This window comes from Gorilla gorilla, chromosome Y (assembly GCF_029281585.2).
Source record: "Gorilla gorilla gorilla isolate KB3781 chromosome Y, NHGRI_mGorGor1-v2.1_pri, whole genome shotgun sequence".
In the NCBI taxonomy this organism is placed as follows: domain Eukaryota; kingdom Metazoa; phylum Chordata; class Mammalia; order Primates; family Hominidae; genus Gorilla; species Gorilla gorilla.
Window position 1 is genome coordinate 19062997 of NC_073248.2, and position 72089 is coordinate 19135085.

General features: G+C 36.5%; 1 long non-coding RNA gene and 1 other non-coding gene across 2 annotated transcripts; both read right to left on the reverse strand.

Moving 5' to 3' along the window:
• Positions 1-12132: 12132 nt before the first annotated feature.
• LOC134757965 (uncharacterized) lies at positions 12133-29298 on the reverse strand. Its single transcript, XR_010132649.1, has 4 exons — positions 29072-29298; positions 28873-28978; positions 14946-15310; positions 12133-14361 (listed from the first exon to the last, which is right to left on the reverse strand). It is a non-coding gene; the product is annotated as an uncharacterized lncRNA (long non-coding RNA).
• Positions 29299-42984: 13686 nt separating this feature from the next.
• LOC129530435 (U1 spliceosomal RNA) lies at positions 42985-43146 on the reverse strand. The gene has a single exon (XR_008675823.1). It is a non-coding gene; the product is annotated as a U1 spliceosomal RNA (small nuclear RNA).
• Between the last annotated feature and the right edge of the window lie 28943 nt (positions 43147-72089).

Sequence of the window (72089 nt, forward strand, 5' to 3'; positions counted from 1 at the left end):
CATGTCCCCAGGTACCCTAAAACGGCGTCCTCTTCCGTGTGTGTCCTGAGGAGAAGGAAGCTCTGTCCAAGTCACTGTGAGAACACCCTGCCCCTCAGAGAGTTGGTTTGCAAGCTCAGTGCATCTGCTCCATGCCCCGTCCCCTGTAGTAGCCCTGGGAAATCTTTAAAATTCAGGGTGGGTTAATCCAGGCGGTCATCTCAGGAAGTGGAAGTGAAATAGAGCCAACCTTCCCATACCTTGAATGGATATAAAAAGAAGCAAAGAAGACGGTCAATAGACAAAACTCAATTGATTTTCTCTATATCAGCAATAATGAATAGAAATCATTGGAATTTGAAATACTTAACCACCATTTACAATACTTCCTACAAAATTGAATCCATTAAGTATAAATGTAACAAAATAGGCAAAATTCATTCAGAAAACAATCAGTCACCACTGAGAGAAATCAAAAGAAATATTAGTAAATGCATACAGGCCAGGTACAGTGGAACATGCCTATAATCCCACCAGTTTGGGAGGTTACAGTGGGCAGATCACTTGAGTCCATGAGTTAGAGACCAGCCTGAGGAACATGGTGAAACCCCATCTCTACCAAAAATACAAAAATTAAACTGAGCTTGGTGGTGCATGCCTGTGATCTCAGCTACTTGTGGTGCTGAAGTGGGAGAATCTCGGTGAGCAGAGATTTTGCCACTGCACTCCAATCTTGGTGACACAGCAAGACTCATTCTCAATAAATAAATAAAGGAAGAGATGTGTCTTGTTCTGGAGAAGTACACATTTATTATTATTTCAGTCATATCCCAATCAAATTCCAGGCAAATATATCAACAATCTCTTCCTAAACCTAGAATAGATGAAATAAGACTGAAGAAGAAAAAAGCTAAAGGACTTACACATATGGATATGAATACTCACACTAAAGCTAGCTTAGCAAACAAGAGCGTGGCATTGATGATTTAATAGACAAGTAGATAAGTGGACAGAATAGACAGCCCCCACACAGGCCCAAGTCAACTGATTTTGTCAAAAATGTAAAAAAATTTTGTCAAAAATGACAAAAATGTCAAAAAAATGTAAAAAATTTGGAAACAATGTCTGTTCCACAAGTGGCAAGAAAACAGCTGGAAACTATATGGAAACAAATGGACATATACACAAATTTCATAGCTAAAAAATAGTCAAAAATAGCCATACACTAAAATTTTTCAATGCAAAGTTGTAATTGGAAAATGTCTTCATGGGCTTGGGTTTGGTAATGAGTTATTAGCAAGTCCATGAAAAAAAAAGGATAATAGTGGCTTTTTTGAAAGCTGAAATGTCTGCTCTGTGAAATACCCTTTTACAGTTGGGCATGGCAGTTCAAGCCTGTAATCTCAGCACTTTTGGAAGTCGAAGCGGCCGGGTCACCTGAGGTCAGGAGTTCCAGATCAGCATGGTAAACATGGTGAAAACCCATCTCTACTAAAAATACAAAAAATTAACTGGAATTTCTGGCATGCACTTGTAATCCCAGCTGCTCAGGAGTCTGTGCCATGAGAATCCCTTGAACTGGGGAGATAGGTGTTGCAGTGAGCCTAGATTGGGTCATTGCACTCCAGCCTTGGCGACGGAATGAAACTCTGCCTCAAAAAAAAAAATCTGGTTAAGACAACCAAAAAACCAGCCACAGATAGAAAAATGTAGCAAACTCACCTGAAAAGTGACTTGTGTGCACAAAGTTCACAGAAACTCTAAAACTGAAAAATATAAGCAATCCAATTCCAGGGTAAAAACCTGAGCAGATACATCACATAGAGATGGAAAAGAGGCAGGCACACCAAACACTGCTTGCTGAAAGCCTGCTGCTTCTGCTGAAGGCTGAGACTCCAACCTGTCCCATGGGTAGCCGCAGTGGCTCCAAAGACCACCCTCACCTACCCGACCTCCGCCCTTCCTCCAGGGTCCAGGGGTCCCCAAGGTACTGGGCATGCTCTCCCAGAAAGAGCCAGAGGCTGGATACTTTATATCTCGGCTTTTCTTACAGTTCTGGAGGCTGCCAAGTGTCCTTAGTTTGGAAGTTTTATTTTTATCCTAAGCACCTTGAGGCACTGACAAGCATTAGGAGAGCTGGTTTTTAACCCACACTTGTTTTCATAAAGAGATAAAAGAATTGACTGACTCAAATTGCTTTTTAGTAAGTTCTTTTAAAATGTTTGGTACAAGGCATTATTATTTTGCTTTCTTGGAGATACAAAACACAGAAAATGTATTTAGTAAAAACCGAATAGGGAGTCATCATAAATTCATGGGTACTATTTGATTTGTTATTTACCCCGACTTTTTTTATTAATTATAATTTAAGTTCTAGGATACATGTGCAGAACATGCAGACTTGTTACATAGTTGTACATGTGCCATGGTGGTTTGCTGCACCCATCAACCCGTCATCTAAGTTTTAAGCCCTGAATGCATTAGGTATTTGTCCTAATGATCTCCTTCCACTTGCCCCCTACTCCCTGACAGGCCCCATTGTGTGATATTTCCCTCCCTGGGTTCCCATTGTTCAATTCCCACTTATGAATGAGAACAGGTAGTGTTTGCTTTTCTGTTCCTGTGTTAGCTTGCTGAGAACGATGGTTTCCAGCATCATTCATGTCCCTGAAAAAGGACATGAACTTACTCTTTTTAATGGCTGCAGAGTATTCCATGGTGTATATGTGCCACATTTTCTTTATCCAGTCTATCATTGATGGGCATTTGGGTTTGTTCCATGTCTTTCTTGTCTGTGAGTAGTGCTGTAATTGACATACATGTGCATGTTTCCTTATAGCAGAATGATTTATAATCCTTTGTGTGTATACCACATAATATGATTCCTGGGTCAAATGGTATTTCTGGTTATAGATCCTTGAGGAATCCCCGCACTGTCTTCCAAAATGATTGAACTAATTTACATTCCCACCAGCACTATACAGCATTCTTATTTCTTTACATCTTCAGTAGCATCTGTTGTTTCCTGACTTTTTAATGGTCGCCATCCTGACTGGCGTGAGATGATAGCTCATTGTGGTTTTGATTTGCATTTCTCTAATGACAAGTGACACTGAGCTTTTTTTATGTCTGTTTGTTGGCTGATTAAATGTCTTCTTTTGAGAAGTGTCTGTTCATTTGCTTTGCCCACTTTTGATGGGGTTTGTCTGTTTTTTATTTTCTTGTAAATTTTTTTAAGTTTCTTGTAGATTTTGGATATTAGATCTTTGTCAGACGGATAGGTTGAAAAAATGTTCTCACATCCTGTATGTCGCCTGTTCACTCTGACAATATTTTCTTTTGCTGTGGAGAAGCTCTTTAATTGAAGTAGGTCCCGTTTGTCAATTTTGAATGTTGTTGCCAGTGTTTTTGGTGTTTTTGTCATGAGGCCTTTGTCCATGCCTATATCCTGAATGGTATTGTCTAGGTTTTCTTCTAGGGTTTTATGGTTTTAGATTTAACGTTTAAGATTTGAACTCATCTTGAGTTAATTTTTGTATGAGCTATAAGAAAGGGATCCAGTTTCAGCTTTCTGCATATGGCTATCCAGTTTTCCCAGTACCAGGGAATCCTTCCCCCGTTGCTTGCTTTTGTTAGGTCTCTCGAAGATCAGATCATTGTAGATGTGTGAATTACTTTAAGCAGTATGGTCGTTTTCACGATATTGATTCTTCTTGTCCATGAACATAAATTGTTTTCCATATTTTTGTGTCCTCTCTTATTTCCTTGAGCAGTGGTTTGTAGCTCTCCATAAAGAAGTCCTTCACATGCTTTGTAGGCTGCATTCCTAGTAATTTTATTTTCTTTGGAGCAATTGCGAATTTGAGTTCGCTCATGATTTGGTTCTCGTACGTCTGTTATTGGTTTATAGAAATGCTTGTGATTTTTGCACATTGATTTTGTAGCCTGACCTTGCTGGTGTTCTTTACAAGCTTAAGAAACATATACAATAGACAAGTTCCTTGTCTATTGTTAAGGAGTACAGAGCTGAGAAAATGGGGTATTCTAAATATACAGCTATGTCATCTGCAAACAGGGTCAATTTGATTTCCTTTATTTTTATTTGAATACCCTTTATTTCTTTCTCTTGCCTGATTGTCCTGGCCAGAACCTTCAATATTATGTTGAATAGGAGTGGTGAGAGAGGCCATGCTTGTCTTGTGTCTTTTGTTTTAGGTTTTCAAAGGGAATGTTTCCAGGTTGTGCCCATTCGGTATAATATTGTCTATGGGTTTGTCACAAACAGCTCTCATTAGTTTCTGATACATTCCATCAATACCCAGTTTATTGAGTGTTTTTAGCAAAAAGTGATGTTGAATTTATCAAAGGCCTTTTCTGCATCTATAGAGATAATTATGTGGTTTTTGTCATTGGTTCTCTTTATATGCTGGATTATGTTTATTGATTTGCATATGTTGAAACCAGACTAGCAATCTAAGGATGGAGCTGACTTGATCGTATGGATAAGCTTTTTGATGTGTTCCTGGATTCAGTTTGCCATTATTTTATTGTGGATATTCACTTCGATGTTCATCAGGGATATTGGCCTGAAATTTTCTCTTTTTGTTGCGTCTCTGACAGGCTTTGGTAGTAAGATGATGCTGGCCTCACAAAATGAGTTCAGGAGGAGTCCCTCTTTTTCTATTGTTTGGAATAGTTTCAGAAGGAAATAGCACCAGATTTTCTTTGCACATCTGGTAGAAGTCAGCTGTGAATCTCTCTGGTATGACGATTTTTTTGTTTGGTAGGCTATTAATTACTGCCTCAATTTTAGAATTTGTTGGTCTCTTCAGGGATTCTCCTTTTTTCTGATTTAGTCTTGGAATGGTGTATGTATCCAGGAATTAATTTATTTCTTCCAGATTTTTTAGTTTATTTGCATAGAGGTGTTTACAGTATTCTTTTATGGTAGTTTGTATGTCTAGGGATCAGTTCTTACATCCCCATTGTCCTTTTTTTTACTGTGTCTAATTGATTCTTCTCTCTTTTTTCTTTATTAGTCTGGCTAGCAGTCCATCTACTTTGTGAATCTTCACAGCAACAACAAAAATGTTCTTGGATTCATGGATTTTTGGAAGGATTTTCCTGTTTCTATCACCTTCAGTTACGCTCTGAACTCAGTTATTTCTTTTTTGTGTCAGGTTTTGAATTTGCTTGTTCTTGCTTCTCTAGTTCTTTTTCTTTCTTTCTTTCTTTCTTTCTTTCTTTCTTTCTTTCTTTCTTTCTTTCTTTCATTTTTTTTAAGGTGTCTCATACTGTCACCCACACTGGAGTGGAGTGATGCGACCTCAGATTACTGCGACTTTTATCTTTTGGGTTCAAGAGATTACCCCACTTCACCCTCCTGAGTATCTGGGATTAAAGTTGTGCGCCGTTTTGCCCAGCTACATTTTTGTAGAGACAGAGATTCACCATGTTGGTTGTCCATGCTGGTCTTGGAGTCATGAACTCAGGCTGCCTGCCTGGCTCAACTTCCCAAAGTGCTGAAATAACAGGCGTGAGCCACCATGCCTGTCTCTCTAGTTCTTTTCATTCTGATTGTAGAGTGTTGATTTAAATCTGTCCCACTTTCTGATGTGGGCATTTAGTGCTATTAATTTTCCTCTTAACACTGCTTTAGCTGTGTGCCAGAGATTCTGGTAGGTTGTGTCTTTGTTCTCATTGGTTTCAAGCAACTTCTTTCTTTCTTAACGTTGTTATCTACCCAGTTGTCACTCAGGAGCAGGTTTTACAGTTTCCATGTAGTTGTGCAGTTCTGAATGAGTTTCTTAATCCTGAGTTCTAATTTCAGTCCACCCTGGTCTGAGAGACGGTTTGTTTTGATTTCTGTTCTTTTGCTTTTAATGAGGAGTGTTTTACCTCCAATTATGTACTCAATTTTAGAATAAGTGCTATATGGTGCTGAGAATAATGTATATTATGTTGATTTGGGGTGGGGACTTCTGTAGATATCTATTAGCTCTACTTGGTCAAGAGCTGAGTTCAAGTCATTAGTATTCCTGTTCATATTCTGTCTCATTTATCTGTGTAATATTGATAGTGGGGTGTTAAATTCTCCCACTATTATTGTATGGGAGTCTAGGCTGTGTAAGTCTCTAAGAACTTGCTTTATAAATCTGGGTGCTCCTGTATTAGGTTCATATATATTTAGGATCATTAGCTCTTCTTGTTTCATTGATCCCTTTACCATTATGCAACTACTTTGTCTTTTTTGATCTATGTTGGTTTACAGTTTGTCTTAGGAGAGACTGGGATTACAATCCTCTTTTTTTTTTTAACTTTCCATTTGCTTGGAAAGTATTCCTCCATCTGTTTCTTTTGAGCCTACATGTGTCTTCACTCATGAGATGGGTCTCCTGAATATAAAATAACACAGGGTCTTTACTCTTCATTCAATTTGCCAGTCTGTTTACATTAATTGGCAAACTTAGGTCATTTACATCGAAGGTTAATATTGTTATGTGTCAATTTGGTCCTGGCATAGCAATGCTAGCTGGTCATTTTGCATACTAGTTGATCCACTTTTTTCATAGTGTTGTTGGCCTTTATATTTTGACATTTTTTTCAGTGGTGAGTACAGGTCTTTTCTTTCCATATTTACTTTTTTCTGCAGGATCTCCTCTAAGGCAGGCATGGTGGTGACAAAAATCATCTACCGTTGATTGTCTGTAACAATTCTATTTTTCTTTTACCTATGAAGCTTTGTTTGCCTGAATATAAAATTCTAGGTTGAATTTTTTTTTCCTTTAAGGATGCTGAACATTGGCCCCTACACTCTTCTGGCTTGTGGGGTTTCTGCAGAGAGAGCCACTGTTATTCTGATGCGCTTCCCTTTGTAGGTAACCTGACCTTTCTCTCTGGCTGTCCTTAACATTTTTTATTTTTGTTCAACCTTGGAGAATCTGACAGTTATAGGTCTTCATGTTGCTCTTCTCAAGGAGTATCTTTGTGGTTTTATCTGTATTACCTGAATTTCAGTGTTGGTCTGTCTTGTTAGGTTGTGGAAGTTCTACTGGATAATGCCTTGAAGTGTGTTTTCAAACTTGGTTCCATTTTCCCCATCACTTACAGGTACACCAATCAATTGTAGGTTTGGCCTTTTGACACGGTCCCATATTTCTTGGAGGCTAGTTTGTTCCTTTTTATTCGTTTTTCTCTAATCTTGTCTTCATCCTTTATTTCATTAAGTTGATCTTCATTCTCTAATATCCTTTCTTCATCTTCATCCATTCAGCTATTGATACCTGTTTTTGCTTCACAATGTTTCTTGCACTGTGTTTTTCATCTTCATGAGGTCATATATGTTCTCCTCTAAACTGGTTATTTTTGTTAGCAGTTCCTGTAATGAATTATCAAGGTTCTTATCTTCCTTGAATTGGGTTAGAACGTGCTCCTTTAGCTCAGAGAATTTTGTTATTACCGACCTTCTCAAGTTTACTTCTGTCAACTCATCAACCTCATTCTCCATCCCCTTTTGTGCCCTTGCTGCAGAGTGCTTGGAGTCATTTGGAAGAGAAGGGGCATTCTAGTATTTTTGAATTTTTAGCACTTTTGTGCTGGATATTCCTCATTTTTTGTGGATTTATCTGCCTGGGATCTTTGATGCTGACGGTCTTTGGATTGGGTTTTTGTGTGTGTGTCCTTTTTGTTGATGTTGATGTGACTGATTTCTGTTTCTTAGTTTTTCTTCTAACAGTCAGGCATCTCTTCTGCAGATCTGCTAGAGTTTGCTGGCAGTCTACTTTAGATGCTGTTTGCCTGGATGTCACCATCTGAAGTTGCAGAACAACAATAATTGGAAGATTTGATCCTGAGTTGTTCCTAACTGGTGCCAGCCAGAGCTCTCCTGTAGAAGTATCTGTTGAGCCCTGCTGGGAGGTGTCTTCTAGTCAGGAGGCACATGAGTCAGGGGCACATTTGAAAAGGCAGTCTGTCCCTGAGCAGAGCTCAAGCACACTTCTGGGAGATACACTGCTCTCTTCAGAGCAGGCAGGCAAGAATATTTAAGTCTGCTGAAGTTGCACTCCCAGCCATCCCTTTTCTCACAGTTTCTGTCCCAGGAAGATGGGACTTTTATGTATAAGTCCCTGACTGGGGCTGCTGGCTTTCTTTCAGAGATTCCCTACTTAGTGAGGAGGAATCTAGAGAGCCAACTTGGCCACATCTGCTTTGCTTGCTTCTGTGAGTTCCATGCAGTCCAAACTTCCTGGCAGTTTTCTTAACATTGTGAGGGGAAATCCTTATACTCAAGTCTCAATAATGGTGATCAACCATCTCCCCATCAAGCTTAATCATTCCAGGTTGACTTCAGACTTCTAGATGGATAGTCAGAATTTGAAGCCAGTGGATCTCTGCTTGCTGTGCTGCATGGGAGTGAGACCTGATGAGTGAGACCACTTGGCTCCCTGGCTTTAGCCCCCTTTGCAGGGGTGTGAATGGTTCTTTGTCACTGGGGTTCCAGGTGCCATTGGGGTACAAAATATTTTTTTGCAGCTATCTCAGCCTCTGCCCAAGCAGGCACCCAGTTTTGTGCTTGAAACCCAAGGCTGTGGTTGCATAGGCACACTAGGGAATCTCCTGGTCTGTGAGCTGCAAAACCTGTGAGAAATGTGCAGGATGTGGACTTCACAGCACAGCCCCTGATGGCTTTCCTTGGCTAGGGAGGAAGTCCCCAGCCTCTCACACTTCCTTGTTGAGGCAACACTCACCTGTATCTGCTGCCTTTTGTGGGCTGCCCTCAGTGTCTAACCAGCCCCAACGAGATGAACTGGGTACCTTAGGCGGAAATGCAGAAATTACCGGTCTTTTGTTGGTCTCTCTGGGAGCTGCCAACAAAAGCTTTTCTTTTTCAACCATCTTGCCAGATGCCCACTGGCTTTTATTCTTATTTAAAGTGTACACTCTTGAAATTACCAGAAGTTTCACTTGTAATGTTTAAAAGCAAAAAGAAAAAGAACAGGGAGAAATATTTTAATAAATTAGTCTCTGTCTTCAAATGTCAATCAAAATCAGTGCCACGTTGTGAAAGGTGAAGGAAAAACTAACAAACCAAAATCATGTGATTTCACATTTTGGGTCACTTTGAAAAAGCAGATTTAAGAAGGAAAACCTCCAGAGTTCTATTCTGTATCAAATATTAAGCGTTGCAAAGTATGTACTGAAATTGAAATCAATGGTTTTTTTCAGTTCCCAAAGAAACTAATTTGTACTGTAGCAATTCCTGTTGCTGCTTTGACATCTGTGGGGGTTCAGTCAGGATGGTGGGGAAAATTATCAGATGCAAACCTTATTGGAATGACTGCGGGGTTGGCATCAGCTCCAGTAATAAACTTGGATGAAGGCAGCTTTTTCCCTTTAGTTAAATATGTTAGAGTAGAAACAAAGGAATATGGGGCGTTTATGTAACTAGGTTGCTTACTCGTGAGGTCTTAAGACTATCCTTTGACTTTCCACAGGTGCTTAATTTCTTTCTAATCAGAAGTCCACACTATCAATTACCCCTTAGTGGTGTTGACTCAAGCCTTTGTCAATTAGTCGTTACTGAATAAATGCAAGTCTTAGTAGCTGGTCAGGGCCACAGTCAAAAATGTTTACAACACTCTGCCTGGAGTCTGTAAGCAGCCCAGATGCTCAGCTGGACTAGCAAAGCATAGTATCTGTGTTTCAGAGTACTTTATTCACCCACCATTGAGTCAGGGTCTGTGGGACAGACCCCTGCAGACACCTGTAAAGGAATCACTTTGTTGAATGAGATCTCTACATAGCGAAGTATCACACTAATTCAGCACATTGTCTTATTAGCTACAGCTTACTATCTCATTGTAGAAATCATGAATTAAGCCGGGCGCGGTGGCTCATGCCTGTAATCCCAGCACTTTGGGAGGCAGAGGCGGGCGGATCACGAGGTCAGGAGATCAAGACCATCCTGGTTAACACGATGAAACCGCATCTCTACTAAAAATACAAAAAAAAAATTAGCCGGGCGTGATGGTGGGCACCTGTAGTCCCAGCTACTCCGGGGGCTGAGGCAGGAGAATGTCGTGAACCTGGGTGGCGGAGCTTGCAGTGAGCCAAGATCGCTCCATGGCCCTCCAGCCTGGGTGACAGAGCGAGACTCCGTCTGAACAACAACAAAAAAGAAATCATGAATTAAAAAACAGGATAAATGCCACAATATGTACTAGCATATTTTTTTTTAATGTTTACTAAGTAGAGCTCAGACTACAATCAGTTTTCTGTGGCAAAACACATGCATGCTTCCTTTGGCAGCAATTATGGAATAATGAGAAAACAATAATAACAAAAAGCACCAGTCTGAAGATGTCATGTACTGTATGATCACATTTCTATGACATTATGAAAAGTCTACAGAGAAGGTAAACCGACCTCTGATGTACAGTGGTTTGTAGAGGGCAGGGAGTGAGTTGAATAGGGGAATAGGATGTTGGAAAGAAGTACAAATGGGCCAGTTAGAATTAAGCTCCCTCTGGTTGGTGAGATCGTGCTATGTGTTTGGAAGAGCCAGTAGTGTGTAGTACCAGCATGAATAAAAAGGCTCCTACTCTGCCTGGCGTGGTGTCTCATGTCTGTAATCCCAGCACTTTGGGAGACTGAGGTGGGTGGATCATGAGGTTAGGAGATAGAGACCATCCTAGTTAACACGATGGAGCCCTGCCTCTACTAAAAAATACAACAAGATTAGCCAGGCATGGTCGTGGGCACCTGTAGTCCCAGTTACTCAGGAGGCTGAGGCAGGAGAATGGCATGAACCCATGAGGTGGAATTTGCAGTGAGCGGAGACTGCGCCACTGCACTCCAGGCTGGGTGACAGAGCAAGACTCTGTCTCAAAAAAAAATAAAAGGCTCCTACTCACTCTAGAAGAGAAGGATCTTCTTTCACTACACATTAAACTATTTCAGGACCAATTCTCAGGAAGCCTTTGTTGTATGGGGTAAAAGAATCATAAAATAAAATTCACCAATCTAAATGTTTGTAGGTGTATAGGTAAGTGGCAATAAGTATGTTTATGTTATTGTGCAACCACCACTACCATTGCACATTCTCACCAGCAATGCACAGGGTTTCCATTTGCTCCACGTACTCTCCAACTCTCATTTTTTCCAAAAAAATAAAAATAAATAAATAAAGGCCTTCTAGTGGGTATAAAGTGGTAAGCTCATTGTGGTTTAGATATTTGTTTACCTAATGGCTAATTATGTGGAATATATTTTCATGTGCTTAGTGGCATTGAATTTGACAATGGTTTCCTGGGTAGACCAGAGAATGCATAGGAAACAAAAGAAAAAAATAGATAAATTGAGCTTCATTAAAACTAAAATCTTTCATGCTTCAAAGGACACTATCAGGATAGTCGATAGAAAACCAACAGCATAGGACAAAATACTTACAAGCCATATATAAGAATAAATGTCTACTATCCAGGATATAGAAATAATTCTTACAACTCAAGAACAAAAAGACAAACAATCCAATTAAAAAAATGAATTAATTAATTGAAAATACTTTTCTCCAAAGATACACAAAAAAACACATAAAAATTAGCTCAACATCACTCACCTCAGAGAAATGCAAATCAAAGCCACAATAAGACACCACTTCACACTCATTATAATTATTACTATTTAAAACCATAAACTAAAATGTGTTGACATGGAAATGGAGAATCACAATGGTAAAATAATTCCTCTTCTGTGGAAAATAACTTGATATTTCTGCAAAAAGCTAAACATAGAATTATCATAGAAACCAGCAAATCCACTCCCAGGTATATTCACAAAACAATGTAAAGTAGGTATTAAAAAAAAGTGTACACATATATTGATAGCAGAATTATTCATAATAACTAAAACATGGAAAAAAACAAATGTCCATCAATAATAACAGGAAAACAAAATGCAGCATATCCTTACAATGGCATAATATTTAGCCATAAAAAGGATTGAGACATTCATACTACAATGTGAAGATACTGCAAAACCATTGTGTTTAAAGAAGCTAAGCACAAAAGTCATGTATTGTATGATTTTATTTATACAAATATCCAAAATAAATAATTTCACAGAGAAAGAAAACAGATTGTTAATTGTCAGGAGTCAGAAAGAGGACAGATTGGGTAGTAGCTCCTTAATAGGTAGGGGATTTCCTTTTGAGATGATGAAAATAATTTGGAATTAAGAAGTGGTAGAACATGCACATTCCTGTGTCACTGAATTATACCTTAAAAAACAGTTAACATATTAAGGGAATTATACCTCAATAAAAAAATCCTATCTCCAGTATTCCATCAGCAGGCTGAAGTCTCTTTCCGTGGTGTCCCTTGAGCTTGGGGTTCAAGTCCCTTTACAGTCCAGGACTGCTTGTGGCCTGGGCAGAAACATTCTAGACACATACTTCAGCCACTATGTCCACCAGCTCCTAGATCTGTTACTGGTGGAAAGTATCTGAATTACTGGCAGCAAATCCATCTGCGTCTTTAGCAATGTCAGTTCTTGCCTCCTCAGGTGAAAGAATTCAACTGATGGGCATAAAGAAGGAAAAAAAAAACCTGAGGCAAGTTTCACAGCAGGAGTGGACATTTATTAAAACGCTTTAGAGCAGGAAAGAATGAATAGTGCACTTGGAAGAGATCCAAATTGGTGACTTGAAGAACAAGTGTGGCCATTTCTCTTCATTCTGGGACTTTATAGGCTGGCCCACCTTGAGCATCTGGTGAACCTTTTTCCATGATTCTTTCCTAAGTGTGGGCTGCCAGCAGGCACAGTGCCCTCCTTACCCTTGAGAAGTGAGCATAGGCAGTGTGTTTGAGCATTTATATGCATGCCCATCTGAAGCTTCCTCCCTTTCTTTGGTGGAGTGACCCCAGATAGTCATGCTGTGCCATTTCGTCTCTTAATGTGCATGTCTCAGTTCACTCACGCAGTATGTGAAATTTTACTGGAAGCCCTTTTTCCTCCTACCAGGAGTGTGAGTTTAATTAACACTTTAATGTTACCAGCTGTGTATCAGTAGGAACTTGTCTATCCCTGGCTCCGCTGCTAAATTATTATTTTTAGAAAAGCAATGTGATAACTGTCCAACCATTACCTGATGGCCTGACATTCCTGGTAGGTGGATGGGGAGAACTCTCTTCTGCCCCACTCATGCCTGTTTAACTTCCTGTAACAGACCCATTGTCCATTTCCAGCTGCAGGTCACTTTTTCTCTGCTGCCTTTCCAGACTCCCAGTGATCAGTGATGCCTCCTCAGGGTTTACAAGGTCTTCTGTATCTTGCTCAACTGTAATCCAGACCTCAACACATAATACCCATGGGTTGTTCCATTTCAATAAAGGGAAAGTAACATTTTCTGAGCACCATCATGTGCAGGTGTCTTGCTCAGGTGAACTCACAGCAATGCTGCAAGGTATGGGTAGTCCCACACGTAGAGGAAAATCCCAGGATCATGTGATTGAGTGACTGACTTTCAATCACACAGCTTCCTAGTAACTTCAAGGTTATAGATTTCATTTTTAAAATAATTCGTATGTCTTTACTGGTATTTTCAGTTTTGAATCACTGTTCTCCTGGGTTCCCTTAGGTCTTTGAGAATAGTAAAATGAAGTGAATTGAAATATTGGATAGTATTCAGCATATTTGGATAACAAATTCTTAACGTCCACAATTCCTTAGTTTGTGGGTTGTTTACTTGTTTAGCAACACTCCAGAGCTATTTTTGTGGTCTGCATTCTTTGTGTTGTATATCCACTTAATCTGTGTTCTGTCACCCTTTTGATGGTCTACTATTCTCGACATATTTTTTAAAAACAATCCAAGAAAAAAAAAAAAAAGGAAAAGAAAGAAAAGAAAAACTGCCCAGACTTTGGATATGGACTTTTTGAGGAACGCTAGTGTTTAGCCCAAACTCAGGGAAAAGTGAAAAGCTTTGGGGTCTTCTCCATGCATGCATCCAAAAACCAGCATACTTATATCCTTCTAAATATACCAGTAGGAGTGTGGGTGTGGTGGTTCACATATGTAATCCCATCAATTTGGAAGACTTAGGAGAACAAATCACTTCAGCCAGAAGTACGAGACCAGTCTTCACAACATGGTAAGATCTCTTCTGCTTAAAAAAAATACAAAAATAAGCTGGTTCTGGTGGCCCATGCCTATGCTGTGAGATGCTGACAGGGGAGGATAGGTGGAGTCCAGACAGGTGAGATGCTCAGGTGGCTAAGGTGGGAAGATCATTTGAACCCAAAGAAGTTGATGCTGCAGTGGATCACGATCATGCCACAGGAGTCCAACGTGGGCCACAGGGCAAGTTCTGTCTCTATTTAAAACCTAATCCAAAACAAACAACAACAAACCATGAGAGTTTTTCAAAGCTGGTTTTCCACATCAATTTTCTTCCCAAACTCTTCTTGCAGGCCTTTTGTTTGTGTACTGCTTGACCTGACTCTTTTTCCTTGCTATGAGTGGCTCTGACTAGCATATTTCCTTTCCATAAATGCCTCCTGGGAGTCAACTTCTGCCCACAAGAAAGCTCTGAGGTGGGCTAAAGAAAAGCCTCTGAGCTAATAATCTCCAAGGGAACCTCAGATATTTTAAATCACACAACCACAATTCTTTGAGATAAGCTCTCTATTTTCCCCATATGCATCAAAAGCTGCATCTAGAATTTAATCTTCTTCACAGTGGCCATGAAGCCGTGGAGTGGGTGATGATGGGAAGTTAAAATGACACATACTGTCTTGCCCAGACTTAGAGGTCAGGTCTTTCTTCATTAAACACACTCCTGGGTTATGTTATTAGATTCTAGAGCTCCAAAAGTCAAGTCTGAGGTCTTTTTCTCTTCCTTATATCTCTGCACTTTTAACCCAATGAACTCTAATGACAGCATAAAATAGAAACTTGATTAAATTTACCTTGCTTTTTAATGTTCAGAGAGGTTTTCTGAGATGGAGTCTCCTTCTGTCATACAGGCCAGAGTGCAGTGATCCAAACTCAGCTCCCAGCAGCCTCTGCCTTCCGGGTTCAAGGGATTCTCTTATCTCAACGTCCTGAGTAGCTGGGATTACAGGCATGCACCCCCATGCCTGGCTAATGTTCTTATTTTTAGTAGAAAGGGGGTTTCACCATTTTGGCCAGGCTAGTCTCAAACTCTTGACCTGAAGTCATCCACCCGCCTCAGCCTCCCAAAGTGCTGGGATTACAGGCATGAGCCATCATGTCCAGACTGTTTTGTTAGATTTTATTTCAGGCTGCTTCCATCATTATCACGAGAGCCATTCTGTCTTTCATATAATAAGAAATAGTTAAGAAATATACGTTTTTATTAGTAATTTTAATAGATATAACTTTATTATTTTCCAAATTATTAAGAGTTCAGTTAATTCATTTCACCACGGTATGGTAGTTGTTACAAAAAATTAAGTTCCATCTTCTGCCAGTTTAATCTCACAGTCTCTAACTCAACTATTTGAGTGTAAAAATTAACTTTATAATTAGACTATGTAACGTTCAGCTCATGTATTATTATTGCATTAGTGGTGTTTTTTATATAATTGAATGTAAGGGTGATATTTTAGGACATTATCATATTCATCTTGCAGAATCATACTCTCCTAAGAAGACAGAGTTACACTGGGTAGTTGTAGGCATTTCACTATAGAGTTCAAAAGACACTCCTCAGATTTCAATGGGAAATGGAAAGTGAAATGTTATGACGGTTCTGGATAATATGGCCCTAACCAGTAAGGAGATGTCTTGTGTCTTCTGTGATAAAAAGAACAATAAATAATGAATTACTTGAGATTTCCCTACATGTTGTTTTCCTGTATTGTTTGAGTTTTAAATAATAAAAAATCTAAATAATAACTGTCATAATAAATGTAAGCAATAAAAACTTTTCAATACATTTTAAATATAAAATATTTATATTTAGTTATATGAATTAAATGGTCAGTGTACATTTTCTTATTCATGTAACTTCAAAAGGCTCTCAAGTATAGGGAAGAGTATGCCAAGTTCCCACCTCTAAATGTCTTATAGCTAGGATGGATAGAAATGGAAGGAGTGAATAAAAAATTATCATAAGCTTATCTGCCACTCAACTGAAATCTTGTTTCATAAATAATCTATAGACGTGGTATTCAAATATTTAACACTGAAATTACAAAGTTGCATTTTTTACTATAATATTAAACACTTATAGAGAAGTTATTATATCTCTGAATTTTAGCTTAAAATGGTGGATATAATAGTAAATAACATTGAAATAGCTCCTCACTGTATATAATAACAGTTAATAGTAAAGCAGAAAGGAAGAAGAATAGAAAGAAAAAGAGAAGAGATGTGTTTTATTCAATGAAAAGAAGAATAATTCTAGACCCTCAGTGAAAAATCAGTTGAATAGGGTAACACAGAAGCAGGAAATAAATTAAGATGTTGATACTATCATTTAGGGAACAATGAATGATGACCTCAACTGGAATGTATAAACAGCAACAAGAAAAAAATTGTAAGTGGTAGATAATAAAAAAGTTATTGTAGATGAAATATGAAAGAGATGAGGGAAAATAATATATTTGGAATAGCTCAGTTTTTATGTTATATAGATGATGTATTTTTAGACAAAATAATGATGGAAGAGAGAGGCATGTAGAAAGTGTAAAGAAGTTCAGGGGAAGTTATCAATTTAGCTATCTTAATCTTGGGGTGCTTGTAAGAAACGAAAAGCACAATGTATAGGAATCCAGAGGTCATAACACTGGTTGAATTCCTTACAACTACAGATTTAAAACAGAAGAGGCTTTTGTCTCAAAACAACATCAATAAAAAGCCAGGTGTGGTGGTGTGCATCTGCAGTCTCAGCTACTGTGGAGACAATTGCAGGAAGATTTCTTGAGCCCAGGAATTTGAGGCTGTAGTCAGTCCAGGTCTCACTACTGCACTCCAGGCTGGGTGAACATTTTCTTAAGGAAAGAAAAGAAAAAAGGAAGGGAAAAGGGAAATGAGAAAGGGAAGGAGGAAGACCACTGTACTAATGTATAGTGGTCTCACGAACAGACATCTATGAGATAAAATGAAACAAAGGGCACTTAAAGTTAAACAGAGGAATCAGAGGTAAGTTGAGTCATGTAATCCAAAGCAAAATAGTATTTCAGGAATGAGGGTGTGAATCATTTCTATAGATACACATGACTGCTTGAGTAATATGCAACAGACAAGTGAAATATGGGATTTAGTGACAAGTATAAGATATGATTCTAAAAAACAGGGTAAATGCCTGAAGAAAGGAGGGTTAAGAGAAATAAAATTAAACCTTGTCAGGGCAAACTCTTTCCATGAGTCTTGCTATCACGGAAAATAAACAAATGAGCTGAGAGTGATGTATCTAGGACTAAGACAAGCAGCATGTAGATCTAGTAAAGAAAATGATCAAGTCTGGTTTGGTGGCTCACACCTGTACTTCCAGCACTTTGGGAAGCTGAGGTGGCAGGTCACTCGAGGTTTGTTCAAGACCAGCCTTGGCAACACAGTGAAACCCCGTCACAATTAAAAATTCAAAATTTAGCCAAGCATGGTAGTACATGCCTCTAACATCAGATACTCAGGAGGCTGAGGCAGGAGAATCACCTGAATCTGGGAGGCTAAGGTTGCAGTGAGCTGAGATTGTGCCAGAGACTCCGTCTCAAAAAAAATTAAACTAAACTAAAATAAAAAAAGTAAAGATAATGATCCTGTAGGTAGAGTGAAGAAGTAATGGTACAGAGAGATAACAAATAATAAGTAAATCAGTCTTTTAAGAAGATCTGAAATCCAAAGGACAGGTGAAGAGAGTCACAGATAGGAACAGAAAAATAATACACAAATCTACAGGAGCTTTATTTTTGGTGGTGATTTCTCATGAGAAAGAAACACAAAAGAAAGTGTGAATAAGAAAGTAGTCTCCACTGGTCGGTAGAAAAAAAAAACAGAGAAAACAACAACAAAATAATGTAAATTATATAACATTAAGCTTTAGCGTTCTTCATCCCTTCCCATCGTGATTGTTTCCCCAAGAAATAACAGAATCCAAACAGTCAAAATAGAAGAAAACTTTAGCGTATATTACTGTCTATGTATATTAAGCCAATTTTATTTTAATTGTAATTCATTCTTTTACAATTTTCATTTTAAATTAACAAATGTAAATATTTATGGGACACAAAGTGATTTTATAATGCATGTATATGTTGCAAAAGAATTAAATTGGGCTAGTTACCATATCTATCACCTCACATACTTACCATTTCTTTCTTGTGGTAAGAATATATAAATTCTACTTTTTAAACAATCTGTTTGTCTGAGATAGAATTCAACCTCTGTCTCCCGAGTTGAAGTTTTTCTCTTGCTCAGCTACTCGAGTAGCTGGGATGACATATGCATGCCACCAAACCTGGCTAATTCTTGTATGTTCAGTCGAGACAGTGTTTCCTCATTTTGGCCAGGATGGTCTCAAACTCCTGACCTCTAGTGATCCTCCCACCATAGGCGTTCAAAGTGCCTGGATTTCAGACATAAGCCAACATGCCTGCCCTTTTCTTTATTAAGCAATTTTGAAGTTGACTTTTGTTAACTGTGGTCACCATTCTGTGCAATGGATCTCCAGAACTCCTTCCTTTCTCACTGAAATATTTTACCCTTTGATGAACATCTCCCCTTTCTCTATCCACTCCTATCACCACCCCTCACTCCAATCTCGGACTCTTTTTTTCTGTGTTTGTTTAGAGTCAGGGCCGTGCTGCATTGCCCAGGCTGGAGTACAGTGGCACAAGTATGGCTCACTGGGTCCTCCGACTTCTGACCCCGAGTGATCCAACCATCTCATCCTCCCAAGATGCTGGAGTTACAGACATGAGCCACCACATCTGACATATTCACTGCTTGAATGAGTTCAACTTTTTTATATATAATTGTGATCACCCTATACTTGTCTTTCTGTGCCTCTCTTATTACACTGAGCATAATATCTTCCATTTCCATTCACTTGGTCACAAGTAAGTAGCAGGACTTCCTCCTGTTTTTAAGGCTGTGTAGTATATCTCATTGTATATATGTGCCACACTTTATCTGTTGATCTGTTGATGAGCCCTTGGGTTGCTACTGTATCTTGGCTATTATGAATAATGTTGAGATGAATATAGGACTGCAGATATCTCTTTGACATGCTAATTTTATATGCTTTGAGCGCGTATTTTGAAGTAGAGTAGCTGGATCATGTGGTAATTCTATTTTTAATTTAACTTTATTTTTGAAACCTCAATTCTATGACCCCAAAAGCACAGGCTACAAAAGCACAACAAAAAACAATTGGATCATATTACATCAAACTGAAATGTTTCTGCACTGCAAAGGGAAAAGGGAAACAAATAGATCGAAGATACAACTAAAACACTTGGAGAAAATATCTGCAAACCATATATATGATAAAAGGTGAATAATAAATACATACAAGGAACTCAAGCCACTTAACAACAACAACAACAACAAAAATTAAGCCCATGAAATATGGTCAGAGGACCTGAATTTACATTTCTCAAAAGAAGACATACAACTAGCAAACAACTCTAAATTAAATATTGATTAATTGATTGATTTGAGATGGATTCTCACTCTGTCATCCAGGCTGGAGTGCAGTGGTGTGATCTCAGCTCACTGAATCTCCACCCACTGGTTTCCAGCAATTCTGCCTCAGCCTCCCTAGTAGCTGGGATTATAGGTGTGTGCTACTTCACCCGGCTAATTTCTGAACAACTGCATGTTTAAAGATGCTCAACACCACCATCAGGGAAATGCAAATTAAAACCAACAATGAGACCTCCTTTCACACATGTTGGAATGGCCATTACTCTCAAGATGAAAAACGACAAGTGTTTTTGACAATGTAGGGCACAGAGAATGCTTGTGCACTATTGGTAGGAATGTAAATTAATATATTATGTTATTAACCTGATGATTTATTTTTAATAGAACAGGTTTTGTGCTTTAAGATGCATTAATACGAGTTGTTTTCTGTTAGTCAGTTTAATGAGAAACACTTTGGTTACCTTAAATTAATTTAAATAGGAGCATGCTCATAAGACTTCTCTTTCAGGTTCTCCTTAAGTACAGAATGAAAACTACGGTAACTACTCTTTCTGAAAAGAAAATATTCGCTGATAATGTATATGCTAGATTACAAACACTTGTTAAATTAAAGGCACATGTTCCAAAAGTGTACCAGGTGAAAAATGCATTATGGGTTTTTTTTTCTGCCCAGATTTTGGACCCAGAGGGATTTTTGATTTCGTTTTGGTTTGTTTAAAAAGTTGTACAATTATATTGAAGAAAATAAAAATTGCTAATGCATAGTAACAGGAGAAAAGTCAATTTTATTAGAAACTACTTCCCAGACTTTGGTGTTTATATTTTTATGAGTATCTTTATAAAATCACATTCAGTCTCTTTACTCTTTGTTCTGTGAAAGTATATATGTATACTATATGGATATTGCATACTTTTTATTGATGACATTCAACCCTTCTCCATGAATGACAGTAATTCCTCAGCTGCTTATTTTTATTCTTTTGAGTTTTCTCTAGATGTTTACACAATATCACAGTGCTTCTGGATGATTTTCTGTATGTCCTGGCAATACTTTGTCTGATCACCTGGGATGCAGACACTGACAGAAGAGGAACATAAAGCCAATGGCTAATAGGTAGGTTATGATGAGCTACATGGCAATTAATGAGTCGCAAGACTTCAGTAAAATTTTCCCTCCAAAGAACCGAAATACCAATATTATTATCACATTTTCTAAAACCGGAAAGACGCAGCGTTGGATTGTGTGGCCCACCTCTGTTTCTTGTCAATTATTTTCTTATTTGACAGCTGCAGTTTAACTGATGACCAGCAGGGAAGTTGATGGCAGCTTATACTAGCATGGTTAAGATAAGCATCCATACTGTACCCACCGTGCTGGAATTATTTTCTGTGTTGCTATGAAAATGAACTCCACTTTTCCAAAACTCCGGCCATGGTGCCAAAAATAATACAAAATACATGATTAATAGAAAGTATAGGGTCCTTAGTTTCATAGATGCAGGGAAAAATGCCAGAGTCACTACACGTGAGATAATCACCAAGGAATGCCATATCATGACAAAGATGAATTTTATTACCCATAGCTTAATGGCAGCAAAGTTGTTGCAGGTGTGGATTGCTAGCATGTTGCGGTGAATGGCCCCATACACAAAAGAGGGAACATATAATCAGCGATGCTATTAATGGTACACATGAAAATGTTAGAGAATAATTTTTATTAGTAATGGCCACTTTCTCTTTTAAACTTGCCATGTTAACATATATGCCTCCCAACCCACCTCCTTCAGAAAATAATTTACTTAAAAGGAACAAAAAAAAAGTACTAAGTTTCCATTATCAGGGATTTCCATTATGCATAGTAAATCTATGCATGCAAAACATATATTACTCCTGGGAAAAACAAATAATAAGGGAATACATATATATTCATATTTATAAACTTCTATATATATTCCCTCAAAGAAAATAACTAGAACAGATGAAATTGGATAGATACATTCATATCTGATGCTATAAGCTGTGACAGCACATAGAAAGAATTCTCAACTAAGAAAAAATAAAATTACCTGAATTAGATCTTGAAAATGTAGTTTATTTTTTATAGAAAGTTAGAGTGTAAAGTAGGAAATTACAGTGTAAAAAAGGAGGCAAAGGTAATATAAACTGTGTTTTAGACTGTGGTGATAACAGAAAGTAGGAAATAATCTGTGGAGTTAAAGTAAATCCTGGAAGTAGAACTGAACAGATTTTGCTGAGTGATGGAATACAAGGTACTAGAGAAGTAGAAAAACTAAAAGTTTTAGAAATTAAGTGTTATATATGTATGTGCTTTTGTTTGCATGTATGTATGTAATTTTATCAGAAAAATTTTTCATAAGCAAATTAATTTAATTTTGACATTGTTCTGCGAATAGACTAATATGCACAAGAAAGAAAACCAAAATTATGAAGTAGTTGAATAATCAGTTTAAACAATTCTGTACTACATTCAGTTGAAAGAGTAAAAATTCATTTCACATATGCAGGTGGGTTAGAAAACTACACTCTTCATACACAATGAAATGAAGCTAGAAAACAAAAAGAGGCCAAATAGTCGTCACTCACCTAAAGTAATTACTCATTTTATAACACCATTTAGAAAATGAATATCAAGAGTCCATTTATTCCTTCAGGAATACCCAAAGAGAAACTCTAAAGCAATAACATTCTGAACTGCATTTATGAGAAATAAGACTGAATAAAAATAAATGGCCTAAAAATTAAATCTTAGAAAGTAATTTTAGCTGGGTATAGTGACTCATACTGTAATCCTAGCACTTTAGGAGGCTGAGGTGAGTAGATCACTTGAGCCCAACAACAACAGCAACAACAACAACAGCAACAACAAGGAAATACACAAAAAAATGTTAGGGAGGCATGGAGGCACATGCCTGTAGTCTCAACTATTCAGGAGGCAGAGGTGTGAGGATTGCTTGTGCAAAGGTAGTAGGCATAGAACTTTTTTGCCTTGGGATTTTATGTCCCTTTCCCCTGACCCCAGCACTTTAGGAGGCTGATACTCAGGGTTAATCTTATAGACCAACCCTGGCAACAGATCAGAAACTATGACCTCAGCAGAATGGACTTCTGTTCCTCTCAATATTCCTGTTGATTGACTACAGTAACTTCAGGCACCAAATAAAGGACACAGGGCAGACCATAGAAGCTACAGGCCTTGAGTGCACCCATTGCTCAACTGTGTGCTACAGATGGAGCCTGGCATTGAGTCAGCTTTGCCGGTCAAATTACGCCAACCATGAAAGTCTGCTCATTAGTGTTTCCCCTAGTGCTACCAGGGCTGAAGCGAACTTAAACACCTTAATTTCCTTCTTCTCCTTGCCCTGAATCTCTGGACAGGCTTACTGTGGAAGAAAGCTTCCAAACACAGCCAAACCATGAACATTGAATTAGGCACCTACATCACTGCGCAGACATTGAGGTGTAGCCACAAGGATTAGGATCGATGAGAGAAAGATGATGGCATCAAGCGGTCAAAATAAGGTGTCAGTGGTGACTGACCCACAAGAGACGGGCATGGACACATTGCCTGACAAAGAATTCAAAATAATTATTTTAAGACAATGCAGTGGACTTCAGGAAAACACAAAGGATTCTGAAATTTATCAGAGAAACTTACCTGAGAGGTTAAAATAATGGGAGAAAAAAACAAACAAAAATCTTGAAGAATAAAACACCACAAAATCAAAAATGCAATTGACAGCAATGACAACAGAAATGGTCAAGCAGCAAAACTCAAAGATAGGTCAATTCAAAGTATACAGTCAGAGGAGCAAATATAAATAAGATTCATGAGATTAATGGGATAACATCCAAACAGCAAAGGTATCAGACACTAGCATTCAAGAGTGTGGTAGAGCTGGGCACAATGGCTCATGCCTGTATTCCCAGCACTTTGGGAGGCCAAGGTGGGAGGATCACATGTTGCCAAGAGCCTGAGAGCAGCCTGGCTACATGGTGAAACTGTTTCTCTATTAAAATACCAAAATTAGCCAGTTATATTGGCAGACATCTGTATCCCCCGCTACTCAGAAGGCTGAGTTTGGAGAATCACTTGAACTCAGGAGAATCTCTGGAACCCAGGACTTGGAAGTTGCAGTTAGTCACAATCACACCATTGCACTCCAACCTGAGAGACAAGAGCAAACCTCCATCCCAACAAAAAATGTATAAAAAAGAGTAGAAAGCTTATTTAGAGAAATAATGAGAAACCTTTCCAAACTTAAATAGAAATATAAATATTCTGCTACAGGAATATCAAAGGCTTCCAATCATATTCAATTTCAATAAAAATATCTGCATGACTTAATATAACCTAACTAGCAAATATCAAAGTCAAAGAGAGGATACAGAATTAAGCAGGGGAAAGAAAAGAAAATATTATATCAGGAATACAAGTACATAAGTAATATATGCATATATATAATACAAATGTTAATAGATCCAAAGACAGATAAAAAGTGCAAGACGATAATAGAAAACTTCAGCACCTTACTCTCTGCAAAGAATAGATAATGCAGACTGAATTCAATAAGCAAGCGTTGGATTAAAATGCCCAGTAGGGCAAATGCTAAAAACAGCTACTGAACTATCCATCCAAGAGCTATAAAATAAACATTCTTCTCCACTGCATACAGGGAAGATCTTCCAGGATACATCACACATTAGGCAAACAAATCACATCTTAACAAATTTGAAAAGATCAAAGTCATATCAAGTATCTCTTCTGAAATCACTAAATCATAAGTATATCAAAATTAAACAACATACTCCTGAACAACCAGTGAATCAATGAAGACAATAAGGATAAAACACCGTGTTTCTTGAGTCAAACATAGAAACACAACACCTCAAAACCTGTGGGATACAACCAAAGCAGTTTTAAGAGGGAAGTTATGGCAATAAATGCCTTCATGTAAAACAAGATATCAAATACACAACTTGATGTTTCAATCAAGGAATTAGGAAAACAAAAAGCTAAACTTAAAAGTAAAAAAAAAAAAAAAAACAAAGCCCCTAATAAAGAAAATCAGAGCCAAAAAAGAGATACCATAACTGACACCAAGAAACAAATTAATGGTAAGAAATCGAATCAGCTGTAAAAAGTCACCTGTTAAAGATAAGCCAAGGACCTGACGTATTCACTGCTGCATTCTACCTACCACAAAAAGGAAACTACTGCCACTTTTTTTTTAACCTAGTGAAAACAAAAACATAAAAGAAAAAAGGAAGATACGGGAACTGTTCCAACTCATTCCATGGGGACGGCATTATGCTGATTACTAAACCAGACAAGGATACAAGAAAAAAGAGAAAACTATGGGCCGCTATATCTGATAAACATAATGCCAAAATCCTCAACACAGTACTGGGAAAATGACTTATAATGCACATTTGGAAAATCATTCACCGTGATCAAGTGAGATTACAGGGATGCAGGAATGGTTTAATACATGAGAATTATTAAATGTCATAGATTACATCAACAAAATAAAGAACAAAGTCTATGCAGTCATTTCAATATATGAAAAAAATGACAAAATTCAACATTTTTCACAATAAAATCTCTTAATAAATCATGCGTGGAACAACTGTAACTCAACACAACAAATGACACAGACCCAAATAACCAGATAACACCACATATGATGAACCCTTAGCTTGTGTCACACTCAGTGAGAGTTAAAATTGAAAGCTTTGCTGTGAAGATCTGAAAGAAGACCAGGATGTTCACTTTCACTACTTATATTAACATAAAACCGAAAGTCATTAGCCAGATAAATTAGTCAAGAGAAAGTAAGAAAAGTCACCCAAGTCGGAAAGGCAGAAGTAAAATTGTCCATATATGCTAATGACATATAAGGGAATCCTTAAACATACCACTAAAAAGTAGTTACAACTAATTCTGAAAGTCAGTAACATTTCTGTTTATTAAATCAACATATAAAATTCCATGGCATTTCCATACACTAATAGCAAAATATGTATTTAAAAAAACTTAAGAAAACAGTCTCATTTACAATAGCTATGGGGGATAAAAAGGAGTAAATTTAATCAAGGAGGTAAAAAAAATCTTCATTCTGAAAACTATGAAACATTAATAAAATGTTAAAATGACATAACTAAATGAAAATATATCTATGTTTCTATGTTCGTTGATTGGAAAAAGTAATATGGTTAAAATGTTTATATGATCCAAAGCAATGCACAGATAGAATGCAATCTCTATCAAAACACCAATTGCATTTTTCACAGAAATTGAAAAAATCCTAAATTAATACAAAACCACAAACACACACGCACAAAAATCCTGAATAGTCAAAGCAATCGTGAAGATGGCAGTGCGGTTGGGGAGTGAACCCACAGAACTGGAGATGTCACAATGCTATAAACCAATACAAGAGAACACAGTGAACAAAAATAAATTTACACCTGTATAGCCAACTGATATTCTTCAGAGGTGCCCAGAACACAAAATGAGAAAATGTCAATCTCTTCCATAAGTGGTGCTGGGAAAACAAGAGAGCTACATGCAAAAGAATATAATTAGAACCCTATTTCTCACCACATACAAAAATTAACTCACACGGATTAAAAAGCCTACTGCAGTGGTGTGCGCCTGTAGTTTCAGCTACTCAGGAGTCTCAGATGCGAGGATCACCTGAGCCTAGGTGTCCAAAGCTGTAGCATGAAACACTTATGCCACTGTACTCCACACTAGGTAACATAGTGAGACCTCACCTATAAGAATATATTTTTAAAAACATTTAAAAATAAAGATGTAATGAAAACACGAAACTGTCAAACTAGTTGAATAAATCACAAAACACATTTAATGACGTTGGTCTGGGCAGGAATGTTTTTTGGATAAGACTTCAAAAGCACAAGCAAAAAACACACAAACAGAAAAATGAGGTTACATTATACTAGAAAACTTCCATACAGCAAAAATGAAAATAAAATTAAATAAATCACCAGAGTGATAGAATGAGAGAAAATATTTGCAAACTATACATCAGACATGGAGTTAATCGAAATATACCAGGAACTAAAAATGATTCAAAAGAACAAGGAAATAATAACCTAATTAAAAATAAGTATCTTCTGTTTTCAAAAGAATATATACACAGAGCTAACGGGTGTGTGTGTGTGCATGTGTGTCTGTGTGTGTGTGCGTGTCTGTGGCTGTGTGTATATATATGTATATGATTACCATATATATATGTATACACACACACACATATATATGCATATAGTAATCTTAACATTCCTCATGATCACTGAATTGCAAACTCTACCTTCCAGGTTCAAGCGATTCCACTGCCTCAGCCTCTGAAGTAGCTGGAATTAGAGGCACATGCCACTCGCCCAGCTAGTTTTCTATTTTTAGTAAAGATGGGGTTTCACTATGTTAGCTAAGCTGGCCTGGAACTGCCAACCTCAGGTGACCTGCCCGACTCAGCCTTTCAAGGTGCTGGGATTAGAGGTGTGAGCCGCCATGCTCGGTCTATTACAAGAAATATAAGAAATTTATAAAATTTTCATAAATTGACCTTGTAAAAAAGAAAAAGTTGGCCAGGCACGATGGTACACACCTGTAATCCCAACCCTTTTGGAGGTCAAGGTGGGTGGATCACGAGGTCAGGAGCTTGAGACCAGCCGGACCAGTATAGTGAAAACCCTTCTCTACTAAAAACACAAAAATTATCTAGGCGTGGTGGTGTGCACCTGTAGTCCCAGCTACTCGGGAGGCTGAGGCAGGAAAATCCCTTGAACCTGGGAGTTGGAAGCTGCAGGGGGGTGAGATCACACCACTGCACTGCAGCCTGGGTGACACAGCGAGACTCTGTCTCCGAACAACAACAACTATAGCAACAAAATGAGGTGTGTTTTTACTACATGGAGATTTATTGGTTCTGATATTGTCAGGAGTTTTATTTATTTGTTGAGTTTTTTGGCTATTGTGTTGTTCATTTTTTGTTATTTCTGCCTAAGTCCTTTTCTTTCAGGAGATTCAGTCAATTAAACTTAAATTAGCTCTAGAGTATGGTCCAGAATCACTACATGCATTGTCACTCAGATTAACCCTTTGGCTTTGCAGGAATGTTTATTGCCCTGCTAGTGTTACTAATTGCTCCTGCTATTACTAATTTGTATTCACATAGAAGATTAAATCGTGAGGTTACATAGTTTTGCATGTGTTTATAAACTTCTGCACTTACCTTTTTGATGAAAGGTAAGACTTATCCCCATTGCCTCCTAATCATATAAAATGTATATAATTTTTATACATTTTACTGTCTTGGAACTCTACATGCACATCTGTTAGTGCTAGTGTTACTAATTGCTAGTGTTACTAGTGTTACTAATTGCTCCTAGGGTTACTAATTGCTCCTGCTATTACTAATTGCTCCTAGTGTTACTAATTGCTCCTGCTATTACTAATTTGTATTCGCATAGAAGATTAAATCGTGAGGTTACACATTTTTGCATGTGTTTATAAACTTCTGCACTTACCTTTTTAATGAAAGGTAACACTTATCCCCATTGCCTCCTAATTATATAAAATGTATATAATTTTTATACATTTTACTATCTTGGAACTCTAAATGCACATCTGAATGAAATTAGTTCTTACAAAATTTACAGTACTCGTGCAAATCAGCATAGTAACAGAGAGAAGTCATATGGAAATGAATTGCCTAGCTATGTTTTGATATTCCAAGTCATAGCTACAAATTTAGGGATATCTAGAAAATCTACCACTAACGTGTTAAATCACATCAGTTAACAAATAAAATTTATGAGATTAATTTGGAGCCATACTCTCTTCTCACTCTCCTCTCATCCCTTAATTTAATGTTATATTTCTATCCCTCATAACTATTTGGAATGCCCATGAGGCTGAATTAGAATAATATTAAAAGGAACAGAAAAAATGACTGACTTAATCCCATTTGCATTGTTTAAAAACTATCATTACCTTATGACTGATAAAAATTGCATGGGAAAATTTTCAAAATTGTGAAAAGTAAAGAAATCTAAACAGAGGGTGCATTTCAGTTAGAGGAACGATGATGATCACTTCCTTAATCTTGTTAGTGAACTATTTATATTCTATTTACTTTTTGGAAACAGAGAATGAGAGATATTTGTGTCACTTACCTCACTATAGGTCCTAAAGGAAGAATGTGCCAAGAAAAAGTAATGCAGCTTTATTTCTTCTAAAGTCTTTGCTGAAAAACGTTAGGGTGATTTGATCCAAAATTACCTGCACAATAATAAAGCTCATGGCAAATGACATCAGAATCTGTCACTAGCTTTTCAATTAATTTCAGACATATACAAAGCATAGATGCCTCACCACAGCAGAGAACAGCTGAGCAGAGAATGCTGAAAGGAAAACTCATACGGGGTCTGTGCCCAAGGACCACTGCTTCTTCCAAAAATAAAACTACTCCTGTACTTTCTATATCAGTCTCTTCAAACACTGTATCCATTCTCAGCATGCTGCTAATTCAAACTCTTCTTGCAAGTGAATCCAGTATAGTTCAGTACCAAATCCAAACAGAAGAAAACAAGATTCTGTATAATTCACTGTTCATGGAAAATATAAAAAAGTAAATACGGATCACTAATCACAACTTAAAAATCTATGTCTTGTTTAAGAAATATTAAACCATGACTTGACACAATTTAGTCAATTAACGCATTTGACATAGTTCAGTCAATATATCCAGTAACTTGACATATTATTTCTTCAGTACATATTGTCGAAAGGAAATAGAGAATAAAACTTGTATGAGGCATTAACTACCCCTTAATACCAAGATGATAGTCCTGTCTTCAAGTCGTAAGAAAAAAGGTGTACATTTCTCCTGTTTCCTTTTTGTGACCTTCAGCCAGTGTCTCCTGCTGACATCAACTAAAACAAAAGGGCACAATGTCTAAGCCACATCTAACCATGATGACACTAAGAAAACTATCTAACAGGTATTTCTGGTTGAGAGAGGAATAGAAAATAGTGAGCCCTTTAAGTTCCACTTATTGTTAGTTGTTGGCCATTTTTCATTTAAAATACTGATCCTTGGCTTGATTTAATGCAGAAGTTATGAAGTTATTAATCAAGTAAAGTCACAAAGGTATTAATCGAGTTATTAATGAAGTTATTAATCAAGAAAAGTTTCAATTTAAATAGATATGAAATCCAGATTTGAATGGTTATAGAAGATCTAAATTCTATTTTGTTGGGGGGGTGGGGGTGGGGTGAAATAGCTCTTATTAGGCTCTTTGCAGACAAACTGCCAGAGAAATTACTGATATACTGTCAAGGTCAATTAGTCATTTTGTGTGGGAAGCAATATTAAACAAAAATGAATAAGAAGGAAGAGAAAAGGCAACAGGACTTTTAAATCAAGTAAATATTGGAACAGAAACCTTTTTCTGACTAAAAGTGTTGTTAATATAATAAAAAGGCATGAAAGGTGTAAGAGTCTAATGCAAATTACCAGAGAGAAAACATAATATTTTCCCAGAAGACATTGGTCTTTTGTTAAAATATAACAATGGGAAAAATAGAAGCAGTAGTTTAAGTAAGTGGAAGGGAAGAATCAAGAAGTTACCTATTTTATTTTTATTTGACAAGATGTTTGTTTCCTGAACTTTCTTTGCATTGCTTTTATTCTCATAACTTATCATAAATATGCTTTCCTCCAATTTGCTAAGTTTTATGCTGCAGAGTATTAAATTCCTCAACTTCTGTTGTTCATTATTCTGATCCTAATCACACCTTTATCTACATGCACTTATTTATTCAAAGACAAAACATTTATCACATTTTAAAATACATCCTCCTGGACCCAACTCATCAATATGATTGATATTTTCCTCTTTTGCGGAATTAATTTTATTCTCTTCTTCACTGCCCTGATTTCCTTATCACACATGTATAAGAAACTCCATATTTTATGATCCACAACAAAAAAACTGTCTCCTTTGGTACTGACCTTTTTCTCTGTTTTAATTTGCACAGAGAATTTCTATTAGCTATTTCCTTTCCATCAGTTCTTATTCTGTCTCAAGTTTTATCCCACAACAGTGAAGTCACAGTCCTTTCTCAAAGGTCATCAATGACACCCTAATTGCTAAATTTAAAATTTTACCTTGAATTTCAGGTGAATATTTTTACCATTGATGTTATGCTCTCATTTGAAAATTCTACTTACCTTTACCAGTCAGGCTTTCATCCCCAACAGTCTACCAAATGTACTACATTTAAAATAATCAGCTTCCCTTTTTGCCAAATATAATAGTTTGTTTTTTAAATTTCTTGTCTTTGTTGTTTGTGTGTTTATTGAGACATGGTCTGCCTCTGTTCTCCAGGCTGGAGTGCAGTGGTTTATCAAGAACTGACTGCAGCCTCAACCTCCCAGGCTCAAGCGATCTTTCCACCTCAGCCTCCAGGGTGACTGTGACTACAGGCCACCCAGACTAGCTAATTTTGGTAGAAACATGGCCTCTCCTTGTATCCCAGACTGGTCTTGATTTCCTGGGATTAATTCGTCCGCCTGCCTCAGGCTCCCAAAGTGCTGCCATTGGAGGTGCAAGCCACCAGTCCTGGCCAAATATAACAACTGTTTCTTAGTTTGTCTCTTCTTTGAACTATTCCTAGTGAATTTACTCTCAATCTCCCAGTTATCTCTTCAGTACCATGGATTTCTGAATGGTATTGAGTCCCAGATTGTTATCTCCAGCCAGTCTCTTACTAAAGCCCAAATCATGTATGACTCTAATGCACATACTCATGTTTAGCAGGCAATTTGATCTCAAGGGTACACACTGAATTCTGATGCTGCTGCCAAAAAACTTTCTCCAGGGGTTTCCCATTTCACCTGATAGTAATTACATCCTGCTGCAAAGGCCTAAAACTGTCAGGTCAACAGTGATGCTTTTCTTTACATATCGTCATTTCCATTAATCCCCAAATTCTGCATGTTTTCCTTTTAAAACAGGTCCCGAATCTAACCACTTTTCCCTATTTCTCCTGCTGTCACCCAGATACAGGTCATCCACATTTCTCATCTGATTAACTCAGCCTCTTTAGTGATCTCCTATCTTCCACTATTACAACCATTACACTATCACAACTATGTGAGTTATACCTCAGATACTATAAAATTAGCCATTGTGAAGTACACATTCAGTGATTTTCAGGATATTCTCAACGTTATGCCACCATCACTATTTGTCCTTACCTTAAAAAGTAAATCTACCTATTTGCATTCAATCCCAGCTTCCCTTTGTCCTAAGATAAAACCATGGTCTTTATAATGTAATAAACCACTGCATATTATTTTCTTCTTCTTATATTTTGCTTATCTTCTTCTACCGTCCTCTTTCTTGTTCTGAGCCTCAGTATACGCTACAACTTCAGAGGTTTTGCACTCCTTGTTGTTTCAATAAGTTTGCTCAGATCTCCTTTGAGCTTATACTATTTACCTGCTTATAAATGAAACCACCAACCTTATCTTTCTTACTTAAAAATAAAATCACTAGCTGTTGTCACTACTTTTGACTAAAGCCAAAGTGTAAATTCCATCAGAACGTGGATTTTTGTCTTTTGTCAGGCGAACTGGCATAAACAATACTTGATATATTTGCAGTTAAATTTATCTATCTATCTATTTATTTATTTATCTATTTATTTATTTATCTATTTATTTATTTATTTATGGCCCGGGGGTGGAGTGTGATTAAATCTTGCTCTGTTGCTCAAGCTGGAGTGACAGGATCTCAGTTCACTGCAACCTCTGCCTCTTGGGTTCAAGCAATTCTGCTGTGTCAGCCTCCTGAGTAGCTGGGAACTCAGGGGCCTGCCAGACCAATTGGCAGTTTTTTTGTTTGTTTTTGACATTTTTATTACAGATGGCGTTTCTCCATGTTGGCCAGGATGATGTCAAACTCTTGACCTCAGGTCGTCCACCCGCCTTGGCCCCCCACACCTAATTGTTTTGATTGAAGGTGTGAGTAATCATGCCTGGTGTGATCCTTATTCTAAAAGGTTCACAGACATAATATCTGAAACACGACTTATTATTTGGTCTTCTTATCAAACTGCGGAGACTGAAGCAATAAAAAGTTAAGTAATTTGTCTAAATTATTTATCCTGCCGGTTTTATTGTCAAACTAGATAATTCTGTCTGCTTCTATTTATGTATAACAAGGATTAAAAGGTACATTAAATTCTTCAGGTGTATGCTCCACAATTTATAATTTAAAACGGGTATTGCCAACTTCTTTCTAGATTCTGAATTTCGGCTTCTTGTATAAAATGGTTTAACATTTAGGGGCATATTTCTAGGCATTATTTATAAGTAAACCATCATCCAACCACATGGCCATTTCCCCCAGTTTTGCTGTGTAGACTGGAGAAAGCATTCTTTCTTATTCAATTCCAATTTTGAGTTTAGCTCACATTGTTTTTTCAGTTGTTCACTTCTCTGCCACTTTATGTGACTGGGGCCCATTCAATACTCTTGTCTTGTGTTTAACTTGCATCTACATTCCTGCTAAGGCTTGCGGTGCTCAAAACTTTGACCAAGCTTTCAACAGTTTTTTAATTGAGAGATAACTCACAAACTATCACATTAGCCATTTTAAACTACATAGTCTGTTTTTTTCAGGGTATTCACAAAGGTGTGCAAACATCACCACTTTTTAAATACGGAAGATTTCCATCATCAAAAAAACAAAAACACCTCTGCACCCATTACCATTAAATCCCAGCTTCCCCGTTTCCTAGAGCCCTTGGTATCCAATAAACCATTTTCTGTCACTATGGATTTGCCTATTACAGACACTTCCTATAAATGGACTCATACAGTATGAGGCTGTTTGTGACTTACAGCCTTCTGTTGTAGATTATCTTCAAGGGGCTATGTATAAGAAACACCCATGAAAGATAAAGACAATGCCTCCTTTTAAGGCAGAGTTTCCTTTCTTTAAAATGCTGGGGTCTCCTAAGCTTGAGATTTCTGCAACAGCCTTGCTATTCTTTCCTGTTATTAAGCCAGGCATACTGAGGCAAAAAAGTTTTAGCATTTTGTCTAAATTCTTTATCTTGGTGGTTTCATTATAGAATATATGGATTTGCATCAATCATATCAGATATATGGTAAGTGAATCTATGATGCCAATGCACGGCAAGGGTAGCATCGGCCTAGGTCTACCTCCACGTTAGGAGTTGATGGAAACATTTATATCATGAATAATGCTACTACAAACATTCCTATACAAATTAGCATAAATACACCTTGAGTTTTGGAAAATATGCAAATGTACTCCAATTATTTAAGAAACAGACTGTTTTCTAAAGAAGCAACCTCACTTTATATTCCCACTAGCAATTTGGATGTGCTTCCCAATTTTTCCGTATATTCACAAACATCTGTCATTGCTTTCTGATTACAGGCCATTCTATTGAATATAAATTTGTATCTCTCATTGTGGTTTGATTTTCATTTTCCTCATACCTAGTTTTTTTTTCACATGCTTAGTTCTAGATTTGATGTGACAATAATTAAAAAGATAAAGGAGCTGGGCATGGTAGCGGGCACTTGCAGTCTCAGCTTCTCAGGAGGCCGAGGCAGGACAATTGCTTAAACCCAAATGACTCAGCTATTTCATTACTGGGTATATAGCCCCCCTTCAAAAAAGTCATTCTATTTTAATAATAGGTGCGTGTGTATGTGTATTACAGCACTAATTACAGTAGCAAAGGCATTGAATTACTCAGATGCCCATCAGTAACAGACTGGATAAAGAAAGCATGGCACATATATACCATGAAATAATATGCAGCCAATAAAAGAAGGAGATCATGTTCTCTGAAGGGAGATGGATGAAGCTGGAAGCCATCATCCTCAGCAAACTAACACAGAAATTATAAACAAAAACTAGCAGTACATGTTCACAATCAACAATGTTCACATTGAACATTAAAGGCACATAGACACAGGAAGAGGAGCAGCATTTAAAAATAAAAAGCTTTCTTTCTGCAGAGGTGAGGTTACAGTAACTTTGAAATGTGTGCCGCACTTTGTTTAAGACATTTTTGTAATTGCAATTCAGAGTTGCCACAAACTGCATTGAAAAGTAAATAAGCAGTATATCTCAATTCTTAATTGATTGAATTTATTTTCTTTAATTTTTATAAAGGAATCTCACATTGTGTCTTTGGCTGGAGTATAGCAGTGCAATCTTGGCACACTGCAACCCCCTGCTTCCCAGTTTCAAGTGATTATTCTTCCTCAGCTTCTTGATTAGCTGAAATTAAAGGTGAGCACCACCACACCTGATGGGATTTGACCATATTGGCCAGGCCTGTCTCAAACTCTTGGCTTCAAGTATGCTCCCTGCCTTGGCCTCCAAAAGTGCTGAAATTACAGGGGTAAGTCGCCATGCCTGGTCCTTGACTGAATTTCTGATTGAGAAAACATCCATCTTGCAAAAACTTATTTTTATATCATCTTTTTGATGACTATGTTTATATGTCTCATAATTCAAGAAAAATAACGTAATTTTAATGCATTTTCTTTTTTTGAAAATAAATTTACTTCCATTAATATGTAATTAAAAGAGTAGGTTAATTTAGAATGTTATTTGTCTTTTGGGTAAAGTTCTCAAGTTTTAGAAATTTCTTCAAAAATCTAACTTTGGAAATGAATTACATTTATTGATTGTGGTCGGTTTTTTTTAAATGATTTTTCTTTGGAACAAAATCCAAAATTGTTTCAAGATATAATGAGATGTTTATGTCAAATAAACATAAAAGTATTTTCTTGAAAATACATCTTTTTCTTAACATATGTTTTCTACTAATAACGTGATTTCTTTTTCTGACTTACTAGGAATTAATTGATGTTGTTCTCTTCCTTGCATCAAGTTTAACTGTAGTATGTAAGAAGTAAAGAACTGCCATCAGAGCCAGCTCTTCCAGTCTGTAGCTCTCCCATTACCATCAATCCTGGTTTTGATCTGCTTGTAGCACTAGCTATTGGCTGTGGAAAGAACCTCAGAAAGATAGTAGACTGTTTGAATGCAATATATTACATAGACAAAGCAGTAACTATTGAGTTTTTAAATTATAAAGCTGTTTTTCTTCATTAATAATAGTTTACTTTGAAAGTAATTCAATGAAACCCACTTTCATAATAGGAGAAGAGAAATTTGGGGTGCATTGTATTACTTCTAAATATCCACGTCAGTCCAACAAAGTAAGTAACAATGTTCAAATCTTACATGGAACTGAAACTCAGGGTGGGAGGTAATATAAGTAAATTAACAAATGATAACAAAATTTAGTTTATTTCAAGAGAAAACTGAGGTTTTAGAATACAATTAATGACAACATTCTGTACATATCTTTAATTGATAAATGTGAAATTATATTTATGTTTTTCTCTGTGTGAGCATATTTTCTAGCACATTGTAGGACTTTTGTACTAAACTCACTGCTTAAAAGATGAGATCTTTGTTTGTCTTGTGGGATCTATGTAGAGAGAAGAGTTTCCTTTTTAAAAACACTCTGTATGTTAATTTATTTAACAATTGAATTGACATAGTTATATATATATTCAAAGAGTTTTTTTAAACAAATACTTTTCTTTTTAAACAAACAGATGTAATGTCATTAAAATATGGACCTAAAGGGTCTGAAGTTAAAAATCCACAATAGTCACTTGATTTGTTGTTAATATAAAAATTTAAAGTACTCTTTCAAAATGGCAGTGTTGATAAATGAGTTGTTGTTAATATTAATTTGTCACTTGACGGAAAGAAGAGTAGGCAGAGTTATTATTTTCATAGTACAAGCACTATTTTTTCTTGTTATCTCAGGTTGTGAAGCACTTTTTCAGGGGGAATATCTGCACTCTGTTAGATCTCACCCACCAGAAATATTTGTGGGACTCAAAAATGCTGGTGCCACCTATCACATGAAGTTTGTGATCCAGCAGCTATACACACACACACACACACACACACACACATATATATATATTCCACTGGAAGCAGTGTTCTTGCAATTGAATGCATAGGTAAAAATATAGACAATGATTTTTTGAAGATGAGAAGCAGAATGGTGAGGTAAATTCTAATTATTAATTTCTGTTACTGTGTTTGAAGATTCTGATCACAGCTACTCTTTTGTCTCTGAAATTATTGTACTTTAAAATAATTATGTAGGAAGTATGTTTTCATAATATGGCTAAAATCTCTGAGATTCTATAACTGACATATTTATATTATTTGCCTTTCAGAAGCCGTGCTTATTTTTAAAATTCTCTCTCTATTTTTCCCAAATGAGAGCTTTTTCTGCTAAAGAAACAAATTTGTTCTTCATATTATGCTATGTGAATTTGTAAAAAATATTAGTTAAGAATTATCATCACACTTCCTATGAAAAGTATTCATTTTATAATAAAGCTGTAAAGAAGTTAGGTCAGCAGATCACCTATTTAGGATATACCTCCAAATAAGTGAACATGGAATACATAAATTTTGGTAACGTTTATGCTCAAGCCCTTTATTATTATTATTTTACTTTTTGTATAGATATTGATAGAAGGTAAATTAAAAAATCAGACTAGTTTGACTGTAGTAAATGGTTTTCCTATAATTTCTTCATTTTTTCCTTTCAGTGGGCAGAAATAGTTTGTCTTCCAGCTACTAGTGTATCAGCACTTATCATTTATAGAAATTAGAAAACACACACTTTCTTTCTCTTTCCTAGACCCAGTAAATTGTATCATCCATGCATCGCAGTCAGGGTGGCTTTACTTTTAGCAGAATCTTCATATATGATATTCACCAATACTTGGTTAACAGCCACTATTGGAAGAAAAATTGGAATGTAAGTTCTGGTACTCTAGTCCGTGTTACCCCTAGGGTGTTGCGTTTAACACATATAGAGACGGCTAATCACAACAGCAAGAAGCAATAGAAACAGAATATAAAATTTCAAATTAGATATCTTACCTTTGTACTTGGTTGCTTGTGATTTATGTTGTCTCGGCACTGTACTGTGGCATGTATATCTGCCTTTTTCCTTTTTCTATGCAATGAGCTTCTCCAGGGCAGGAACTGGGTATTGTTTATTTCTTCATCACAAACCTAAGATACAATGAAAAGCATACAGAGACCTCTCAGATACTTGTAAACCAACTGTATTTTGCTCTATGGCTACACTCATGTTTTGATTTTAGAGCTTCTGTCTATGCCCTCATTCCTTCCACAACTACAGTTAATAGGCATAGTTATTGAGTCTTAATAATTCTGATATCCTCAAGTAAATAATCTTACGTAATTTGGAAAATACATTATTCTCAAAAAGGATACTGAATCCTACAAACCCTAAGTAACGTATTCACCTAAAGTAGAAGAGGACTCATTTGTCTTCACTCCTGCATACTTGGCAAAATTTTACTATTTTATATTACCTGCAGTGTATGGTTTTTTTTGCTACTCTTTTATGATAACTTCTCTGTGAACCCAGTTATAACAGTTCATGTTTGAAATAAGCAATAATAGTAAAAAATAAAAAGTAAATTAAGTGCTTTTAAAATTAAGAGTATAAAAATGTATTTCATTTTATTCAGTAACTTTGGGTATTTGTTTCAACTCTTTTCTTTATATTTATAAAGTTAAACTAGTGTATTACTGATTTTTTTTGTCTTTAATGTTGATCCCCAATATAATTTACTAGAATATTTTTATTAATTTGAAGACAAACCAGAGTTAAGTAAGACAGGAGATAGAAAATCATACAATATTAACATCCTAAGACACATTCAAGACATCTTTGTTCATTTAGCTGTTTTCAAACTGCAATCCTATGTACCCAAAGAATTTTGGCAACAGTTAAGAGAAATTTCAGGTGAGTGCTTATTTCAGTTGTATAAAAACCTCAATACGTTAACTAAACATTAGTCAGAAAAAAGGCTTCATTTAAAGGACAAGTATTAAGTGAAACTAGCCAAAAAATACAAAGGACAAGGATTGCATGTTTTTATTCATATCTCAGAAATAACAAATTTCATCTCACAGAGGTAGAGAATAGCATGACAGATTATTATAGGCTGTGAAAGACACTGAGCAAACAAATAAGTGAGCTAGTTAATGTGTAAAAAATACAGTTAGAAGGAATAGGTTCTAAAGTTTGATTGTATAGAAGGGAGACTATAGGTATGAGTAACTTATTACAGATTTCAAAATAACTAGAAGTTTAGTTTTGGAAAGTTCTTGAAACAAATATGTCATATATGTCTGAAATGACTAATATACCAATTACCAATAAGCCATTTAAAAATTTGCTCATTGCTCATTGTGTGCATGTATCAAAATAATAGTTCTACTTTGTAAATATGTAAAATTATAATGCATCAATTTAAAGAAACAATAAATAGTGGTCTATTTAAATAAGAAAATTCACTAAAGCTGTCCAGTTCTGAATTGTAAAAACCTCTTTCTCTCCACACGTTGGGGCTTTGTGATCCAAATTCTGATTTTAGAAGTACTGGCACATGTTCTTGGGCAGACTAAGGCGATGACAGAAAACCCACACATGCCCCTCTTCAGCATTAGCTGGAAATTGTGGTCCAGGGCACTCCCGGATGCCATGAAATAATATGTGCCATTGGAAAAATAATTACTAGCTTGTCTTGCCTTGGTGTTGAGACTGCTTCTTTGACTGAAGACCATAAAATAATTACAAAACTTGCAACACCTATAACGTGTTGGGCAAAGTAAGGAAACAGTCTAATGAGGAAGTGCTCAGAAGACTTCCAAAATAACATAAAAAAATGGCTTTATAGAAGAAAACGTTACCAGGGAAGTGCAAGGAGTTGCTCATCCTGTTCAAGAGCAGGTAGTAGGGAATTTTCTAGCATGTAGTCTGGAACCACCTCAGGAATTACTGGATCCCACTGTCACATGGGCAATGCCCTTTGAAGAGCTCCCTATTGACAACAACCACCTGCTTGGTTGATGAATGGCCATTTCAAGGTGGATGAACAATGTCCTGTTGGCAGGATTTCACAGAGACCAGAAATAAAAAGACCAATTGAAGATGGAATGATCAAATTACCTCAATGATTGAACTGCATGCTGTTTTTTCTTTTTTTAATAAAGGATTAAAAACATTAAACCATGATTTATAAAAGCAATTGTTTGAATTCATGAGTAGTAAGTAGTAATCAATGTCCTGGCCATGTGAACAATAGAAAACTGGACTTTCAAACAGATGCCTGTATGTGACACATGGACTTTTAATGGGCTGAGTCACATCCTGGCATCTTCTTAACAGTAAAAATTTAAGTGGTACATTAAAAAAGGACATGTTGGTTCCCATTTGAAGAATCCTCTCCAGGATGATTGGAAGGTGATTAGAACCAGGACATCATGATGTATTCACTTGAGATGACAACCTTATAGAGGTGCAGCAGTAAAGCAGGGATAGAATTAATCTACACATATTTCTTTTGTACTCTTTAAGGAACAGAAATTCCCAAATCTAAGTCTAGGCCTGGAGAGAAATGTAGACTGCAAATAACAATAGGCCAAATAGGAAGGCCCATAACATAGTTGGATTACAATGTACCAATATCAGTAGCCCTGATAGTGTATTTATAGGTCTTGACTAATGTAGACTGCATTTGGCATTCATAATGTTCAATGCTAATATTTACATACTATAAAAAGATAAAAACATAGTATACTCTAACCAGTTCAAAACAAATGAATTGCTGTTCCTCACGCTGTGCAACACACTTCATATCCTATTGTTTCCAACAATGGGCATACAGATATTACATCAAATGAAAAAAAATTATATGAATTATTTAAAATCAGAAGGAGCTTTTATCTTCAGTAAACCCTACATCTAACAACAAACACTTTAAAATAACATAGAAATAAACTTCGAGCCTTACTGCTTTCAAGGAAAATTGTGACTGGGTAGCAAAGCAGTCAGAAATCTTGGCACGATGGTAATTCAAAGTACTGTGGATTCTGATAATATGCCGTTCACTGGAATTAGATGAAACCATATTTTAAAAGCATCACAAGCATCACTTAGTAAATTCTATCACTAAAGTGCCTCAGTCAAAAAAAAAATGCAATCTACCATGCTCCACACATTGTGACATATGAAAAGTGTTCATGTTGGTTTTAATATTTTAGAATTTCCATTAAAAATATGGCAATATTCCTTATCTCAACAAGAAATTAAACTATCAAACATTAAAGGTGAAGTACGTGTAGAATTATAATCTGCTTGTTTTTTACATTTTTCCCCTGTTTTATAATTTTTCTGGTTTTAAAAAATAAGGTTTCTGAGCAATAAAGCTGTTACTCTGGGTGATTCCATCCCTTGGCTACATGAACTTGGTGAGAAGTCATGCTAAATGTTACAGCACAAGAAAACCTTTCAAATGAGTAACTTAGCCAGGTGCCATGGCCAGGTTTGGGGGTCCAAGGCAGGTGGATCACGAGGTCAGGAGATCCAGACCACCCTGGCTAACAAGAGGAAACCCTGTTTCCACCAAAAATACAAAATTAGCCACATGTGGTTGTGCATGCCTGTAATCCTAGCTACTCGGGAGGCTGAGGCAGGAGAACTGCTTGAACTCATGGGGTGGAAGTTGCAGTGAGCCAAGATCGCAACCATTGCATTACAGCCCATGCAACAAGAGTGAAACTCCATCAGAAAAAAAGAAGGAAAGGAAGAAAGGAAGGAAGAAAGGAAGAAAGGAAGAAAGAAAGAAAGAAAGAAAGAAAGAAAGAAAGAAAGAAAGAAAGAAAGAAAGAAAGAAACAAAGAAGCGAGACAGAGAAAGAGGAAAAGAAAAAGAAAATAAAAAAGAAAGAAAGAGAAAGAAAGAAAGAAAAAGAAAGAAAGAAGAAAGAAAGGAGAAGAAAGAAGGAAAGAAAGAGAGAAAGAAAGAAAGGAAGAAACAAAGAAAGAAAGACAGAAAGAGAAAAGTGCATTACGTTGTGGCTAGTCTTCCCATAATATTTTAATAAAAATATTTGTTTTAACTTACAAGTGCTCAGAAATGGTTTTTATTTATATTTTTGGTCAGTATTTGTTTTTCGGTAAATTTTGTATGAAAACCCGCAAAATTATTAATTTTTACTGCCACTGGATTTTGAGAGAGATTAAATAAATTACTTTATGATCTTATTGAAATATCACACATTTTTATGAACTAGGACAAGGTAGTACCTAATTACAGACAAAATATCAAAAGGGTAAAATAAAACATGACCCCACTTAAGGCATTCTTCTTCTGATCGTCTTGCCAAAGCTGTCCTAGATAATGTTTTTCTTAATTTACAGTCACAGCTGATATGTTACAAAATATGTAAGAAAATAATAATTGAAAACCACGCAAGTAAAGATGAAAATGAGTTCAAAAAAGAAAAATAAAAACTTTATTTATTTATTTACCTATTGATACATAAAGCCTGTTGGATGAGGATATAATGAAGCATATTCTGTTGGAGAGGACTTATGCTCATCTAAGGCATCTTGGTCATCTGGCTTCAAATTCTAAATATTTAAAAAGACTGATTATTTGATTATAAAGGTAACTTTATACCTTAATATTTAATTTTCTTCATTTAGAATAAACTGTTAAGAAGTGCAAAAAAGCTGGCATCTTTAACATCTTTACAATTCCTGCAAATGATTTGTAATACAGGGAAAAAATCTGAATTATTTTAGCTACATAATTTCTGGACCATTTCACACAAGTCATTTCCAAAAGGAAACTTACTTTCTAAGACCAAACAAACCAATGCTAACTATTTAATAAAATATATATTTTTAAGGGCAATATTAATACATAAACATTGGCTTACACATTTAAAAATCATTTCTCTTTTTCCCAGATTTATCTGCTGCCATTTGGGGGCTTCCCCCTGCCCACTCATCCAGACAAAGTTTGCAAGCTTTTGTAAGTGTCATCCTAGCACTATTTGATCTTTCTAAGAAATAAGCATTTGATTTTTTTTTTTTTGTACTGGAGGAGACCATTTTTTAAGGCACATTGAATTTTTTCCAGTATATGGTCTTCTTTCAAGTTTCTATATCCACTAAACAAGTCAATTTTCTTTCTTTTCTTTTCTTTCCTTTCCTTTCCTTTCCTTTCCTTTCCTTTCCTTTCCTTTCCTTTCCTTTCCTTTCCTTTTCTTTCCTTTTCTTTTCTTTTCTTTTTCCACGTGAAAGTGCAACCACAGTCATTACTTCCACAAATTATGCAGTTGAGTTTCCCACATTTGGGGAAATCGCAGGAGTCAGCACATCCAGAATACAATAGATTAGCCTTGCCCTGGGAAAGCCACCTTCGTGATCACAGTATCTCCCCTGGCAGAGAAGTATCCATTTTCTTTTTAAGACTTCCGTTATCCTTTGAAAGAAAATACAACTATAAATATAATAGAATTTAGAATAATTTTCAGTACGATTTCAATCATCCATGATTATTGTCTTCTAAAATAAACTTCTTGATTCTGACACAGGCTTCTACAAAATTGTAAGAAAAAATGTTACGGTAAACAATGAAACAGCTGCTAAATAAAGCTACCATACATTTTATGCACTGATATGCTCATTTTTGATAGCGACTCTTAGAGCGTTCTGTTATATCTAACAGCCATCATCGGTCTTCTGGAATTTTATTGTGCTCACTATGAACTTTAAAAGTAAACAGATGAAAAGAATTTGTAATATCAAGTAGTAGCTAATATTTTATTGTCTAATATATGTCATTCAGAACAAGTTTTTGAGGTAACCTAATTAATATCAGAGTTAGTTTCCTAAGCAGGTAGCATTAGTAAATGCATTTAACAAATAAAAAAACTAATTACATTTAGGAGAAATACCTTGCAAAATATTACAGATTTTGCCAGTTGAGGAGCTAGCTAACAATGTGACTCAAACACCTGACTTCTTGGCATACTACCAGTTTAAAACGTTTTGGCTAAATATGCTATCCATGCATTACTACAAGTGAATTAAAAACAGTAATGCTATATTACTTTTTATAGTTCTATTTTTTATTCAGATTATGCTCTGTGGCCCAGGCTGGACTGCAGTGGCATGATGATAGTACATAGCTCAATCAGTCCTCACACTCCAGGGTTCAAGTAATATACTCCTGCCTCATCCTTCCAACTACTTGGGATTACAGAAATGAACCACCATATCCAAATCTCCTCATTATTTTCACTAAAGATAATTAGACTTTTAAGACTACCTTTAAAAAAATAAAAAACTTACTTGATATTCACTAATTTTTCAGAGACAATATTTTAGAATGTAAAGCAAGAATCCCAAGATTATAAAACAGGGATATAAATTGGCAGTACAGAATAGATTTCAATTCTAATAGTATAAGAGCACACTCATGATAGGTAAAGCAACTTACAATGGCAATAATAAAAGTTGCCTGATTTGCTAATGATCAGTCATTTTGTTTCAGGGCTAGCTAATTTACAACATATTTACACTGCCAACTGTCTGCTATTCTTAGGAGTCCAATCTAAAATTGCAAAAAAAAAAAAGTGACTTCTGTCTTTTTTGTCATTACCATGACAGTTAAATAAAATTTTTTTTTTCTCTCTGCCATGTATCTTACTTTATATAATAAGAATATATTCCAAGTCAAAGACCAGGCTTTTTGTTTTTGCCATGAGAGCATTTATAATATAAATTTCTTTTGAGAAAGGTGATCTTTGTAATCTATTTCAGTAAAGAATAACATGGATAGGCTTCTTGTAACACTTACAGTACACATTTAATTATCTCATTCTCTTAAAAATTATAATAAAGTGAAAATCATTTCATCTGCCACATTATCAATAGTATCATTTGTTTTCATGTGCAATTTGGATTAATATTATCTTTGCCTATATTTTTATCTGCCACTTTGAACAGTGGTTGGTACATAGCAGTTGTTGATATATATCTGTTGAATACCACCTATTGAATAGACTAAATATTCGTTACACAGTACATTTCGAGCTAATATTAATAAGGAGAATAATAAATTCCTACATCAAACCCACATTAATCCACATCCACTATTTTACACATTAACCCAACATGGATACCTTTACTGTAATCACTTCCTTGGATGAGATGAGGCTAAGATGTGATTTAGCCTTACTTTAGAGCAAATACAAGAAGTTACGTAGTAAACAATATATGACAACAAACTATTTTTAAAATGATATAAATTAAATCCCATTGATAGGAACTCTTAATGTCATTATATGACATTAATTAGTCTGCTTGAAATCTATGATAGTGGACCAAAGAACAATTAGAAAATTTTAATTCTTAAATTCTAATATTTTCAGTTCTTTAAAATTTAAGATTATCATTTGCTTTTAATCATTGTGTTCTACAGCTTTATAATAACTTTAATTTATTATCAGGTTTTCAGTGTGCTTATTATGATGTCTATTCAGTGAAAATTGTGTGTGTTTTTGTGTGTGTGGGCATGTGTGTATAGAGTTTCCAGATATATAATATGATTGTTTCTAGAATCCTATAACAATAAAACTTTGCATTTCCTGGCAGAGTTGTGCAGCTAATTCTGGTGCAATTCTTAGGCTTATATTAAAGTAAATGACACAACTAAGAATACTAGAAGAATGCTAAGGATCTGTTTTTAGCATAACCACAGTTTTTTAAAAGTATGATTTTTCTCAAAACCAGGCTGGTCAAGACGATGAAACCCCATCTGTTTTAAACATTAGCCAACTGTGGTGTCAGGCGCTTGTAATCCCAGCTACTCAGGAGGCTGACGCAGAGAATTGCTTGAACCCAGGCGGCGGAGGTTTCAGTGAGCCAAGATTGTCCTCCTGCACTCCAGCCTGGGTGACAGAACGAGAATCTCTCAAAATAAATAAATAAATAAATAAATAAATAAATTATTATTCTTACATACTAATTTAAACTACTTAGAGGCTACGGATTGCTTTTAGATAACTTAATGTTATCTACCATGTTAACATTAACTTTTTTAAAAAAGTTTCCATTCTAAGACATTCCTTCCAATGACTTTTTTCATTATTACATCTATAGTAACACATGTATCCTTTTAGATGATTCCAAATTCTGGACATATGTATCCAACTCCCCATTACAGTTTTTTATTTGGTTTCCCATATGTTTCTAAAATGCAATCCGCTCAAAGAGGTTCTCTTATTTCTCTCAGTAAATTGCATTACTATTCCTTCAGCTTATCAAATCACATCCGGGACGCAGGTGTTGTCTCTTTCCTGCTCCACTTCCTCAAATATCCAATTACCGACACCTGACTATACTAATTCATAAAGAGCTCATAAATCTGTCCACACATACGTTCTGCATTGCCAGTTTTTGTAATATAGAGCACCCACAAAGTTTTTCTACAGATAATGTTGAATACTTCCTTACTGTGGTCTATTGTGAAACTTTCTATGCTACAGCCTGTGAGATGTTACAAATTTATGCCTTTTGTGATTCTCTAATGGTTTATCAAGTCACGGTGAATATCTCACATAAATGCTAAAAAAGCCAAGTTATGTCAATACTAAGTCTGTACCCACTAGCTACTTAGGAAAAAAAAAATTAACAAAGCAACCCTTTTCTACCGCAAGTGCTTTTTACTCTCCAAATTTAAGACACATACTCGCTACAATAGGCAGCAGAGCCCTCTGTATTTTTTTTGTTGTTTATTACAATCCTTTAATATTATCCCACCTGGACTGTTTATTCAGTACTGTATTTTCCAAATCATAATTAGGAGGGATTCAAAATACTTTATCTGAAATTCGAAAAGCTCAAGTAAGCAAGGCTTTTAAAAATAAGGTTGTTATGTAACTCAATTTCTGATGTAATAAAGACTTAATTGAGGGAAGCTATTTAAGTCTTCACCCATAAAGGGAATATTCATTTCTCTTCATAGAAACATTAGTATGTTTGATTCTTGGGTACTTTGGGGGCCTTACAGGGAATGGTACACGATGCAATGCAACTGTGTTGACTGTTTTCTCAAATTTTAAAAATTCCTAATACCTAAAACACACTTCCTAATTGCCTTAAGATGTGTAAATGTATAATGAACTTTCTCAATTAAAATTAAACTTAGGTTATATTATAAACCAATCATGGGTTTTGTATAAGCAACTAAAATCTCAAGTTAAATTGTGCAAGACAAAATTTTTGTGAGTTCTTAAGTATGATACTTTTACATTCAAAATAAATATTGTGTTTATGTTTGTATAATATATGCTCCTACTCTACTAAAAGTATCGCAGCATCTCAGAGGTAGTCAGGCAAGGCTGAGAAAAAGAAAGCACAGAGATCGTCAGAGCAGAAAGTATAAAGGGTAAAATGTATTTCCTCTTGAAGGTAAATATTAATGATACAAATAACACTTTCATCACAGGAATGTGTGACCATAGAAATTAGTTTTGATAGGAAAATATTTGTAATTTAAACAAACTACTTAAAATGATCTGCTAATTGTCTGAGTCATTCATATAAATATGACCTAATATTTATCAATATCACTGAGATATTATCTAGTAATTAAATTTTAAATAGATCCATAAATTAGTAATTTTGAAAGGTTGCACTAACATTGAATACAGTACAAATATTTTGTTCTATGTTTCTGACAATCTATCCATGCCTTTAGGACTACTGTGCAATAGGTTGATGTGAGGAAAATCAGACTACCCTAAGAGACATTTACTTAAAACTGCATCTCTTAATTTACGCTAATAGCAACAAAAACTTTAAGTGAATTATTTATTTACATTATCACCAAATTTCTTTTTCTTTATTTTAACAAAAGCATACATACATGCTAAGTTTCTCATAGATGTCATTTTTAAACCTGAAAAGCAAAACAACTAATTGGTATCCCTTAAGGATGTGGATACCTTTTCCAAGTTCTAGAAATTCTGATTTAGATAGTGTGGGATATGACCTGGAAGTTAGTACTTTTCAAAAAGCAACATTAAGAGATAACATCGGCTGGGCACGGTGACTCAAGTCTGTAATCACAGCACTTTGGGAGGCCAACATGTGCAGATTACAAGATCAGGAGTTTGAGACCTTCTTGGCCAACATGGTGAAACACCGTCTCTACAAAATACAGATATATATATATATATATATATATATATGTATGTATATATATATATATATATATATATGTATATATATATATATATATATATTTAACCAGGTGTGGTGGCACACCTGTAGTCCCAACTTCTAGGGAGGCTAAGCCTGAGGAATCACTTGAACACAGGAGGTGGAGGTTGCAGTGAGCCGAGATCTTGTCCCTGCACTCCAGCCTGGACACAGAGCTAGACTCCATCTCCAAAATGAATAAATAAATAAAAGAGAGAGAAAGATAACATCAATCAGGCACAATATCTAATCTTAAAGATTACCAGAAAAATAAAACAAATGCATAAATAACCTGAGAATACATGAAATACATTAAAGTTACAGATTTGCTATGCATTTATATATATATATGTATATATACATATATATGTATATGGAATATTGCCTGTACTTTAGGACACATTACATGTAATAACTTGATTAAAAAATGATTCTCATTTTATATTTAAAAATAAAAACATCATTGATATAACATGAAAATGTCTTACCTAAACTGGCATACATTACAAACAGGTAAATATATTTCTGTAAATAAAATCCCTATGATCTGAATCTTTTCTTCTAAGGATGTTAAGTACTCCTCTTACTAACTGATCACTCTTGCTCAAGTTGTTACATTTCTGTGAAAAAGAAGTATTCATTGGTGTAATAAAATCAAGATTACAAAACAGCTTCTATTTGAATAAAGAGTCTCATTCTTATAAACAGCAAACATCTAACAAAGAAAATGATGAAATACAATTCCTCTTTGAGAGAGAAAATAAAGAGCTGTGGTAAATGTTATTGTAGATTTTTTTATGCTGCTATAATTAAAAGAACAACAACACTTCCACAACTTCAATAGAATTATTTAAACCATTTAGTGATTTATATTATCACTAATTTTAATTTTCTATTACAGTTTTTTTACTAAAATACATTTCAATTTAACCAGTAGAAAAGTAAATTTAAGAAAATATAAACTTTAGTGATTTCCTAAATAATTGTGAATATTCAATACACAAAATAATTTAATCTTGTTTTTCAGAAGGCTGAGAAATCACTATTTATTACCATAAAATAATTTTTAAAACTCACAAGTGTTATAATATATGTAAGCATGTATTTGTGTATGGCAAAGACATCAAATAGAATCATATAAATTTTCTGATTTGAATTTGCAGACAAGAGAATTTACATCTAAGTATATAATTACTCCAAAAAACAAAACAAAACAAAACTAAGAGCTGTGCAATTACCTGACTAGAAAGTGATAGAGCAGGAGCACCTTCATCTTGAACAAATACTGCCACATTAACTTCCAGCTCTCTTTTTATCCTCATGCATTTCAAGGAAATCACTTCTCTTCTTACTACAAATAATAAGCACATTCCTTTCCCTTCAGGTGCACTAAGATACAGAAGCTAGAAGCAGACATGGGGGACATGCCTGCAGCTCCAGAAAGCTGCATGAAAACAGACACACAACACTCTCTGTCAGATAAACACAACAAAGAGACACAGAGGCAGTCCAACCCTCTGATAAGCACTGTGAGACTGAATCATGGAAAACTCTTAGTCTGTTAACAGAGTGTGGCTCTGACTTAACCTGGCCAGCCGCCCCCTCACACTGATTAAAAATAAACCTGTCCCTGTTGACTGTCAAGCCTCCCTTCAGGTTTCTCTCCTCTTTCTTTAATCCTTACATTGGTTGCTGATACCCAGGACCGGTATTGGTGGCAGAGGCTCCCTTACATCCCAGGAAGCTGTGGGCAATGGCAGCTTATCCTAAGCAAACTCCTGGATCCTGAGAGTCTCTGGCCACCTGCCCCATCTTTTCTCTCATTTTACTGTTCAAGCGATTTGTGTGAGAAGGACAACTGACCTGAAGGAAACTGCAAGGCTCAGGCCAGGGCTCTAAATCCCTCAAGTCTTGGGAATCCACCCCTAACACTGGCTCCCTCTTTCCTCTTCTCTCTCTCTCTCATTCTCTTACTTTCTGTTCCTCATATAGCTCTAGTCTGGCAGGCTCTTTGCCAATTCCAACTGGAACATCCAAAAGACAACACTAACTCGGCCATCTGGTAAGATCTGCCTTTTCCTGCCTTTCCCCTGGTACCATAGAACGTCCAGACTGCGGTCCACTTCCTCAAAGGACCAACGGGACTAAGTTCAAGGAAATCGTGGGGACATGAAGTGCTTTCCCAGCATAACTGTCCTCTTTCAGAAGGAGGATTCTGGGTCTCTGTCTATGTCTGGGGACATCTAGAACAAAACAGAGCTATCTTAAAACACCTTTATAGCAAATGCAGCTTCCAAGAAATGTTAATAGTTAAGTATGTGAATTTACAAATTTGTCATTCAGTTGTACCCATAGGAAAGGTTTAGTAATACTGACATTTACAAGAAAAACAGACAAACAAACAAACTTAACAGGTTTTACATTAACATTAAAAATTGCCAAAAGTTACATTATAACATGTAATTGAAAGTGCTAAACATAAATTTTCATGCAAGGTGTATAAAAACAGTAATAAGTTAAAAATTGTAAGAAGACATAAAAATCTACATTTTGATTAAAAATTTAAAAATAGGTTTCAGGAGACACTGAGCTAGCTTGAAGAGTTTTTTTTTTTTTTCATACCCCAGTGGCACCTGAAATGTCAGAAAGAAAGAACCATTCACTCCCTTGAATTGGGTGAAGCCATGGAGCCAAGTGGTCTAGCTCAGTGGGTGTCACCTCTATGGAGTCTAGCAAGCTAAAATCCACTGCCTTGAAATTCTCCCTGCCAGCACAGTAGTCTGAAGCCAACCTGGAATGCTTGAGATTGGTGGGGACAGGGATGTCCACCATTACTGAGGCTTGAGTAGGTGGTTTTTCCCTTTACAGTATAAACAAAGCCACTGGGAAGTCACAGCAGCTCAGCAAAGCTGCTGTAGCCAGACTGCCTACCTAGATTCCTCCTCTTTGGTCAGAGCATCTCTGAAATAATGGCAGCAGCCCCAGTTAAGGGCTTATAGACAAAATTTCCATCTCCCTGAAACAGAGCCCCTGGGGGAAAGGGTGGCTGTAGGCACAGCTTCAGCAGACTTAAACCTTCCTGCCTGCTGGCTCTGAAGAGAGCTGCAGATCTCCAAAAGACTGCCAAAAGTGGGTCCATGAAGCTCATGACTCTTGACTGGGAGACTCCTCCCAGCAGGGATCGACAAGCACATCATAGAGGAGTGCTCTGGCTGGCACCTGGCAGGTGCCCCTCTGGGATGAAGCTTTCAGAGGAAGGAACAGGCAGCAATCTTTGCTTTTCTGCATCCTCTGATAGTGATACACAGGCAAAAATGGCCAGAAGTGGACCTCCAGCAAAGTCCAGCACACCTGCAGCAGAAGGGCCTGATTGTTAGAAGGAAAACTAACAACAGAAAGGCATAGTATCAACATCTACTAAAAGGATTTCCTCTCTATATAGGAATATACATATATATTATATTTTCAAGTTTTATTTTTTATATATATATAAATTTATATATATATAACGTTATATATATATAAATTTATATATATAATGTTATATATATAAATGAAAAGGTACATAAATGAACCAAGATAATAAAAGAAATCACAAAAAGGCTGAAAATTCCAAAAATGAGAACACCTCTTCTCCTCCAAAGAATCACAACTCCTTGCCAGCAAGAAAACAGAACTGAATAGAGAACGAGTTTGAGGAATTGACAGAAGTAGGTTTCAGGAAGTGGGTAATAACAAACTCTTCTGAGCAAGAAAGAAAGTTCTAACCCAATGCCAGGAAGCTAAGAACCTCAAAAAAAGGTCAGGGGAATTGCTAACTGGAAAAACGAGTTAAAGGAAAAACATAAATAACATGATGGAGATGAAAAACACAGCACAAAGACTTCATGAAGCATACACAATTATCAATAGCCAAATCGATGAAGTGGAAGAAAGGATATCAAAGACTGAAGATCAATTTACTGAAACGAAGCATGAAGAAAAGGTTAGAGAAAAAGGAATAAAAAGGAACAGACAACGTCGTCGAGAAATATGGGACTACTTGAAAAGACTAAACCTACTTTTTTCGTTTATTTGTTTGTCAGTTTGTTTGAGATGGGGTCTTGCTCTATCGCCCAAGCTGGAGTGCAGGGGAGTGATCTCGGCTCACTGCAACCTCCTCCTCCCAGATTCAAGGGATTCTCCTGCTTCAGCCTCCTGAGTAGCTGGCATTAAAGGCATGCACCATCATGCTGGAGTAAGTTTTGTAATTTTAGGAGAGACAGAGTTTTGCCATATTGCCAAAGCTGGTCTTTAATTCCTGGCCTCAGCACTGTAGATCTGCAGACCTCAGCCTCTCAAAGTGCTGAGATTAGAGTCATGAGCTACCATGCCCAGCCCAATTTCAACTTGTTTTATAAAATTTCTGTGACATCCTCCACCTTCCCTTCACCCACAAAATGACTGTTATGTAGAATTCCAAAATAGGGGCATTTGAAGAATCTCCAAGGAACACTTGTCCCAGAGGCCCTGAGGAGGTAGCTACTCAGAATTAGATGATAGATTACATTGGGAAATTGAGGGCAAGAAGAGAACCTAGGATAGTTTCCAAATGTCTAGCTGAGGGGAACAAACAGAATGTGGCCCCTCTTCAAAGACGCCCTGATCCCAATCTGTAAAACTTGTGTGTATGTTAGGGCCCATGACAAAGACAAAGTACGGTTGCTCATCAGTTGACCTTAAGATAGGAAGATTGCCCAGGATCATCCAGCTTGATCAACGCCATTAAAATGGCCATAAATGTAGAAGATGGAAGCAAAAGAGGAAAGTCAGGGGGAAGTCACAGAAGAATGGAAAAGCAATGTGATGTTGATGGCCTTGAAAACAGAGGATGGGGCTATAGCTAAGGAATGCAGGAGGCCCCTAGAATCTAGAAAGTACAAGGAAACAAATTCTCCTCTAGAGCATCCAACAGGGACACAGTCCTGCACACACTTAGATTGTAGCCCAACAAGTACCTGTGTCGCACTCCTGTGCTACAGAAGTGTAAGATGATACACTTGTCTAAGCCACTGAATTTGTAATAATTTGTTACAGTGGCAGTAGGAAACTAAAATAGGCCAAAGCCAGAAAAACCTGTAGGTATGACAGAAAAGGAAGGAAACTCAAGGAAGTGTCAGCAAATGAGTAGAAGGCACATTCTCTTAAGAGACTGGGGACAAAGGGATTTCATCTGCCGGGGGAATGGGTTTCAAAGCACTGTAGATAAGTTGTTGCATAGAGGCAATGAGGCATCAAGGTGAAGATATCTGCAGCAATATGGAAATGACAGTGTGAGAAAGGGGTGGTTCCTCTCCACTGTGTATCCCCACCACTAATACAGAAATTGGTACACAGCAAGTGTTCAATGCTGGCAGAATGGTACTGGAGGGTAGTGGCATGGCCTGCAGCATAGACAGTGTTGAAATGCAAGAATGACAGACATGGCAAGATTTCAGTGTTAAGTAGACTCAGAGCAAAGAGCCTTCTGAAACTTCTCATGCTGATGTCTCAGGGGTTTCAGAGGCTCCATGATGAAGTTTATGTTCAGATGGTCGACAGCAACTTTGTGAGAAGTTACTGAAGTTTTTTAAGTTACCTATGAAGAAATCCTGCATAACAAGAAACTGGGCTTGCTGGCTGATGAGAGGGAGCCAGGACCCTTATTTATGATGGAAACAGCAGCTATCTCTGATAGGTGGGAAACCTGGTCTTTGACAGGGAGAAATCTAAATAAATCAACTTGGTGATATGAGGAGATCTCCCAATACCTTAAATTTAAGGAGTCTACATACACTAACTAGTAATCAACATACGCATGGAACCAGAAGTCAGTGAGTCTAGAATCAAAAGGCTAAAAGGCCTCCAGTGAGTGGAAGTATGACACACACACACACACACATTACATATAATATATATATACACACACATATATATACACATACACACACACACACACACACACACACATATATATATGTACTGGTATATGTACTGGTATTCAAAGCAGACTCTCACATTGGTCATGTCTTTTCTCAGCCCTATTGTTCCACCTCCACTAGAGTTTAGTTTTTTATTTTTTTTTTCTTCCCCAAATCCACTTTGACTGTATCCTCTTCAGAGCTACTATTATTTCTCTTGTCCTGCCTGGAATGTTCTCCCTGATTCTGCCTGCAACTCCTACCTATTTTTTAAAATCCAACTAAGTCTCTCCTCCTCAATTATTTCCACCAAAAACCTACAGGTTCTCCACTTCCTAAGAAGTCCTGTCACTCATACTGCCTCTCAAAGACTTTAAGTTTCTCACAGCCAGTGATCAAAATTCATTGTACATTTCTTCAATGCTGTGTACAAAGCTGGAACTGATCAAATTTTGTCCTCACAAGACTTAGATACTTTTTCAGGCTTATATTCCCAGCATACAACTCTGGACTCAGGGTAGATTCCTCACTGCCCCCAGAAGGTCCTAGATTTTTGTTTGTTTGGTTGGTTGGTTGGTTTTTATTACTTTACTCATTTTTCCCCATCCCTGCCATGCTCTTCTTTTGGCCCACCACCCAAATCCTATGCATCAAGACCCTGAAGAGTTTACACTTTTTCCAAGAGATGATCTGAATCACTTCCATATCCAACCACCTCCTCTTTAAACTCATTACTCAATTTTTATATAAATATATATATCTTACATAAGATATATATATATATATATCTTAGCTCTTGCTCAATTATCTAGCTGTAACGTGTTCATTATTGCTTCTGAGAGGTTTGGTTGCTTTTCTTTTTAATTACATGTAAACATTGTGAGGTCAGGCTCGCCTTTCCTCACAATACACAATGGTGGCTACTCAAAAACATTTAGCTCTGTGGATCTCAACCCTGAGCCATCTTGCTTCCAAGAGGTCATCTGGCAATGTCTGGGGACACTTTTGGTTGTCTCGCTTGGAAGAGAAGGTACTATTGAAAAAATAGAGACCAAGGATACAGCTAAATCTACAAAGCACAGGACAGCCTCCCAAAACAAAGAATCTGCCGGCTCCAAAAGGCAACAGTGGCTCCATGAAGAACCCCTGGGTCAGCTGAATATTTGGCTGTTAACCACCAAAGCAAAGACCCCAGGAAGGCAGAAACTTGCAGCTGGAAGTTCTCAGTGAGTGGAGGAGCTGGCCAGGGCGTGGCAGATCTGATCTGGCTCCCCTAGGGAGGAGTGGAGATATAGCACCAGCCTGAGCCTTCAGGCAGGGCCAGTGAACTCCCACAGGGATTCAAAATGCCTGTTGCGACTCACTCCATCCTCTACCTGAAGCGACAGGCCAAGGAGGGAAAGGCAATCTCAGTCCCGCTATGAAGACCGGCACCCCGCTGCTTCAGCCGAGTTCCCCGGGGCAGATTTTTGGATACCCTGGATGTGCTCCCTCGCGATATGGGTGGAGATTCTGGCCGGTGCTAGGCCACCAAATGCATGTGCCATGTATCTTCAGACCAGGAAGACTGTACTAAGAAGGTCCCCAAGAGGGGCAGGATGCAATGTGACGGCTGTAATCTCGTGTTGTTTTTCAGTCGTTCACCTTCCCTCTACCCCTCAAGTAACCTGCAACCATTTTGTCTTCTAATCCAACTAGCTCCCCATGTCTGTTGAGTCAAGATGAGCTGCACAAAAAGCTACACGAAGCGTTGATGAATGTGGGTGTACTGGGCACACTCAAAGTATCGGATTTAGATTTATCTGTTCCATAACTTTTAGAAGTCTAACCTGTAATAGGTAGTTCACATTTAAATTCATCCAATGATTGGGTTTCAAAACTCTACCCTGAAACATTACAGTCTCTTTGAAACCATTGAGAAAATGTTACATTTGAGTCGACTTAAAGGAGAATGTTCGAATAATTAATTGAGCTGCCAATAAGATAGGAGCAGAAAGCATTTATATAATGAACACATTTTGGTAAGAATAGGCCTCTTTTATAAATCTGGCTTACAGGTTCCTAAACTAACGAGTGGGTTTGTAATGCGTTTGGATGTGGGACATTGGCAACATATAGATAAAACTAGTGTTCTAATAGTTTAACTGGAGAATGAACACTTTCATCTTTAAACTATATTGATATGCCTGAATATTTCATTTGGGCAGCAAATATTTGTTAGCGTACTTTATATTTGGATTAACAGCTAGGAACAGGATTAGCTCAACGTGTTTTCCTTGCAATGTGCATTTCATAAGCATATTTTACATTTAAAATATGTAGATATATCCTGTGCATATATCCTTTTTAAATTTAAGTTAGATGGTGTGAGCATTTCTCTGTTTCCTTAAAAGTTTCTTGAAATCCTCATTTTTAGTGGCAACAGTCTTATCTTTGAATATTTTTGTAACACACGTAGCAGTCCCTTGTTGTTAAATATTTTGGTTATATTTTGCAACAGTCCACAGAGGTGGGATGAACTAGCAGAATTTTTTCCTATACTTCATATCCCAAGCATAAGCTGCTGAAATGGACTTCTAGGGAAGTGAAGTGAAGAGTCTGCAGATGGGTCTGGCTAACCACCAGTTTCACTTGGAAGCTGAGGAAAGAAACATTTTTGTAGAACACACTGACCTTCTCATCTCACGGGGTAAGGCTCGTGTAGGGGAAGATTCCTAATTTCTGGCCATGGATCTAGAAACATTATGGAAATAAAAGGAAGTTTTCCAATGAATGTAACACATCTTTGTATATCTCTACTGAGACAATCCTACTGAAATTATTTTACCTTTTTTGACTTCCTTCCTTCCTTCTGTCCTTCCTTCCTTCTTTCCTTTCTTCCTTCCTTTCTTTCTTCCTTTCTCCTTTCCTCCCTTTCTCCCTCCCTCCCTTTATTCCTTCTCTCCTTCCTTCCTTGTTTTCCTTTCTTTCTTCCTTCCTCCCTTGCAAGACACAAATTCAAACCCACCCAATTCATGAGTCAATGCACCCTGTATTGAATGGAGAATTGCACCCTCCGTCCATTTCACTACAAGGGAACTCCCTCTTACTAGGAACCCCTAACTCTTTAGTGGCTGATCACCAACAAAGATATGGCTATGAGTCTTCACTTTCTGTTTTCTTTCCAGAAATCGGTTTAGCAAAAGAAAAGGTAACATATTTCCTTTTCTGTTTTTGAACTTTTTATTAACAGTTTTCTTGGGGAGGGGCTGACTGTAACATGCTGCATTATAGATAATTGCTTTTAAACTAGGTCCACTTCTCATTCCTCTTTGAATTTCCATTGTACTTGCACATAATGCATTTGTTATATAGCAAGTGATTACTAAATTTGAAATTCATTTATTGGTATCACATTAGTCTTTTGTAAAATTGTGATCTAAAATCTCTAAATGTTTAAGAGCTCAAATTGATTTTTCTATTTTCCGTGTTGTTTAATAAGACTCTGCCAATCTGTTGAATTTCTGCTCTGAATTTGGCACTGTGATAGACACACGACAGATGTTTCATGTGTTACAGATGAGGAACCAGACTGTGGAGAGTTGAATCAAGTAACTTAAGTGATGTAGTCCTTAAAAATCTGTAAATTTTCCAAATAATAAAGTGACTGTCATTTTATTTTTTAATACGTTTCTAATTATTTTAATGATATTTCTTCATTATGGTTAAACATTTGTCCCAGTTTATTATTTTAAAGGTAGATGCAGGAAACTCTCCCTGTGAATGTGTGTGTGTGTGTGTGTGTGTGTGTGTGTGTAGACTGTTTTTTAGAGCAGGTTTTAGTTCACAGCTAGCTTGATGGAGAAGTACAAAGAATTCCTATACACCCACTGCTCCTACACATGCACAGTCTTTCCCACTGTCAACATCTTTCATCAAGGTGGTACATTTGCTACAACTGATAAACCTTCCCCAAAAAGTCATTATTGCCAAAGTCTATCGTTTACATTAAATTTCACTCTTGGTGGTGTGTATATGTTTTTACTTTCTTTAGGTTGTCTATAGTTATCTAAGAGTTTCATATTCCAAAGTTTTAAGGACACGAGAAGCTTAGTATTATAATTATTTTATTTGACATGGAGAATTACTCTGTTGCTCATGCTGGAGTGCAGTGGCCTGATTCCCGGCTGCCAACTTCACCTCCTGGGTTTAAGCGATTCTCCCGCCTCAGCCTCCGAAGTATCTGGCATGACAGGTGCTTGCCCAAGAACCTGGCTAATTTTTGTATTTCTAGTAGAGGCAGGATTTCACTGTGTTGGCCAGGTTTGTCTCAAACTCCATATCTCAAGTGATCCATTTGCCTTGGCCTCCAAAATGCTGGGATTACAGATGTGAGCCACAATGCGTAGCCTTAGTACAGTTTTTGAATTCAAATTTTAAATATGCTGAGTTTCTTCATACACAACCAGATTTTACTTATCAGCCTTATGAATGTATTTATTTACATACTTATTTTTTAGAAGTAGGGTCTCTCTCTGTCACCATGTCTGGAGGGCATTGGCATAATCTCAGCTTACTGAAACATCTGCCCCTCCTGGGTTCAAGCAATTATACTACTGCAACCTTTCAAGCAGCTGGGATTACTGGCACACACCACCACCTTCTGATAATTTTTTTTTTTTAATAGAGTCTGGGTTACTCTTGGTGGGCAGTGTTGTTTTCAATCCTGAGCTCATGCCATCTCCCCTCTTAGGCTGCCCAAGTGCTGTAATTACAGCTGTGAGACACTGTGCCTTGTCTGGAATTCTTTTTTGATATATCTTTCTCTAACTTTCTAATAATTATATACTTCTACTTATCGTGTACTTAACAACTGTAAAATTCTTATAACAGGAATTAATCCCACTCAAACAACTAAATGGTTTCTACTAATATAAAATACCAATGTAAAATATTTTCTTTAAAGGAAAACCAGTTGAAAACATATTCATGTTCTTAGAGTAGACATAATTATTGATATATACTGTAGCAGAAATATATATAAATGCTTGCCCAAAATATCTGTTTAACAGAATTTTAAGTGCACTTTAGTCATGATTGTAAGGACAGTGAAAATTTAGTTTATTTACATTTTTAAATACTACTTTTAAAAAGTTGTAATTGAATAACATTTGATGTAAAACACTTAGAAATTAATTACATGATCAAGAAAGATATTTTATTATTTTAACTCAATCTTTTTGTAATTTATCTAATAGTGTAAGAAAGAGCTTGTATTTTGCTTTGTTAGCATAGTTGTAATCTTATCTCTTCTGAAGGAAGTTTCTTAATCTCTTATTCATCAATATAACGTATCATTTAAACATTGCTATAAAACTGTGTCTAATTAGTAACATTTTATTTTCTTAAGGTATTTAATATGCAGTATTGATTGCACTCTATAAAATTCACCCTACTTCCAGTTTCTAGAAATCACTGGTAAGATTACTTAGTTTATATAATCTACTTCAGTTTGTTAATTATAACTGAATAGCTTTATAAAGGTAAAATATTTCCTTTTAACAGGTCTCAGGATCTGATAAAGAAAACCAAAAATATAGGAGCCAACATATTTGTAAACTATAGCAAGGTTTTTCTATGTACTTTTCCTTATAAAGTAATAAAGCTAATTTTGAGGGAGAAGAGTAAGAAATTTAAATAGATTTAAATTACATGCTTTTCCTTGCTGACCATATCTTACTTTTTAAGCAATAGTTCACCTGTTCTGCAGGTCATTTTTCCCATGTTTTCCTTTTTGTAATAACTTTCAGATAGTCAAATAAGAAAACTTCAGATGGTATCAAGGGCCCTACAGACACACTGAAAGATACTGTTTGTAAAAATATCCACTGTTGGGAACACTTCTTAAAAAAAAAAAAAAAACTTCAAAAATCTGACTTTTAGGCCAAGTGTCTTTGTATACTAGGCATGCCTCTCAAGTACAATTGATAGAGTATTAACTGTATTAATATGTCATTAAAGAAGAAAATATGTGTTTAGTAATGTGTAATATAACTTCTCTTATATATAAGCACCATCCACTGTAACTCTTTGTGATGGCGGAAATGTCTTTATCTATACTGTTTAATGTGGTAGCTGCTAGTCTCATGCGACTATTGAGCAATTGAACAGTAGCTAGTGTAACTGAATAATTCAATTTTTAATTTACATTTAATTAGCTCCATGTGCTTATTGACTATCATAATGAACAGCATAATTCTAAGGTATATAGTTAGTATCTATTGCTTAATTTTTACTTCAGAAGAAAAGGAGATATTACAGAACAATCTATGGGGCAGGAAAAGTGGCTCATGCTTGTAATCGCAGGACTTTGGGAGGCTGAAGCAGGAGGATCACTGAAGGCCTGGAGTTAGAAATCAGCATGGCCAACACAGTGAAACCCCATCTCTACTAAAAATCCAAAAATTTGTGAGGTGTGGTGGCAAGTGCCTTTTATCCCAGCTATGCTGGAGGCTGAGGCAAGATAATCACTTGAACCTGGGAGGGGAAGTTTGCAGTGAGCTGAGATCATATGACTGCACTCCAGCCTGGGTGACCTAGCTAGGTGCCATTTTACTCCCCACCAAGGAAAGAAAGAAAGAGAGAGAGAGGGAGGGAGAGAGGGAGGGAGGGAGGAAAGAAGGAAGGCAGGCAGGAAGGAAGGAAGGAAGGAAGGAAGGAAGGAAGGAAGGAAGGAAGGAAGGAAGGAAGGAAGGAAGGAAGGAGAAACTGTGGTAACACTTCTCACACTTTTCATGCTGTGGCACCAAATTTTTGGGTCTGTCCCTTGCAGACCCCTGAACCCACAACAGGTGAATAAAGTACACTGAAACATAGATATTCTGCTTTGCCAGTCCAGCTGAAGCTGAGTGTCTGAGCCACTTACAGACTCCAGTAGAGTTTTGTAAACAGTGGCAATGGTGGCCCTGACCAGCAAGTGAAATTCACACTTATCAATAAAGATTAATTGACAAAGACTTGAGTCAACATCACTGGGGCAAAATTGACATTGTGGACTTCCCTAAGCACTTAAGCATCCAGGGTACCTCAAAGGTTAGTCTTCAGACCACATGAGTAAACAAGCTAGCTGGATAACTTCCCCACATTCCTTTGTCAGTACTTTAATTTATTTAACTAAAGGTAAAGAAAGTCACCTTCAACCATATCTATTACTGAGGTTATGCAAAGTCTCTGGTCTTCCAGGATGGTTTGTGGCTATTACTATAACTATCTTTAATATTTTTTCCCACCAGACTGACTGAGCCCCCTAACAGGAAAGAATCTATACATTTACTATATTACATTATCTTTAGAAATAGTTTTTCTATCTTTACAGAGTCTCTTTACATCCATCTCATTCAGAAAGATATCTGGGTGACAACCCTTACCAGCTTTACCTAGCATCCCAGTAAAGTTTCTGGAAGTCAGAAAAATGATGAGTAGTGCTAGTCATCCTAGTGGCAAAATTTGGATAGAACCCTTAGCTAACAATAAAATAACTTCTGGTAAATTAAAATCATTTTAAAAAGTGATGGCTTCTAATTAAACAACAGGAAACTTATAGGAAGATATATTGTACTGAACTGTCTTCTGCCCCCTGAGTCAGAGACCTGTGATCTTATCCTATTTTAGTGTATCTACACTCAGGGGATGCTAAGCTGTAGATACTAACAGTACTTTCCTCCTAGATTCTAGTCACCCGTTCTTCCCCCTCTTAATATTTCATTTGACAGCCAAAGATACACAGACAATGATATGCACAAAATGTGGATGAAGAAAGAAAATTTGGACATTGACCCTTTGCTTTCTGAAAGTTAAAATCTTTATCTATAATTGGCAAAAGAATAGACACATACCTCAATGGGAACAGATATAGAGAATCCAGAAATAGATTCACACAAATATTGTCAGTTAATTTTTTTAACAATGGTTCTAAGGCAGTTCAATAGAGGAAAGATAGTCTTTTGAATATGTGGCTCTGAAACAATTGAATATTCATGTGCATGGAAGTGAACCATAGATCTAAATGTGAATTGAAAAACTATAAAATTTTCAAATAAAAACAAGAGAAAGTCTATGTGATCCTGAGTTTCATGATGTGATATAACACCGAAAGCAAGATATATAAAAGGAAAAAATAGATGTTAGACTTAATTGAAATTAAAACATCTCTGTGGAAGACACTGTTAAGAGGATGAAAAGATGCAATGTCAAACCCTTAAATCTTTACATCACCAAGAATAAACATTAATGTTTGCAAATGTTAGTCTGCTGATCCCTGGATAGAATGCAGACTGTGTTAAAACAATCTAACTGTAATCCACTCACTGAAGAGGATGGGGATGGGGATAAGGTGCTGAGCGACTCATGTTTTTAGTTTCAAGAAACTAAAACTTTCAAAAATAATTCATGCTTCTCGTTTAAAGCAAAGTTTCAGATTATTCGGAAGTATATAAAGTGAAAGCAAACTAGCAACTTGTGCCCATGTTTTCTAATCTGACTCTCCACTGATAACTACAATTTTAATAATTTTGTTTCTTGGTTATTTTTGTAGAATTGTTTTGAGTTTAAAACTCTATGTATTTCTATTTGAAACACACAATCAAATAAAATTATATTATAGAACCTTTTGGCAATTTGCTTTTTCTATCAACCAATATATCTATCTGTAGCGGTATATTGAGACTCGTTATTTTTAAAGTAAATATTTAACCCCCTATTAATGGAGATTTACTTGTCTTATTGCATGCTTTTTTCCAATAGAGGCAACCAGTATGCAGTGTGCATGCTCTGTGTGCTTGTAAAAGTACAGCTGTGTGAATTCATGGAATTGGAATGAGTAGATTAAAAGACACTGCATTTTGAATATATATAAGCACTGACACATTCCTCTCCCAAGTGACTGAGCACAGCTATACTTCCACTCCATTCCCAACATTAGCATTATCAAAAGTTTAATCTTAATGGTGTTATAGGGAAAATAATGGTTTCTTTGCTTTATTAATTTGCGTTTATGATTTTGTTCATGTTTATTCAACATCTGATAATCTTGATTATCTTTGTTTGACATTTTATTTTTTCTACAATCTGTCTATTTTTTCCACATTTTTCAGTTTTGTTTTCTTTTGTTTTAACTGATTTGTAAGAGCTCTTTAACGATATTACAATGTTGTAACTTTAGTCCTGGTTATGCCTCCATATTACTGCAACTAATTTTTGAGTGTATTTTTTTCTATTTTATGCCATATGTAAATTTTTAAATTTTATGTAGTGAGATTGATGAATATTTCTCCTTATTGCTTCCAGGTTTTGTATCATGCTTGGGAAGGACTTTTTGAAGATTTATTCTTAAAAGCTATTACCAGACAAAGCTGCTCATTCTTGTGATCCCAGCCCAGGCAGGAGGATCACTTGAAGCCATGAGTTTCAGATCAGCCTAGGCAGGCAACATAGGAAGACCCTGTCTCCACAAAATAAATGAATGAATAAATAAATAAATAAATAAACAAACAAATAAATAATCTGCGTGTTGTGGATGTTGGTAAACGCCTGAGCATTTTCAACATATAGAAAAGTTGAAACAATTCTAGTCAACACTTACATACCTACCACCTAAATTTCACTATTACATTTGTATTATATATGCTTCATCATTTTTATCTGTCCATCTATTCATCTTACTTTTTTTTGTATTTCAGAGTAAATTGATGACACGTATGCTTTCCCCTAACTATACTCTTTACTTTTGAACCAGAAATCTGACCTCTTACACACCTGATCATGCTTCTGTGTCCTAATTTTATGTGTTACTTTTTAATAGCTGACAACCTTCAGCTTATTGATGATCAACTGACAGTTGCTTATCCTTAGCATACAAAGTTTGAGTCTTTAGAAACAAAGCTAAATGAATATGAGAGAAATAGAAAAGCAACTTCTGGCAGAAATGTGTCAAAAGGTAATCTGTATCTTGTTGCAGTTAACAAGAGTCATGTTTTTGTCATCTAAAGATTTAATCTTAGGTATATTAAAAAATACTTGGAACTTTTATTTAAAAATGGAGTACTTCAGTGTTGTGCAAATCAATTTTTTCTGATGAGATTTGTTTATGCCTTTGGATTGAATTCTACAAATACAGTAAATGATATAAAACTATAGATTAAAAAAATATAACGTATTTGGACAGAACATTAATGTAGTGCCTAGCTGTAGAGAGAGAATATGTTACTGTTCTTATAGTATAACGATTGGAGCTTTTTTTTTTTTGTAATAAATTTGCAGTTGAATTTTTCATGGAGGTGATAAGAGTATGAGAAGGAATTAGCTATGTTCTGAAGTTATTTTGAGAAAGCTTGTCAAGCAGAATCTGAAGCCTTCATTCCTTGAGAAAAGAGTATTCTTGAGAGAAATCAAAAGCACCAAGAAGTTGTATTTAGAAAAATATTTACCGAATGGCTATTTTCTACAGCTATTACTGGATTGACTCAAGATCCAGGAATGAGATGTTTCAACTGACGGAATAGGGCCCCTGAAGAGCAGTAGGGACACTGGCCAAGAGTGCAAAAAAAAAAAGAACGATGGGCCTTGAGAAGGCTACACCAATTTGTGTCCTTTGAGGCTGGTGGAGAGACAAGAATTGAAGAGGTGACCAGCCAAGTTGGAATTATGAGAAACATAATTCCGCTCACTCTAAAATTTTCTATAGCATTTCTGGAAATAGTGGTTGCTTCAGCTATAAAGATGCTTCATCTTCTCAGGCAAATTAAGGAGACAGATCAAGGGTTTCAGGAGCAACTTGGAGCTGCAGAGTAGCTCATATGGATAAAGTAAGAACAGCTCTTTAAAGGAGAGTGCACCGATTACCTGTACTGATGGCCCAGCTGTGGTTTGGGTAAGCAGGAATTGAGAGAGACAAAGCCACATGTTTGTAGGTGAGTTTTCTGTTCTACCTCTGGGAAGGAATTTTAAGGGTCTCTCTCTGCTGCCCCTTTCAGTGAGGGTGGAAAGATGGAGGTACGCGGGAAGTGGAGCTTTGCAGAGCATACTTCATTTTCCTTGAGAAATGCAGCCTGTTTAATTGGAGATTCTGTGGTTCTCCTGTGTAGTGAAGGTAAGCAGAGAAGACGGCAAGTGGCTGGTAACCTAGGGAAAAAGGGAGGTTTGGGCGGTAGTCTCAGTGATCAAGAACTCGATCTGGAGAGATTGGCAGGTGGAAGAATAAAGATCGTCCAGGAGTGCAGATTTGCAGAGTGAGGTTTCAGGTGGAGACTGGAAATCAAAGGCAGTGGGCTGACATTGGATGGAGACATGAAAATGCGCAAGAGTAAAGATCCCTGGGGTGAGGGAGTCACCAGGGCCCCAAGGGTCATCCATGTGGCCATTTTATCTCATCACTGGGAAAGTAACTGCAAAGGAGATTAAGATGATGAGGAGTGACAGGGAGTTTATGTTGGCTGCTCCTTTAAGATATCTTATTCCTTTTCCAAGTGTGTGTCTTAGATGTGACAGTATTTACAGCAATATTTCAAACATACATCTAAAACAGCTGCTGCTAGATGTTAAAAGTAGAAAAGATTCCCCCTAGTGACCACACTTGCTTGAAGCTTCTCAGTGAGACATAGTTGTTTAATGCTAAGGGCACCCACTCTAAAATTTTCTATAGCATTTCTAGAAATAAGGCTTTCTTCAGCTATAAAATTGAATATTGGATGCATAGTTCTTTGAGATGATTGCATTGTGTTTAGACTAATAACTTCATCTTTAAGATAGGTGACTGACTAGAATTCTGTTTATTCAAATTAGAGTATCTGAAGCCTTTGAGGAAGATTCTCATTCTCATAAAACCCAACATGACTGTGTTTCCTCACCTGGAATATCAATCTCCTCATCTCCTTGATAAAACCATAGTGTCATTCAAGGCCCAGCTTGGATGTCACTGTTGTGATGCCTTCTCTGACTCCCACTGAGCAGCTCATTTATGGCTCATTCCTACATGCAGTCATTATTACCTCAGTTATAAAATTATCCTATGTTAGTTTGATTGTTTCTCCCTGACTATACTGTGAGGTCTTCAGAGAGGAGGACTGTATCTGTCTACATTTTTATATCCATTCCCAGTATGCTGCTTGATATATGATACATACTAAATATTTGCTCTGTGAAGACATAAGTGGAAGGTTGGCTCATTCATTTACTGGTTCATATGAGCTTGCTAACTCTGAGTCACAATGACTCATGAACTAAAACATTCAGAAAGCACCATCACAAAAAATGATGGGGATTTTATTATTTTGGAGTTTTATTTCTAAATGTACATTTTATTTATTTTTTTCCCTGAAGAACTTACCAGATTTTAGTTAAGGGGACCAGGTATGGTGGCTCATGCCTGTAGTTTTAGCACTTTGAGGGGCTGAGATGGTGATCTCATTTGAGCCCAGTGGTACACCACTAGCCTGGGCAGTATTGCACAATACCATCACTACAAAAAAATTAGCTGAACTTGGTGGTGTGTGTTTTTAGTCTCAGTTACCTAGAAGGCTGAGATGGGAGGATCCCTTGAGTCTGGCAGGCAGACTTTGCAGTTATCCAAAATCACAACACTGGATCCAAACCTGGGCAACAGAGCAGAACCCAGTCTCCCCAAAAAATTACACAAGGGACTGAAATATGTTAATATTTCAGTATGTTAATAATGTTAATAATGTATGTTAATAGCATACATTACACAAGGGGTGTTAAAATATATGGAAATGTAGTGTAACAGAAATTGAGAGAGTAAATATTTATGCAGCTGGAATAGATAGTTGAGGAATACATTGAAGTTTTTTTTTTTTTTTTTTTTTTGAGATGCAGTTTTAATCTTTTGCCTAGGCTGGAGTGCAATGGCACTACCGTGGCCACTGCAACATCTGCCTCCCAGTTTCAAGTGATTCTCCTGTTTCAGCCTCCCAAGAGGCTAGGATTAGAGGTGCCCACCACTGTATCCGGTTAATTTTTGTAATTTTTGTAGAAATGTGGTTTCACGATATTGGCCAGGCTAGTCTCAAATTTTGACCGCAGGTGATCAGCCTGTTTTAGCCTCCCAAAGGGCTAGGATTACAGGAGTGAATCACCATGCCCAGCTGAGTTGGAATAATTTGAAGGTAAACTTGTTATTCTCAATTTCTGTATATTGGTTTTTGGAATTTAGGAAGCACTATATTTATTTAAATTTGTTATGTTTTCATTAACTTGCTGCCTAAAACTTAATGCCTTTTTTTTTTTGAGACAGATCTTGCTCTGTCACCCAGTGGAGTGCAGTGGCATAATCTTGGCTCACTGCAAATTCTGCCTGTCAAGTTCAAACAATCCCTTCCTCAACCTCTTGAGTAGCTGGGATTATAGGCATCTGCCACCACACCCAGCTAAGTTTTGTATTTTTAGTAGAGATGGGGTTTTACCATCTTGGCCAGGCTAATCTTAAACTCCTGATGTCATGACCTACCTGCTTCAGCCTCCCAAAATGCTGAGATTACAAGCATGAGCCACCACAGCCAGCCAAAATTAATGCTTTTTATAGATTGAAACAAGAAAATTCATGCTCAAAGCCTTCTTTTACTAAAAGATATAGATTTGCTAAGAGAAGGAAAAGCAGAGCTGAAGCAGACAGTTGAAGATTTTGGATTGCATGCATGCATGATTATTTTAGACATTCAGAATGATGAGATTAAAAAGAATTACTAAATATATATCTAAATGTTCTGATGTTTATTGCCAGGTGGAGTTCTTTTTTTATAAAGGTGATATCACACAGCATTAGAAGTTACACATTAAGAGAAACAAACACCAGGGCTGTGCTTTTGAAATACTGAACATTAAGATGAAAGGCAGAATGAGATGCTATCACCAGGCTACAGTAACATCAAACAGAAAATTTGGAGAAGCTGTTAATACTTGAACAGGTCATATGTTTTAAAGTTAACTTCAGTCCTCCAGGTTTGATAGTTTTGTGTGTTTATGTATTGGAACTGGATTTCAAATATCTAGGCCTGTGGCTTTTACCAGTTCTGTGCTCAAAAAAAGGAAGTATTGTGGTTTGACTTGACTTGTACTGGATGAAAGTATTTCTCAGTGCTATTCAGTTTTTCTACGTGCTCACAGATGTTTCATCCATATGTTACCTGGGATTGACAGAAAGGTCACCTGTCTATAGTTTGCACAAGAAGTCTTCTTTTCCATGGGGAATGTGCTGTTAATTGACACCCATAGATACTTTAGGAATTTTTGCTCATTAAAGAATTTGTCTCCATTTTATTTAATGTTGTTTTCTCACTTCTAAAGGTTTGATTTTTTCATTTCAGCTAGCTGTGTACCTTACTCTCATTTTGGCAATAATGAAAAGGTAAATTAATCGAGAGAGAGAGAAAAAAAAGAGAAACAACATTTAGGCAGAGAGAGTGTGTCACTTTTTTCACCCTCATTTTCTCTACTTCTTTTCCATTCTTTCAGCATATGTACTAAATTCAATGTAGTTTACCTCTTCATGGCTTTCCAGATAACCAGCAGAGGGAGCTAATACCTGGAGCCTTTAACTGTTCTTAGACTAGTCAGTGTTGTGCAGTACTTCTTAGGATGGCTGGATCTCATCACCTGTGAATTCACCTCCCTGGCTTGGGAATTGGCACAATTGGTGATTTGAAGTCTCACTATGAAGATCATTTTATTCTTAAGCACTTGAAAGCCCTGAGTGACACATATCTTTTGCCCTCTCTTTGGGAACTTGCTGAGTATTCAATCAATAGTTTTTTTTCTTTTCTTTTCTTTTTCTTTTTGGAAGTTTTGTTGTTGTTGTTGTTGTTGCTGTTTTGGTTTTAAGAGACAAGGTCTTGCTATGTTGTCCAGGCTGGTCTGATACTCTTGGACTCAAGTGATTCTCTTGCCTCAGCATTCTGCAAAGCTAGGATTATAGTTGAAGGCCACCAAACTTGGCCAAAGCTGATAGATTATTAAGCAAGAAAAACAAATATTGTACCTTAAATATCCATGAGATTATTAATTAAATTCCAGAGTTACAAACAGCATTATAAAAGATTCAAATACATAAATACACATTTTTTTGAGATGGAGATTTGGTATTGTTGCTGAGTGCAATGGTGCAATCTCACCTCACTGCGAACTCTGCCTCCCGAGTTCAAGCGATTCTCCTTCCTCAGTCTCTTGAGTAGCTGGGATTACAGGTGTGTGACAACGTGCCTGGCTAATGTTGTACTTTTAGTAAAAGTGGGGTTTCACCATGTTGTCCAGGCTGTTCTTACACTCCTATTATTAGGTGATCCACCTGCCTTGGCCTCCCAAAGTGCTGGGATTACAGGCATGAGCCACAGCTCCCAGCCGTAAGTGCGCTTTTATTACTTTGTAGCTAATATTATCATTCTTTCATCCCAGAATTGATTCGGACCATTGATCACCTTTAACTATTGTTAAGTGTTAATTGTCTTCTATGAGAAACCACTTCTTCATTGACACTCTTCCACTTCCCTCAGTAAGAGACCCTCCCACTCTTCTCAGTCGTGTGTCACAGGCCCCTGCTTCTGCTAGTTTCAACACACTGTAACTAGGTCAGTTCATAAAATACACTGAGGATTCCTGGCTCTTTTCTTCTACTTCCCAGTAGTAATTGTCACGTAGCAGTTTTAGTTGGTTGAACTAAAAACATGTCACGTGATATTCTTCCTAAATTTGTTAACTCAGCTTTTATAGTTTATTTACTTTATGTTTTTTACTAATTTCAAAACCCAGAAACTCCAGGAAGAAAAACATAAAAGCATGACTGAGGACTTAGGAGATGGGAGCACAATACAAAGTGCCTTGAGGAGACCTATGACAGAAAGCTGAAGAACAAACTTCTGAAGTAATTGCTTGGCACATTTGAAGAAGTAATACGTTTAAATTACTTTGGTAGAAACATAACAAAAACTATGGAAGTAGTCTCTGATTAACATCTTACGCAAACTTTAATGTTTGAAAAATACATATGTTTATCAATAGCCAATACTTTTCTGCATTTGAGTTAGGGTTGTTTTTAAAAGATAAGGTATAGAAAAGCACTTCCTCTGTTCTTCTTACCCATGGCTTCTTGAACATTTATTGAGGGCTGTGATTTGCTTTCAATTTCATGGTACATCGTGACTTGCTCAGGTTGCATAGTTGATAAGCTGTAAAGTTTGAATTATAATCGCTTTTCCTCTACCCTACTCATACTGCCACAATGATAGGGATATCTAACAATGTATAAATTATACTTAGTGGTCTGATTGTTTGTCAGTGAACATGTGCCTTGAATTCCTTGATGATTCTGCAAAGCCAGAATCAAAAGAAAAGAGCTAAAATTAACTAAGTAATTGGGAGATATACCTAATGCTAGATGACGAGTTAGTGGGTGCAGTGCATCAGTATGGCACATGTATACATATGTAACTAACCTGCACAATGTGCACATGTACCCTAAAACTTGAAGTATAATAAAAAAAATTAACTGAGTAATTGATATAGGGAAAGGAAAACATGCACAAGTATGGTTACTTTGGCTTTACTTTGACCTTGTGTATCAGTGAATAATACCTCAGTGCTAAGACACTATGTCCATGTGGTAAATTTTCAGTGCATTCAAAAGCATCTTACACATAAAAAATGCTCAGTTAATATTTGCTGTTAATGTGTTAGGAGGAAATGACTCAACTCAGGTGTTCTGGGCATTTTATTGGCCTCTTTTTATTGCCTTCCTCATAATTTATCATTGATATTCCATTACACAGAGCTTGCAAAGGTTTCTTGAGTTTATTCTATAAACAAATTATGTTTTTTAAAAGTAGAACACTTCTTTCATAGATTCTGAATTCCCAATATATTCTCAATATATTTTGATAAATCTGTAGCTGTCAAGAAGTTGGCCGCAGCTTATTGCCTCTGGTACATATTACTCCTATCCATGAGAAACTTTATTTTTTACATATGAAAATGATGTATTTGACCCAATTTTTTGTCAGTTTCTATATTAAAATAGCTAACATGAAGTTTCTGTAGTTACTGAATTTTTAGGAATACATGTATTAAATTACGTTTGTTAATTTTATATAGTTATAGAGCTGGTGAACTATTTGGTATCATTGTGACAGCTTCCACGGTCTGCGTGGTGCCTTTCTGGCATTGGGAATTCTCATATGACTTTGGCAAATGTTGGAGTTTGGGGACTGTTCACCACAGGAGTGTTTCTTTATCCTTTTGGAAACAAAAGGCAGCTTGTAAAAGCTGGGAAAGAAAAGTAAAACTGAAAATGTGCCTTTGGGTATTGCTACTTCAGATATAATGCTCTCAGCACCTGGTTCCCTGGACTGTGATTTGTCCCTCGGCACAAAATTCTTTATGTTTGTTTGGGCTGGGCAGATAGTACAGGTGGGCAGATAGTACAGGTGGGTTGAAAGTGGCTGTCTAATTATCATTTGGGATTGAGTCTGTTGTGTGCTGTGTAACTTTAATTTTCTTCCTCGCTTTTTGGGTCAGTTGAGACCAACTGGGAAGTGATGCTTTCAGTAACCTTATGGCAACACAACCCTCCGTTTTGTATGATTGTGCTTTGCAACATCAAGGCAGAGTTTTACTGGACATTTTAAGTTTGACATTCATATCCCTGGCTTTAGTACTGAGGGACTTCGATGTTCACACAATGTCGTGTTCAGTGCTCTCAGGTGCACTTGTACCATAGATAAGCTCGTACATTGATATTCATCTTTCTGGAAAGATAACTCAGAAACTTATATTTAGTCGTTCTAATTCTCAGGTATCAACTTGAACTAACAGATGACTACATCATTACAACTAATCAACTGAAGATGAAAGGAAGAATAAAAGTGATGTTTGGATGGGGTAAGAAGCCATAGTTTTCAGTTGTGATGCAGGTTATTAGCTTCCCAATTTGGGTCGGTTTCATATTCTTAAAAAAAAAAATATGTCACACTTCATTGTCTTGTCAATAGTTCACTTTTTTTTTTGTAATTTTACTTATGTAAAAATTAACAAAATGGTTCTCACTGACTTTTGAGAAACCATTATCCTTAATATTTTATATAATCAGAAAGGCCAGTTATTTTTTCTGTATATTTTATTAAACTTTATTTGAATATATTTTGATAAATCTAT